The 60,948-nt window shown below is 43.9% G+C and overlaps 2 protein-coding genes across 3 annotated transcripts; one reads left to right on the plus strand and one right to left on the minus strand.

Annotated features, from left to right (window-relative positions):
- Window positions 1-10,386: 10,386 nt before the first annotated feature.
- On the plus strand, window positions 10,387-31,328 carry podxl (podocalyxin-like). Its single transcript, XM_041964103.1, has 8 exons — window positions 10,387-10,834; window positions 23,703-24,398; window positions 24,803-25,041; window positions 25,144-25,167; window positions 26,973-27,105; window positions 27,210-27,253; window positions 27,363-27,482; window positions 28,531-31,328. Exons 1-8 carry the CDS (start codon window positions 10,801-10,803, stop codon window positions 28,723-28,725), a joined length of 1,485 nt encoding a protein of 494 aa, XP_041820037.1. The 5' UTR covers window positions 10,387-10,800; the 3' UTR covers window positions 28,726-31,328.
- A 3,607-nt stretch (window positions 31,329-34,935) lies between these two features.
- mkln1 (muskelin 1, intracellular mediator containing kelch motifs) lies at window positions 34,936-58,918 on the minus strand. Of its 2 annotated transcripts, none has more exons than XM_041963912.1 (18): window positions 58,839-58,918; window positions 57,633-57,702; window positions 54,305-54,447; window positions 51,665-51,753; window positions 51,442-51,551; window positions 50,212-50,404; window positions 49,523-49,600; window positions 49,176-49,241; window positions 46,987-47,099; window positions 46,092-46,304; window positions 45,442-45,663; window positions 45,153-45,282; window positions 41,249-41,396; window positions 40,511-40,625; window positions 39,707-39,846; window positions 38,928-39,030; window positions 38,396-38,450; window positions 34,936-37,878 (listed from the first exon to the last, which is right to left on the minus strand). In XM_041963912.1, exons 1-18 carry the CDS (start codon window positions 58,916-58,918, stop codon window positions 37,757-37,759), a joined length of 2,190 nt encoding a protein of 729 aa, XP_041819846.1. In that variant the 3' UTR covers window positions 34,936-37,756. The 2 variants fall into 2 exon arrangements, with proteins under 2 accessions (XP_041819846.1, XP_041819845.1); XM_041963911.1 differs by having other exon boundaries at window positions 49,484-49,600.
- Between the last annotated feature and the right edge of the window lie 2,030 nt (window positions 58,919-60,948).

Raw genomic sequence — 60,948 nt, forward strand, 5'->3', positions numbered from 1 at the left:
GTCCGCGAGCTGTTTTGTTCTGTCCTCCAGGGGGCTGCAAACCCCACACATTGTCTGGAATGGCAGCGATCACCTCTGTCGGAGGCGTTGTGGACGGAACGTGGACGTTACACACCTGGCAGAATTTTGGAGGAATATATTATCATTAGAAAGAGAAAATTAGAAAGTAACTTATGTTGATTTTTAAGTAGGGTTTTCCAGATGAAGTAGGAGTTAAAGGTCGTAATTAAAGGGAGGCTAGCTGGCTACAGGTCTTTATTTACATTGTTTAGACTCATAGTCAAGGCACTGATTTCTCCTCCTTGACACACTTTAAAATATTTGTTGTAAAACTTCTTCACAGCGTTTTCTAATCTACTTTAAATACCGTTTTGGGGTCACAGGAAGTGTGGCTGTGAACCATTCACTCCCCGTCATTCGTTGCTTGTAATCTTGGTCAGTCTCATTGGGCTTTATTGTACTCTCTCATTCTTGATAAGCTACATTTTACCTCAATGTAAATGCAAAATGTCATATTTCCTGTGGGTGGTCCCACCTCAGGGCCCCCAGACTGGAAGTGGTCTCCGTCAGGCCCACGCCCCACATGGCTCATTTCCTCCTATAGAACATTGGGGATCGCCCCTCGCCTTTTTCCCCGGGAAGCTCCTGTTTGCTGTTTCCTGAGTGCCCCCACCACCACCACCACGGCGGCTGCAGTGTCCGCCCCCGGCCTGACGGACAGACAAATAGACACACGCTCTCACATTAAACTGGCTGCACATCGATCTTCTGTGTGAGGAGCTACTCCCAACAAACACACAACCCAGCCTCCTCCCTTTCCTTTTCCTCCTGTTCTGCAGTTTTAGCTACGTGCCTGTTCTTCTTCCCCACCACCCATCCCTTTGTTATATTTAAGACACTCTATAAATAACAGCAAACAATCTCTTACAGACTGAAAGTCCAAGTCCGAGGTTTACTGTGGATTTATTCCGAACAGATCGAGGAGAGCTAAAAGTTTGAAGTTTAAGACAAGATACTGATGAACTGGCTGTTACCATCTGCTGGCCTTGAAGTGGGAAGTTTGGCCACTAGAGGAAACACCACAGGGTCATTAAAATTAATTTTCCCCTCCGAGAATGATCATGCTGAGCAATTTTAATTGCAGTTTTCCTTTGAAAGTTTGTGTGCAGTTGACATTTCATCCTGATGGAGTTGTTAGAATATTCTATCCAGGTGCAGATCACAGTAAATTAAATGGAGATCAGGCCATTCAGTGTATTATTTGTTAGCCTGAGGGTGGTGCTCAAGGAAAACTCATGACGTGTTTAAAGCAAGCTATTTCATTACTCTGGGGATCTCCACCACAAAAGGCTGTGGAATCATCAAAAGTTAGCATTCTTCCTCTTTGGACCATGAAAATCCCCAGAAAGAAAATGGCTTTAGTTGGTTATTTTTTATGTAATGGAGGAAAGTGCTGGTCAAGAGGAAATTTTGCCTCAACAGGACAAAGTCAGGGGTTACCAGAAGGTTCATCCTCTGGGAACAATTAATATTCCTTCCAACTTTGGTGGTAAAAAAATGCGAAAAAAAAATATCCGCCATAGTTCTGGTGTAGGCTGTCCTCACTAGAATAAAGGGCTAGGCAACTAAACCATTGGTTGAGCATAGGAAAACTTAATGTAAAGGCAAAACTTAATTGTGGGCTTGATAGCATGCAGACTCTAGTCTCTTCATCTCCACCCATCAAAACGTAACCACAGAGGTGCAGACAGGAATTGTCTTGTTTAAAGGTGTGAGGACTTCTTGGAAGGACTGATAAATGTCAAGCTGATTAGGTCTGAAGTCAAAGGTGAAAGGTCTTACCAGGCAAACAGTCCCTGGAGTCGTTCACTTGGATGGAGGAAATTTGAATATATACTTGGCTTGAGCAGACAGTTAATTCAGTCTCCGCTCAAGGGCCACGTTCTGCCTTGTTCCCGAGATTTTAACCATATCACACAGTGTTCATCAGCAGACCACGTGTGCTCAGGTGTATTTTACACATACAGGACTTGTTATTCATCGATGCTAGCTGAGCTTGTGCGCGATGTGGTGTGAACTGAGAAGTTCAATCGTCACGCTTATAGCGCAGCATAAAGAAGCATGAGAACAAACACCTGAACAAACCTCATCTGCTGATGAAGATGGTGACTTAAAAAGCTCTAGAACAATCACATTAGTGGACCCTGAGCATACATTCTTTCATCAGATACAGCGTTTGACTTGGACGTGGAGTTGTGCATCATTGCACCCATTCAGTGAGTTTCACGTTGTTGCTGATGTTTTCCAGAGAAAAGGTGAGTTGGAAGCTGCCTGGGAAGGCTGCAGCGGGCAGTGATGTCCGCTGTGGGTCTGGACAACAGAGATGTAGCCATGCGGTAGCGGTGCTCACTGTGTCCTGTCACAGGCAGATAGAGGTATCTGTCTATCAGCTCGACCCCTGCTGTCACTGATTCCTCCGAGGCTCCTCCGCCCGATAGCCTCCTCTCAGGCTTGTCTGGAGAATGTTCTTCCAGGACACACACACACACACACAGGCCATCCTTCCACTCCTTTCTTAGGTTATCCTACGTCACCTCCTTCCTCCCTTTAACCTCTGACCCCTCGTCCTCCCCATCCATTCTGAGAGGGGAAGATAATTGCATGGCGGTGTGAACTGCAGGAAGGAGGGTGAACAACAAAGCTCCTCGCAGTCAAAGCAGAAGAAAGAGGTGTTTGCACGGAGCAGAACCTCCTGACACTGAACCAAAACCTCTTTCTCTTCAACAAACACACACACACATACACACACACATACTGTACTCAGGGCTCCAGATGCGGCTCCACTTGGTACCAGGCTTCTGATAACAAGATGTGAGTGTTCTGCGTCTTATCACCGCTCTCCTGTCAGGCCTCCTCCTCCTCTTGCATGCTGCGCAGAACAGAGTGGCTAACATCGAAGACCTGGTGAAAGATCTGAAATTCTCACTTCAGCCATCGCGCTATCAAACATTGCTCATCCACCGCAGCTGAAGGCGAGGCAAACGTGCAAATGCAGAGAGAGGAGCAGGAGGGAGCGTAGGACAGGTCCTGTTCTCACACAACAAGCTGGAGAAGTGGCGTTTATGCAGATTCTTTCAGATTGGTGCATTTTTGAGAGGACTAGAGTGTGCTGCAGCTTGGAGTCAGCTTTAGTTTGCCCTCATTCATCCAGAGCAAAGTTGATGCATTCAGTTTGTGTAAGTAGCTGCCTTAAAAAGCTGTGTCAACAACACTGTACCTCCGCTGGATCAGTCAGTGCAGCCAAACGCTGCTCAAACCCACAGCACTTCTCGACGGAAGAGTACAGAGTTGTAGCGCATGTCAGGCTGACTTGTCGAGAAATGTTGATAAGATTAGAGCCATTAGATGGACTGATGCCTCCATAAAAAAAAACTTTAAATGCCATTTGGTGTTAACATTACAGCCTTAGTGGAGAGCTGGGCCGAGCCGAAACAGAATATGTCACAGTGACAGCGTGTGGAATAATGTGATTCTTCCATCCTTCAAGTAAATTGGAAGAAAATATTGGAATCTCTCACCCTGTAAAGTCTAAAAGAAATGAAATTACAGCTCTGTCAATCAAATCAAATCAGACAGCAGCTGCTACAGAAGAGCCACAGACTCTGAACAACAACTCACGTTAGCTTTCCCGCTGAACTCTCCTTCTTATCTAACGTACAGACATGAACACACGTCTCGTCCTTCGCCTCAGCTGGTTGAACGAGCCACCAAACATCTGCTCGTCTACCGCCAACTCCAGTCTGTGCTCGGCTTCAGCACATTAAACAGCATGTAAACACACATGCAAACGTCCCTCTGGTCTGGTTAGATGCTGGTGTTGCCTTCAATACCACCAACAACACGCTCAGTCAGTCAAATGCAGACACAACTTTTTATCCCTTTTAATAATGAAAAACTGTTGACGATACGTTAAAAAAACATTCTGACATCATTCCTGACTAGAAAAAGGGATGACTCACAGTAATTTCAGTTGGACTTAAATCAAACCTGATGCAATTTGCATGAAGAATCACACTCCTGGTCCTCGGTGTCAGTGTGACTTTTCAGGGATAGCGGTTTCCATCAGACTGCCATCAGGAATCCAGCTGATTGTTGTCTGTGCATCCATGGTTACTGCTGCTGATATAGCATGTCCTCATATGGTGCCGATAGAGGACTGATAGAGAGCTTCATCATATGATGCAACAACAATCACCTGAAGCTCAACATCAGCAGACCATGATATCACAGTGAAGCTGACCTTTGACCTTTTGGATATAAACTCACATCTTCATTTTATCCTACCAGACACAAATTTAGCCATAATTAGTATGTATTTTTGAGTTATGGTCAGAAATGTGTGGTGGGGGGTCACAGTGACTTTTGACCTTTGACTGGTAAAATCTAATCAGCTCATCCTTGAGTTCAAGTGGATGTTTGTTCGAACAAATTCCCTGCAGGTGTTCAGGACACATGCGTTCACGAGAGCGGGACAGACGTACGGATGGAGGTACCGATGGAGTCACAGCTAATAGCTAACTGGTGAATGAAGCGGAGCATTAAGCAGCTAAAGAGCCAGATAATTTTCTCAGGGGTTGGTGGAGACCAAAACAGAGCTTAAAGAAGAGTGGATACTGGGCTTTATAGTTGTTATATTTATAAGCATTATAGCAATGCTTATTTAAACAAACATTAAAACATATCATAGAATATAGCCTTTTGGCATGAGTGTGCAGGGATCTAGTTTTCGTTTACTGTGACTTTTGATGCCATACAGATTTGTACTGCAAGACATGAGCTGCAGCTAAAAATGTTTTATCTTGCATTGTTTTCTACTGTGGCTCTGTTGGTTTTTACTTTCCTTTCCTCTCCCTAATGATTCATAGACTACAGTTTCCGATGTTAAATTACAGTTTCCTCACCCTGTTTATGCGCCGAATGCTCCACTCAGAGAGCATTACAAAATCCTGACTGACGAACGGAGAGTCTGAGTATGTGAGACAACTACCCCTCAGATCTATAGAACAAGACGAGAGAGCCTTCACCTCTCACACAGATGCTGCCACAGTAAATCTGCTCAGCGCTGATACAAAAACAGGCAGTAAATCATGGGGAGGACTAGAGCCTTATCTTCCTGTGATTGGTACGAGCCTAAGATTTCAGAAGGCTGTGATAGTCTGGGAGAGAAGCGGCGAGGGGCACTGAGGTGGGAGGTTTGAGCCTGGTGAGGAGGGGAACCAAAGGGGGGATGAAGAGCTGTGCGAGGGGGGGATGCTATGTGAGATGTGAGTGTGTGAGAGGATGGCGGCGGTGAGGACAGTGAGTGTTTAAAAGGAGACCCAGAAGGTGCTGAGGAGGTTACTGGTGGGGGTACTGGGAAGAATGCACTCACACATTCCTGGCATGCCCACCCCATTGTAGCGGGCTAATGAGGCGAGGGAGGGAGCGAGCGCCGCCCCGGGCCCAGAGAGAGGACAAAACCACCGGAGCGCCGGCCGGCACGGAGCGGCTGAGCTCACGGCTGAGGAATTCCGAACGCCGGACATGAGCGAGCGCGGCCCGGTGCCAGCCATCCTCTAACAGCACGCACACCACGCACAAACACACGCATCCATATCAGGGTGAGCGATGTGCGAGAAGTCAGACGGCGGCCAGTTCTGACATCCACTGCTGATAGGACAGAGATCCCTCTCTTGACACAAGAACTGAAGCTGCGTTCATGCTTCATGACTCGATTTACTTCTTCCTTTAACAGCAGTAATGTGGCCTATCGATTTCCTAGCTTGGGTGTCAAAGAAAATCCTCCTCTCCTGACTCTCCATCTGCTTCTCCACCTTGAAAAAAATGAAATTCAGGGAAAACTGATCACTTTCACGCAAGGTATTTTCAGCTAGTGTTCAATAAACCTGACTGGAAGTGCCGGGACTGTAGAAAAGAGCCACAATATCTCCAAAACAAAGCAAAAACATGTGCTCGGCTGAGTTAGCGGTGGAGAGCGGTGGCCTTGTGTGGCCTCCACTGCTGCTTGCAAACAGCTACACCTTTAGCCCCACTTTTGCCCAGCCGTTGAAACCAAAGTGTTTCCACGTGAACCCTCAGATGCTTGGTGTCATTATCCATTTGGCACGGCGAGCTAGTTTCCTCCATTTTGCATCAGCGAACAATAGTTTGCTGATAGGGTCAGACTGTGACAGTGGAAACGAGCTGTGAACACAACATTGATATGCTGTATCAGCTGATACGGTGAAGTTTAAAAATACACTCTGCTGGACATCTTCCAGGCAGAGGCGGGTGATTTTGTAATTTGGGAAATGAGAAACGTCTCGGGATAAACGGAGTCGACCTCTTGCAACCAATGAGAAGGCTGGGTTTCATGTTCTCACGTGACGACACACCCGAAGGAAGTGCAGATGGAAAAAACTGATCGGGCAGGCCAAGTGTCCAAATGTGCTGAATTGTTACTGAATTCAGCACAAAACGTCAGCACTGCTGTTGGTCTCCAAATGCAAAATCAGTCACCTGCAGGGAGCTGTGGCGGACATAAAGTAGCTGTGATCAGCAGTCTATTAGCGGCACAAGTCGACATCAAAGTGGATGAAGAACATCCTTCCTACTCGTGAGTCACAGCTGACAGGCAGACCGACCACAAGAGATGCAAACTCAGTCGCATTCAGGAAGCTCGGTGACACATCCTTCCCTCTCTCCCCCCCCCCCCACCTCCATCTGTCATTTTCTCACTGATCTCAGCTCACTGAACCGTTGATGCCCATGCACGCCCTGTCTGTCGTGCATCCAGCTGGCCCGATGAGGAGCACCGTCCGGGCCACATGGAGGTAATGGAGGGTGAAATCTGTGATGAGCTCCGGGATCAAACCACTCTTTAAGCACAAAGCTAACGTGACATTCCTCTGCAGCAGCTGCAGGAATGAGGCGGCCAAGCATGCAGGCACACTCACACACTCACCAGAGCTAATCTGACTCGAATTTATTCTAATGTGTCCACTCTGATTAGGTTCAACCCACTCAACTTGTTGCTGCTAAATCAGGTTTAAAATGTGAGCCAAATATCAGCCACAATTGAGCTTTGATTCTCGTGTAACCAGAGTTTTAGCTTTGTCCAAATTCAAGGTAGAACCTCTCCAGGCTGTGGCCGGCGTCTGGTATTCCAGCTCATCTTTCTGCAGATAATCTGTTGCCTTCCCACTGCGACCTCCAGTGCACGGCCGGATTTTCAGATGAGTGTGAAGTATCAGGGATGAGAGTGAGCACCACTGAGTGGATTGCCACGGAGATGGAGACGGAGATGTTCTGGTTTGGTCTCCAACAAGTCCTGGGAGAAATATCTGGCTCTGCCAAATGCTCCACTTTGTGCACCAGCTAGTCGCTAACTTTGTCTTTGCTGTTTGCTGATGGGCAGGTAGTGAATAGTGGGTTCATCAGGGCTTATAAGCCATTGTTAATAGAAAAATATTGATCTTAGCCATGTTAAGTAGTTTTTTTCTACCACTGCAGATTATAGTCAGTTCTAATGGGCTTTAATATTTCATGCCATTAGTTTTTTTTCCCAGTAGCACAGAGGAGTTCACCCCGACAGTGTCTGTCACAATAACTGTGGCGAAGAAATCTCACACATGCCGCGAATGTAGGGCTTAAATAGTAGATAAACTCAGACCCATGACCAAAAAACAGGCACAGGCACTCACACAGAGCCAGCACCAACAGTGGGACGGGCGTCCACCGCGAGCATGAGTGATCCTGATGCACGAGGACACGCACAGTCGCACTCAGATCACTTGGCGTACGTCTGGCAGCTCTGCGGTCTGAGCGTGGGCGCTGATGTCGCGGTCACGTCTTTGAAGCTCGGCCTCTGAAGCTTTTTATTAATGACTCCTAAATGTTCCAGTGGAAGGAAACACCCAGGAAAACCTCCACACCCCTGATGCTATCTCTCCCATTTTCTCTTTTTTTCCAGACTTCCCATCAACAGCCGGTGGAGCTTGCATCACGTCCCCAGAAGCACAATAGTTCGACGGTGACAAAGGCTTTTTCAAAAACACACATGCTGGTTGTTGTTGCATTTTGCTCTCAGAGAAGAGTCTGGATTAAACCCAGTCCTGACCCATCAGTCAAGGGAGATTTGGAGCTAAGTGAATGGAGGCATAGTAAAAGTGCCCTGAAAGCAATTCCTGGGATGTTTGTGAATATCCGTCGTCATGGCTACAAGCGACTGTGTCAACTCGGTGGTTCCTGCAGGGCAACAATCTGGCCAAACTGCCTGACTTTAATCCAAAAGTCAAACGCAGCGCCAGCTGGACCGGAGTGAACCGTTTTTAGAGTAAATTAAACTGTCATTGCAGGCTAATATAAAAGGAACAAATGAATGTTCAGCTTTTAAAAGTCCAAGCACAAGAAAAGACGCGACTAGGACGGGCTCATTCAAGTTTCTGCTCCGTATGCATGAATGGTGCTTTTAAAATATGTGACCATTCTTCATTATTTTTTTCAAAACAACAAGTTTTAGTATATTTTTATTGTCTTGGTATATTTTTATTGCATTAGGCATATTTTTACTGCATGTTAGTTTATTTTATTTTATTATCTTTATATTTTATTTTATTATCTTATCTTTCTTATTATCTTGTTTCTAACACAGGGCTGCAATGCAGATTTCGTTGACATGTCCATGCTCAATGACAATAAAAGCAATCGTGAATCTTGAAAAAAATGGTGTTTTTGTTTATGCTAACTGATGTGAAAATGCCTCAGAGAAAGAAAGAAACAAAGAGAGAAGGAAGGGATGAGGTAATAATTACACAATGTGTTTTACAAATAGAAATAACACAAATGAGTCATTTAAAGTGATTTTTCTTTTCAACATTCATATGTTGACTTGCAATTCTCTCATTTTTTTTAAACAGTTAAGCTGGCCAGGTCACACACACAGAGGTCATTTGGAGCAAGTCCAAGTCTCAGCTCACATCTCAAGTCTACATCCTCATGTATTAAAACAATACACATATCAAGTATCACCTGCTTTCATCAGTTCAGGCCCCTCCGGCTTCACATCGTAACCTCGTGACATCTTTTGCTTGAGTTGTCAGAAAACTGAACAAACCTAAAAAAAAAAAAAAAGTGACTTGATTTCAACTGTTAACCAGGCAAAGAGGAGGCTCATTCCTGCACTGCTGCACTGACAGCACGGATGAAATCGCTGTTTTGCGATTAGTACGAGGTCCTCGCACTCCGGGAAGTCTTGTCGACAGGTGTGTGGGATCATAGACTCTGACTGTGGGTCTTTCACATCATCACTGGATAGTAAATCCAGAGGAATGACAGCATCTGTGCTGTGTGACGGGCTGCACTGACATTCAGAATGAGAGATCACAGTGAACGTTGCACACAAACGCCCCTGCAGGGAGTTATGGGTAGCTGTAACTCTACTATAGAAGAGCCGTCTCCTGTATCTCAACTTCATGTCACGCTGATCTGCGCATCAAGCACCCCCATTAAGTGATGCTGCTCTGATCTGGAGGCAGAGTTTGAGGCAGACATGAAAAGAAGAAGTCCTCTGGATGTTTCTTAAGAGGCTGAGCAGGTTCATATAATAAATTTACCAAAAGCTCCCTTTTCTTCATGTGCGCTAAAACACAGCACTGGTGTTCCCTTACAATACTTTTGCAGTCCCCCTGATCCACAGGAACCCGAGGAAGCCTAGAGGATCGCTGCAGATGCTACAGAGAGAAGGGGCGATGTGACACTTTACATGATATCACCTGGTTATTACACAGCCACTGGCTGAAGCTGCGGCTGCAGATGTGGTCATTGGTCAGACTGTGGTCGCAGTTGTGGTTGGTACAGCAGCTGCACTGTGACGACCCTGCAGTGCTTCTGTCAGATATGAAGGATGTGTTTATACTCCTGTGATTGCTGACCAATAAAACATTTGTCTTGATCTTGATGACTGAAGTCCAGGTTGCAGGTGTTCGGTCTGAAGCTCTGAAGCCATCCACCGGCCCCATGTTACACTTTCGGTTGTATTTGCGTGAAAATGCAAGAGGGGGACGAGTAAACGTGGGGACATGCTGACTCTGTGAATCTAAACAGGCCTTTCCCGTGATCAAACAGCAGCAGTGCCGATCTGACTTCACCCCGCGTCCTTGAGTCATGGACCATTTTAGGAAAGAATCACAACCAGGGGAACACATTGTCTCACAGCTTCCTTTGTTATTCAAAATGTCCCAGCAGCAGCGAGATCAGAGCTCTGGGATTGGACTGGACTGGGTCTGCCCCTGGTTCCTCATGATAAGGGAGGCAGGGACAGTCTGGGGGAATGGGCAGTGCTCCTGGTCTGCTACACTGGCTGTTAACAGCTCAACACTGAGGACTGGCCGAGCACAATACAGCACGAAGCCACTGTGAGAGAGAGAGAGACACTGAGCAACAGGCACAGCCAAGGAGACGGCAGAAACACTCTCCCCCCCAAATCCCCAACTCTGCAGAGAGAGCAGCAGCAGAGGCGCACAAAAGCATTCTTGGCTTTAAAAGAAGAAGAGGGGTGAAAAAAAAAGTTAACAATACGTTGGGCGAGATCATTTACCCGAGATACAAATTCAAGGAGAAAGGCGTGACAGGACGGCGTCAGCCTCGGGTTTATCATCCCTGAAACGTCCCCCCCCCGGCGTACGAAGCGAAGGATCGTAGCGCAGCGCTGCATGAAGGATAAAACCATCCGGAGAAGAAACGAGCAGGACGAGAGCGACAATGAGGATCACGTGGCTGCTGCTGCTGTCTCTCAGTGAGTAGAAGTGAATTCAAGGTGCACGCACACCTGCGCTGCTCCTCGCGGAGACGCTCGCGCAGGATGGCCGGCCGCAGGAAGCTGGCGTGTTCTCTCTGGTGTTTGTGCAGCACGTCTCTGAAGTGTATTATATGATATCTGTGGTTGTTTCTGGGAGTGAAAGCACTGAAAGCGCCAGTGCAGCAGCTTGACTTTACTGATGCTTTAGGGACAGGAGTCAAGACGATGCGCGCGCCGGCCATGTGATGCAGCAACAGGTGCGCACGCACTGTTAGAATAAGGCATCAGAGGAAGAAGTTTCAGGTCTTTAACTGAGTAAAAAGCAGCAATACCTTCATGTAAAGTTAAGAGTACAAGTCCTGCATTTCAAATCTGACATAAGTAAGAATGTGGAGGTGTTGCAGCAGTGTGATGTGGCTGCTGTGGAAGCACCACTCATTACGCAGTGGTGGAGGAAGCATTAAGAGCCTTTACTTACTTTAAAGCACTAACACAGCAAAGGTCTCCATTGCATGCAACAGTCATTCATTCAAAATCCTACTCAGTAGTAAAAATACGCAAGAGTACACAAATATCAAAGTGAAAGTGAAGTGAAGTGTGTAAGATCAGTGTTTTAATGTTGCAGCTGCTGGAGGGGAAACTCATTTTAAATACTTTATACTGTTGGGAAGCTTACTCTACACCAGTGCATGGTGTTTTTTATACCTAGCATAAACATTTTTTGGAAATGTTAATGTGAAAAGTCACTTCTGCTGTGAGATAAATGCAGAGGAGTTAGAATTAAAATGTTTCCCTCTAGACGTAGCGAGGCAGAAGCTTGAAGGAGGGTAAAACTGAAATACTCAGTGAAGTGTAAGTGCCTCGAAACGGTGCTCGAGTACAGTGCTTGAGGAGCTTGAGCGCTGAGTGGACCCTGGCTGTGTTATTTTATTGCATTGTTGGGCTACAGGTGCTCTTCCATGCTGGAGCTAATTTGAACTACTTCTGTTGGGTAGTTTAGTGGTTAATGGCTCCCAGCCTCTCGGGGATGTTGGCTGTATTTGACAAGAAAAAGAATTGAATTATTTACAATTAGATAAATTTAAGAAAATCTGTAGAAACGTGTCTGTTAGAAATATAGTTTTCTTTTTTGTGTGTCTTTTTCATCATCATCAACGCTCAGGTTGCGAAGTGCTTGAGTATTTTAGCAAAAGCACGATCACTATGATATTAAAAGTATTAAAATATTGCTTGTTTCACAGTGACTATCAAGTTAAAGTTAGCCAACCAATTTGTTTTTACTTATCTCCACATCAATGATTTCATTATCCATAGAAAATATCTGCAAACATCCTTTCCTTTACAGTGTAGACAGTACATGAACATACAGTGCGTGTTTCCTCACTTTGCACAGGCCTGTATGATGGATAAAAATCTTTCGTATGCAGCAGTTGCGTCTATATTTTGCCTATGACGTGAAACATATGTGCCACATAGAGGATGCAGTACGAGTTAGTAGAGCTCTGGGAATAAAGGCTGCTTCATGCAGAAAACTCAGGCTTTTTTAATTCATTTGTGGACAAATGCAGGTTCTAAGAGGCACAGGAACATAAGAATCAGTAGATGCTGCCTGGGGAGGAGTGCCAAACTTGAGGCGCGCTGCCAGTCCAAGTCTTTTTGTCTTCCTCTTGTTTCTCAGTGCCTTCAGTTGTGCACAGGGTGAAATCCTCTCACCGAACAGCGTCCGTACTTTGTCTCTTTGTTACTGTTGACCTGCTTGAGATGTGTGCATTCCCACTGTTGCTGTGCGGCCTCTGTGAGATCTGTATGAAACATCTGCCCCTCCACCCCTCACCATCCCATAGTTAAGAACTCCCCAATACTCCCCTCCCTCCAAACACACACACAGAAACAGACACACACAGCAGCTTTTGGAGGAGCCCTCCAATGGCTGTGGCTGAGGACAGAAGGAGCCTGAATAATGAAGTGCCCCCCCTGACCTCCCTCCCTGGCAGAGAGGCGAGGAAAGTGTTTTTCTTTAATTACGCACCTGCCGCTCCCTCGCCACTGCAGTAGGTGGATTCAGATGGGAGGCCTCTCTTTTCCGAGCACGAGAGAAAATCATGTGACACAACCCCAAAACTGAGTCTGAAGGCCGTCAGCACTTTTTCTACAAACAACAGGCCGACGTGTGAACGTGCATCTGTGTCTGTGTGTTTAACAGCCTGTTATCACAAGACGGGTGGAAAGCCGAGAAGAGACATGTGCTGCGTGTTTTAAAGTGACTTTCTGACTATAACTGAGCAGCCTTTTTATTTATATATATATATATATACACACACACACGCACACACACACACACACACACATATATATATATGCAGTTTGCTGTTATGGCTAAAGCAACGGGATCTGAGGTTTTTTCAGCCTTTCTGATCATGAACGCTGGTCACCATTGAACTTCAGGTGTCAGGAAGCTGCATTCATACTGTGACCATACAGAACCAAGGAATTGTTTCTCAGTCTCCAAAAGAGAAACTTATTTCCTTTCACTTGAGTAGCCTTCAGTGCAAGTAAAGTTACATCTCATTAAATACTATTTAAAAGAATAGTGTGACATTTTGGGGGACTGCACTTATTTGCTTTCTTGCTGAAAATTATGATAAGATCCATCCCACTCTCTTGTCTGTGCACTAACTATAAAGCTTGTGCCAGCACCTTAGTTAGCTTAGCTTAGCACAAAGACTGGAAATGGGGGGGGGCAACTAGTTTGTAGCACCTCTACAGCTTGCATGTTACATCTCAAACATCTTGCTTGTGTACTGGCCACACTCTGTATTGCTTCTGGGATCATTACGTGATGCACGCTGACCCAAAAATAATTATCCTCTTGCGTGATCGTTAGAAAAGGAGCAGCCGTAAACACATGTGAACATGTGAATGCACATAAATTCTATCCTTTTAAATATTATTAAAGGGTGATGGAAGATTGCTTCTGTTTAAAACTTCTCACGTTAAACTACAAAAGTGGCAGAATATTGCATTTTTTAAAATGTATGCTTGTCTTTTGTGCCTAAATATATGACCATGGGGACTGACATGCAAGCGTTAGAGGTCTGACCCAAGTGTTCATCAGTCAGTTTGAGGTTTTGTTGTTGCCGTGGTGGTATTCTACCAGCCATCACAGTGGTCATTGTTTGAATGCAGATCAAGCGAGCTGGTCTCGTGCTTCCTGCAGGTAGAATGGACATGTATTAGTCCACTCATAAAGACAACGAGCTACTAGAATTGAAAGATGCTCGGTGAGCTGACTTCCAGTGATGTGACACTGAGTTTAGAATCAAAGATTTAAAATGTGCGTTTGAGGTGAATGATCAAACACTTGAACATTTGGGTCCTGGACTCTAGGAAGAAGGCAGCATCATCGGTTATCAGTCATCGCCAGCACTTCCTAGCCCCCATGCAACCATCTGTCTTGTGTGTTTGTGGGTTCGCGACTTGTCCGTTTCCTACAAGATAAGAGGCGGTCGGGGCTCCCGGCCTGCCCGGACACCGGCAGCCGAGGGAGACGCTGCTCGCTTGGCACACTCGTCTGGTGTCCACGCTGGCTGGCGTACATGGGAGAGAACAGAGAACAATAGATGGGAAAAAAAAACTTTATCAACATCCCAGTTCCCAAGCAGGGTGTGGCTGCAGGAGACGGCCTTGAGCCGCTCTCTCCCACTGAGCTGCAGGGAGGCTTTTCATCCAGCTGGAGGAGAACCAGGCAGGACAGACGCGGACGTATAAATACGTATAAATGATCCGCAGCTAAAGTAAAAAATTATGTTGTGCAAAGTTGACGTAGTTATTCGCTTCAGCAAAACAAAACAAGTCCATCAGCTGTGATTCATTGCAAAGTGAGAGCGTTCTGCTAATCCAATGGATCAGATTAAGTCGTTTAGAAACACTGTTAGCACATTAGCTAACAGCCCACTATACTTTGTGTTTGGATTAAAAAGGACAGAAGGCTTTCCTCTCTCTAATTTGGACGAAGTGACATGATAGAGGCTTGTTACTTGTGTTTCGATGTCTCCAATGAATCACATGGTGTTATTAGGTTTAATTAATGATAAAGATGCTGGAGGTACTCTGCACCCTGTTTGTCATGTTAAGCACTTGTGATACAGGAAGTTAAGCAAGGTGGATCTGGAGCTGATTACAGCTGGATGATACTGCTCATCAACTGTCAGGCTCGACTCAAACAAAGCTCAAAAAAGCAGAAACTCCAAGCAGATGCGACCAGATGTGAGCCATTTGAAGTGAAAATTCAAAGTTGTGACAATGTGAGATAATAGGTTTCAACATTTTTGAGAAGTTTCCTTTCAGTGAAATATCAAATTCAATTCTCCAGTTCAAAATTATTTTGAGGTCTTTTGCCTTAAAATTTTGAAATGTGCTTGAGATAGAGAATATTTAGTCACCTTTGAACTGCAATAGAGACAACTTCAACAGGTTGGTGCATTCAAACACCCTCCAATATCTGATCCATAGTATTTCTCACATCTCACATTACCTTTTCATGACATCCATCTGCTTACAAAAAACAAAAAACTCTTAACTCAATGTCCGCTAACTAGCTTTTTAGAGTTTTTGATCAACAGGTGGAGTTTGTTTAGTTATCATGGGAATAAAATAGTTCAGCGCTTTGCAGATAACAAGCGTCTTACTGCTCAAACACCCTGGACATGAAATAATTGTGCCACTCAAATTCCCGACCTCCCTCACAGACCCCTGAAGGTCTCAGGTGCCCTGTACAGGAAGCGTGGTGCTGTCCAGATGCGGTGGATCTTGTTTTTAAAGGCCAGGCATGGCTGGTATGTGGACGCAGGTTTCCTTCAGGGAGGAACCTCTGCTCTCTGTAAAGCTGAGCGTTTCATCACTGCCTGATGCTCCAGATACAGAGCCACTCGCCTTCACCCCCACTGTGACCTCACACTCCCTCCCTCTACCCAGCATCCCGCGCTGCACACCCAGGTGTCCATTAATCAGGCCTGCGGCTGGTACCGCCACGGACCTTCACTCCCCTCCTCCTCCTCCTCCTCTCCCTCGTCCAGAGCCCCCTCGTTCCTCCCCTCCCTTCATCTTTTCCTCCTCTCTTTCTCAGCACTCTTTTCATCTGCCTCATCACTTTGTGTGAACTCCCCTCGTGGCTCAGGTTGGAGGTAAACAGAAAACATGAAACAAGCCAACACACTGAGCCTCTCCTGATTCTCTTGAATAACTCGTTCCCCCAAAGAAAAAGAAGAAACACTTTTCCAAAATCTTGTTTTTGACATCCCCACCACTGACTTCACCACTTCAGAAAATAAAGTTTTCTATCATTTTCTATGCAAACATTTCATTCTTTATACAGCAACCGTACTGTGAACATACCTCAACTGCCCTCAGCAGCACTCAGTGACAATATTTCACACAGCAAGACCATTTTGCGTTTGATTCCTCCAGAATTTTCTGGATTTGTTGTTTTGTTTTGTTTTTTGCTATCATAAGATTGGTTGTGTGTCATGCTTCTCTGCTGCAGTCCCACTTGCTTTCTGTGCGTCTCACTAACATTACTGCCACAGTAACTAATTCTTGTGGATATTTTGACATAACTAAGAAGTTTAGCAGCTAAGTACAGTATCACAGTACAGTAATTAGAGACATAAACTATCTAACCTTGACTGATATTTGCTAGTTTAACAATTTTAAGATTGGCACACCGTTAACTCTCTGGAGAAACAAGGTTTGGCTCATTCTGGCCAACTGTTTTTCTCTTTGATTAGCACGTTTTTCACTGTCCTTACCTCACATGCATGATATCATTTTACAACACAAACTCAGCTATAGGACTGACTCAATTATTATTGTTATTATTATTATTATTATTATTATTATTATTATTATTATTATTGTTGTTGTTGTTGTTGTTGTTGTTGTTGTTGTTATTATTATTATAAGAACTACTCAATCACTTTTGTCAACTTAACAAACTGCCCGAAACCCTTAATACAGGATAAATGACACAGGTGTCTATATAAATGTGCAGACCCAGACTATCTCTAAATGGTCTTACTGGCTAAGGAGCATGTCAGAGATACTACATTCTGTACTGCTGCACAGAACTGTACTGATACCATATACTCTATATGGAACTGACTGGAGGCCCAGTTCATTTAAGCTATGAGGAGGTGCTGGACAGCAAAGATAGAGCCACAGCCCAGATGGAGGAGGGAAGCAAACAGTGGTGTAACATGCAAACACATGGTACCAGTCTGCAGTGATCACAGCCAGAAGGAGCTGGTTTTCTCCCTCTTACTCTTTTCACTGTGTTAATGTGACAGATAATTCACAAATATTCAAGAAAGAAGTGTATGTTCTTATGATCTATGGGATGTTGATCAATGTCCTAAATGTGAAATTCCATCTTAAATTCCTATTGCTCAGTTTATCTCTAAAGACCAGCGGAGGGGTGTTTGTGTGTGTGTGTGTGTGTGTGTGTGTTTGGGGGGGTTGACAGGGCTCTAACATTGAACTTTTCCCATTAGCACACCCCACAGCTCGTATAAACACACATACCAGTCTGGTTTCCAAGGACAGGGAGTGTGTTGTTTGTGAATAACGTGTGCAAGGGTGCGAGTGTTATTCTGTGTGTGTGTGTGTGTGTGTGTGGTCAGTCATTTCCATGTGGCCGTTAGATTTATGCTGTCTCAAACCCCCTCTTTACTTTCTCTCCTCTCACACCCCCCGCCCCTCTCTCCTCCCTTTCACTTGTCTCTCTTTTATTCCCGCCGAGTGTTTTTACATTCACAGCTCCTCACCTCCCTTCACTGGAGCGCACAATGTAAAGCAAAGACCCCTCCCCACCCCCGCCCGCCAACCCCCTCAGTCTCAGGGAGCTGAACCCCCCCCCCCCTCAATGGGACGGGGATGGGAGCGGCTGAAGCCTAAAAGGCCCTGGCTGCAGCAGGGGTCTGCAGTGAGGGAGTAGCCCACGCTTGCATGGCCGCACGTGGGGCCAGAGGGGCCTTTGTGTGGGCTGTCAGCAAGCTAACAGGGCAGCTTTGTCCCGCCGGCGCTTTGGAGCGACAGCTACATTTATTTATTTACTCTCCTCCGTTTGGCGCGCACAGTGCATGTTCACGCTCAGACGCACATCAATTCAGGGTTACAGTCAGAGCCTGGCAAGCTGGACGGATAAGTGGCTGGATAGGTGGCACGCACACACACACACACACACACACAGATGCACAAATTGTGCCCATATTGCTCACACAATAATCTGGTACCAGCAACAGGCCGGTATCAAGAAGGTGGACATTAATCCTCAAGTGGTAAACCCATTTCCCATTCCTTAGATTTAGCCAATAAAATCACTTGTTTAGGTTTAAGAGAAGATCATGGATTAAAATAAGTATGATAGCAACAACATACGTCAGTTGACTTGTTATGTAACTTAAAATTAGGGCAATGTTGACTTTCAATTTCACATGGGACAAGAAAAGCGGTCTATGTCTTGTATTTGTCTGACCCATCCGTTCACCCCACCTCCTCCACATGTGGACATTCTCGCTCTTTATACGATGGCACCTGACTTCCGTCTCCGCTCCCGCCATAATCACGAAAGCCACTGGAGGTCACTGCCTAACATTAACTGTAAATATAGACCCTAATAACCTGCTTGCAAAGTCGAACAGCACGTTCATGTTTGTAGCTCTGATGACGTGGCATGCAGATGTTTCAGTGCAGGTATGTGGAGTTAGCTAACAGCAGAAAGCATTGTTTTATCTGTAGCTTTGGTATGAAGCTGGAACCAGGATGGAGTGATTGACTTATTGGACCTGGCAGGTAAAGATTGTTTGGGGTGGGTTTCAGTCATTTTAGTAGCATTCGGCCAGTTTCCAGCTATGAAAAGTTACACTATTTTCCAACAATAATGAGGTTATTAGGCTCGGTTTGACTGATAGCTGGTGAGTGTCAAAACCAAATGTCATTTCAGCTTATAAGAAGTTAAGCTTAAGCTTTTCTCCTATTCCAGTTATTATTCTGTTGAAGCTCTGGGATAAAATCAGCGTCGGACCTGGTGAATGCCGGTGTGGTGACACCAACCACATCAACAGTGTTTGCTCGGACAGAGAGCAGTAAAAATGTCCTCCCTGTTCTTCTTTCCCTTCACTCGTACCCCCCCAGTTTCAGCGTGTGTGGGGCCTCGTTCGCGGGGACAGTTATTTACAACATGGCGGTCAGGAAGGGAAGACAATTCGGCCCGTCTCCACCCTCAGGCTACACTGTCATTCTCCTTCAATGCGTACGGATGGCGGTTCTCACACTGAACAGGATGGGGCTGACGCCCGCTGCAGCCAGACAGTGGGACCTCCTGAAGGGAGGGCAGGGAGGCCGAGAGCCCCCCCGACCTCCTCCGGACCTCCACTTAGTCTCAGTGAATGCAGGCCAAACACCGTCACGCTCCGCAGGGTCACCATAGCAGCAGCTTCAAAGGTAGATCAGGTCACCGGGGACACACAAATCTGAGGACATGATATATTTTTGGCACAAAAGATATTTCTCTCTCACTCAACTTAGAAAAATCTGTATTTCATCTTGACTGTGCAAATGTTCCAATTTATTTCTAATTAGATAATTTTTTTTATTCATCGTCTCATCAGTTTGGTGCTTTTTCATAATTTCTTTAGTTTTTAACGACAATATTTCTGCCCACTCAAATCAGATTTTTTCCTGCATCTTTTGTTTTAAAAATTAATCCAAACATTTGCGATGTATATATTTTTATTGTAAATAATTACCTTTAATGGGGATTAGATTGTTGATTACAAAGACAGGATTGATTTTTTGGGGCATTCTGGGGCAACACAACAAGCTTCTGACATACTATCACCTGGTAGTTGTTACGGTTTACATTTTGGCCAACAGCAGCTTATTCACACATCCAGCAGGCACAGAGCAACATTAGCATTCATTTGAAATCGTGTTCGTGTCCACCTGAGGGACATAAGTGCAGCATTCACTCTCCTTTCAGCTCTGGTTTGGTCTCCCCTGTCTCCTGAGAAAAATGTCTGTATCTCCTCAGCTGCTGATGCTGTTGTGGCACAGATTAAACTTACCTTTGGGCCACAGATGATGAGACCGTGCATGTTCCCTCAGGTTAAAATACTGCAACTATCCACCATTTCTCTTGATAAACAGATGTCAGTGTTTCACCCTGAAGACAGATTTCATATTCTTCGTCGTTAACCTTTGCTGTCTGGTGGCTGGTTCTCTCAAAGTTGTGCTAGTGCACAGGAAGCAGCATGTTTTAGGTTTGTGATAAACAGAGGAAGGATGGATAATAATGCACAAGCTCACATCAGATGTATGTTCTGTACCATGGTTACCAGTTTCTGACGCGTACACTCACTGTACGTCAGCGAGGCCTCAAAACTGCCGTTGAGAGGATAGAAAAATCCAGAACCAAACAGGGAAAACAATGGAAACAACAGGAGAATACCAGCTTCAGTCCGTTTCGTTGATTCATATTACAAAATTAGAAATTACAGACGGGGCCGTGTCAACAGAATCGTTTCCCGTCACTGAGGCGAGCCAAGAAAGACGAGCTAGAGAAAGGACAGCAGGTCAGTTCTCACACCCTCTGCTGCTTGACCCTCACACAGTCTGCTGGAGCTGACCACACCCCGAGACGGACAGCACGGCAGCAACACTACAGAGTCTGAAGAAGAGGTTGGACAGTGTAGCAATGTGGCAGTAATGTGCATTGCTGGAAATTTAGTCATTCTTTAAACTTCAGAATTCTCTTAAATGTACGTTTCCATTTAGTTCTGCAGCTCCATTAGATTACTGTTACTGTCATTTTTGTCGAAATTTTAGTTTTAATGGCAGAATTTGAGACAAAAAGGAGAAAGTTCTGTGATACCGTCTGGACTTTTAGTGCTAGGCAGGGTTTCAGTTGAAGGGTTTTTCTCATGTCTTGGATCTTGAGCAGATAACATGCTACTGCTGCTGCAGAACTAAGGCGTATTTTAAGTATTTTAAGTATCGACTGATTGTCTCTGGCACGTTCCTATCTCGTTCTCCCCTCCTTTCCTGCCATTTCTCTGCTGTTTGGTGCTGGACAGGTGCATGCAGTGGCTCTATCAGAGCTTTTTTTGTGTGTGTAAAACACCAGGCCGCACCTGGTGCATTAAAGCTGCACCACATCAATGAGCTAAAAGATGTTAAAACACTCCATGATTTTATTCTTGATGTTAATGTAACTAGTAAAGCAAACCTCTTCAGAGCTAAAGAAGCCAGGACAAAAGGGCAAATGCACTGAATTGACAGGGAGGCAGCGCAAGTGGACTTGACAGACTACAGGTGGTGATGTGTGTGCGGGCGAGCGCGTGTTTTCCCGGAGGCTGCGTGGTGAGGAATGTGTGGGCGAGGTAAAAACAGCCTCGGCGCTGATAGCAGCGGGATCAGTGGGTGCTGTCGCCCGCTAAGAAACAGATGCGTCAGTGACAGCTCGGGTCAGCGGAGGTCACGCCGAACGAGGCGCCACACCTGGGCCAGACATCTCGCAAAATACATCAAGTGTGGTTAGCGGGGAAAGATTCGGTCAGGGCAACAACTTTGGAAAAATACACCGAACTCCCGCCTGTTAACTAAATTCCCCAGATATGATGTCATGTTGGAATTTTTTCCCGCTCCATCGATGACGGATTAATCCGCTCTTTAATGTAGTTCAAAAAACAGCTTTTGCTGATTATTTTGTCTTCATTGGTCCATTCCTGATACTGATAATAAGAGAAAACATCCCAGAATCCAGTGCAGCTGCATCGCACCTTTCCCTCAACCCCTGTTTGTGTTTTTGGCTGACAAAACTCTGACAGGTCGAACACAACAGGTTCAGGGCTTCTATGAAAGCTGCCAAATTATTCTGGCAAAGTGAGGGAAAAGCCCTCGTGAAGCAGATGTTGGAGTGCGTGCTGTGAAAACGCCTCCGAGCAGCAGGCAGCACGTGTACTGCAGAGAGAGCGCTCAGCTCAATCAAAGGAGTCTGACAGGCCTTCTCTCTTAGTAACAGCGTTTATGGCTGATAAGCGATGTGTCTGTGCCTCACAGAGACAGGACAGGCTTGGCTCTACCAGCCTCCACTTGACCAGAACAGAATCTTATCTGCTTCACGCCCGACACCGTCCTAATGCTGCATTCACATGCCATGGGAATTATGACCGGAGTAGCTCCCGAGAGGGAAACTTTTGTTTATGTCTGCGCAAAGAAGCCTGACATGCTCAACATTTGATTTAAATGTGCTGAATGTGTGAACGAGTTGAGAATGAGAAGGAGAATTTGTTGCAGGTATCCATAAACTGGTTTAGCGGTTGAGTGGTATTCTACATTTTCTCACAAGTTACCATGAAAACACAAAAAACATCAAAAATTTGCTACCCCAAATGACCACTGCAGCACCAAATGTGGATAAACGCACCGCTGAAAATAGTAAATAGTAAAATAATATATATTGGCCAGATTTGGGGAAATTTTAGAAAAAAAAAACAAACAAACATACAAAAAAAGTTTATTTGTGAGTTATTTTTGAAGATTCAGTCTTCAGCAGGAAACAAATGCACTTGAAGCCTTCACATTATATTGGAATAGGAACAACCCTTCATCAAGCATAATCTAAACATGCCATTATGACTGTATAGTATCAAGGGGTGGTGTGTTTCCACACGCTGCCATGCTTCATTCTTGACCATTGAGCCAACCAGCCTCGCCTCAGGTCCCTTTAGAAGCTGTTCTGGAGCTTTCAGCTGTATCACATGCCGTCAACAGCAGATTCAGTTTGCTCAACAGAGCTGCACTTGCTACAGTGAACAGTGATGTATGTAGGGACAGTGAACAGACATGCATTCCTGTGCTGCGTAATACAACCCTAGGAGCAAACACTGTACACAACATGTGGACATCTGGAGATGTATATTCGCACCATGCTGGTATTTTTGCATGGTCGAACCTTTAAATCCCAAGGATCACACACCACACACTTTAAAACATCTACATGCAAATGTTCTATTCATAAGAGATCTATCACAGTGACCGATGTCTGTTTTCAGAGCTACTTAATAAGTGTTTGGTACAGTTGTGGACAGGCTGTCCACTGTGATGAATTCTGTAGAGTCAGGAAAAAACACATTTGAGAATCTAAAACAACACAGTGTGGTTTAGAAAGTTACTGTCAATAAGGTAAAGAAATAACCTCCAACATGTTCAAACATGATTGTGATCCTCTGGCTCTCCTCTCAGCTGTGGCTGCGTCTGGATGTGGGTGGAGGTCAGAAAGTGCGGGGGGGTTGGGGGAGTGGGTAAGGCCATTGTTCTCTGGCCGCGGAGTCAAGCGAGGATTGTTCACGGGGCACTCAAAACAGGCCGCGGTCGCGGGCGTGGCGCTTCCAAGTTAATTGTGTGCGGCATCCTGTCCTGGTCACTATAAATAGAGAAACAGAAGAAGATGGAGTTCTGTGGCCGAGGCCCGCAGCTGTCCGACCCACGGGAGTCCACAGGAACCCCGGGAGCAGAGGTCCACATAGCTCAGCGTTACACGAAAAGGGAGCTGGTGGAGACCAAAAACAGAGCAGGAAACACAACTCCAAATGAATACTAACGCTGCATGTCTGCTGGATGTGTCACTCGTTTGCCAACACGCTCATTACAATAATATCAATAATGTGACTTCGTCCCTCAGGAGGCCAAGAAAAATCAGTTAATGAAGGGTTACGCAAGTTTTAGCCTCTGATTTTGTATATTGTCATGTTGTTATGTTTAGTAGCATGCTGTATGCAATCATCATGTTTTTTTTTTTCCCTTTTAGGCTTCCTATTTCACAGTGTGTGTTCAGATGATACCAGCCAGAGTGCTGTTCCTGCCTCGAAGGATGCGGTTTCTGTTTCGCCAGCACCAACGGGTGTTTCGCCTGCTGCCAGCGCAGCCGTGACGAAGCCGACTGTTGACGCTCAGCCCAAGATGGGTGGCGCAACCGCAGCACCAACAGCTGATGACAGCAGCAAGAAAAACACAGGCACCAACACCCCGCAGGCACCAACACCCACACAGCCAACTGCTGTGACCACCACGCCCGCTATCGCAGTGATTGCCGCGTCCAACCCGGTGGTCAATCCAGACCCCAAGCAACCACAAGCCCAGCCTGTCACAAACAACCCGGCAGCACTTCTCACAAGCATCTCTGGTGGCACCTCGACTGTAGCGCGTCATGCCACTCCTGCTGCTGCTACCCCCAGCCCAGCCAAGATTGCGACCACAGTTGCAACAGCTGACAGCAGCCGCAGCTTAGTGGTATCCCCCTACGCCGCCACAATATCAACTCCTGCAGCATCTTTGCTCGGTACGACCGCCGGGACTGTAGCGCCTGCCAGTCTGCCAGGAACCGCTGCTCCTGACGTGACAACCAAGATCCCAAAGGTCGCCACAGATGCCCTTACAACAGGGCAACAGACAGCGGTTCACACCACCAGCACCTCCAAGACGAGCCAGGAGGTCGGCAATGGAGGTCAGTTCCCCTGTCAATCCCCTGGATAGCAGTATGAAAATAACACACCTGATGGGAACTAAAATGTTGAGGGTTCATTAAAAAAAAAAAACACAAAAACAACTAATTGCACAGGTCAACCTAATTCATACAAACAAGATCAATTCAGCAGTAGAAATCAGAGGCAAAAATCTGAACTGAAATGCGTTTCTTAGCGACCACACGTTCAGCACCACTCGTGGTGTACGAGAGACTGTGCCCATTGGCCAAAATGACTGTGACGGTCAAAGTTAAAACATTTACAGGCCACGTCTGACACACCACCTGCCCACCTTTAATGTACAGGGTCACTGATTGGCTCTAAAGGATGCACATCACTGTCTGGGGATGATATCTTTAAAGTCGTCATTGTCTTCTCATTGAAGGTAGCGAGAAAACTGTGATAGCCACAAGCCAGGGGCAGCCAACGTCAAGGGCCCCGGAGCCAGCTGGGAACGCTGGGACCACCGGCACCCCCTCCACCCTGACAAAGGCAGGACCTCCTCCAGCAGAGACCACCGGTAGCAAAGCTGGAACCACGCTCCTACAAACCACCCCCGCCACCAGCATCACCACCACCATCACCACCAGAACCGACGCAGCAGCTCAGCCGAAGATGTTCTCGGTAAGACGAAGCCTTCACTCCACATGAACACATCACACAAATGGCTCTCGCGCTCTCAGAGGCTTTTGACTGACGTGCTTGTCTTCTCACTTTTTTCTGCAGTACTCCCTAAACAGCGGACACGAGGTAAGTTTTGCTTTCGAGTTTTGTATCTTGAAATCTGTTACAGCCGTCAGGCCGCTTCTATTCACATTAGCAGATGTGATAATAAACACAGTCCCTGCTCTGACTCTCATCAAGCCTCTGCTATTGTCCTGTCCGCGGGAGGCCGGCCCACACCCTTTCCACTCTTTTCTTCGCTGACATTTACTCCCAAGAGTCCCTCCAGTTTAAAGATTTCGGTGAACTGCGACATCCTGCAGGAAAAATAAGAACAATTAGATGTGTTTTTCTTTAAATGCTGCACCATCATGTCCTCTCAGGGCGCTGCGGCTTCGACACCAGTCATTACAGGCTAATGCATGTATTGCATTGTGTTGATCTTATGGTAAGGCAGTAAGAAAAAGTCAAAATGAAATTATTATTATTTCAAAACTAGATTGCTAACCATCACATTTTAGCATATACCACGGTGCTGTGAGATTGTAATGTAAGATCTAAGAACTACCAATCAGATAAGCACCAATCAGAAGCATAACTGGAAGATCAGAGGTGGACGTAAGTAGTGTTTCGCTCTGGTACCAAGTGAAAGTGGGGGTGCGTTTAAGCATCAATGGTAGAGCCACACGTTTGTGAAAAGGCTGGTGGTGTTCTGCATTTCTCAACAAATCTCATGTGCAGACCAAACCAACAATGAACGTGTCGACCAACATGCACTGTGTGTGTATTCAAAGCCTGATTTATCCTCTTCCTCTGAGCCGTTGAGCTCCATTGTTGTCCAAAAACTATTAAAAACACATCAATGGGCCACACTGTTACACTGGGTGACATGTTCCATTATTACCATGACACACACACACACACACTGTACTTTACTTTGACTCAGTCCATCAAAATAAACTACAATGACTAGATGTTTTAAGATTATTATATATTTGTGACCAGCTTTTAAAGTTGCATTAGTTTTTTCTACCACCCGGGGGCAGCAGAGCAATTTATGAACACAACAGTGACATATTATCACCTCGCAAAGCTACTAAGGTGAGCAACCAGTCGCTCATATACACATCCATCAAACAGGAAGCAACAGTTGCATTCATCTGGAGTCATGTTTGCGATGAATTGATGTCCAATAGTCATCCTTCTTTTATCTCTGTTTTGGTCTCCATGGTGTTGCTTGCTGTAATGCACATGTTGTAAAGTGGCGTGTAGCAGAATTGTTCAATGGTAGATGAACAAGAAAATGTGTAAAATGTGACGATAGCAGCTAGAAGTGATGGACAAAACCCGCAAAGACGAGAAAACACGCAAAAGAAAAGTGCAAAACAAACAAACAAAATCTTTAAATTAATCAGAGATATGAAAGTACAATATTTCATTAAGAACATAGCAGAAAAAAAACAGCAGTTCCCACCACTGGAGGAGGCTCGGGGTGGATCTCTGAGCCGTCTGTGTTTCCAGCACCAGGACAGGAAGCACTGAAGCGCTCCAGAAAAAAAAAAAAAGATTCCAGTCACTGGGTGGAAAAAGTGTCTTAGTGGGAACCCTTCCTGCCTTTCACTAGTTTCCTACATTCCCACACCTCTTTCATATACTCACCCTCTCCCTCTGACTGCCTACACAGCTGTGCTGTTCCATAATCCACCAGAAATAATCCCCAACATCACAACGCAGGAGGATATGAGCTCACCTTTGACCTTCCTGTCTGAGCTCTGACAGTACAGCAGAGGCTCATCAGCTCACAAATTCACTCTAGGAAAGTAAAACGTGATGTGGCGTTGGTTGATTTATTATGTAACGAGGTGTTTACAGACGTGTGGTTTTACCTTCAGAAAGAGGAGGAGAAAGACCTGGTGGAGGTGTGCAGGCGGCTGATGGTGAATTTGCAAGACGGAAACTGCACCCTGACGTGGCGGCACCACAATGGCAAAATCCAGTTTGACCGCGTGGAGATAAACGGCAAAGGTAAAGCACCGTCCCCCCCTTGGAAAAGTGCTGTTTGTCACTTTAAATTGAAGTTCAACAGAATTCTCTATCTGCACTCAAATGAACTGAAATCCATCTTACAGTGAAAACCACCCTGGCCACCCAGTACTATGAGGAAATCACCAAGGTGAGGGATAATGTATGGATCTATTATCACTACAAGTGTTCGCGTGGTGCATCAACTTCCACACTAACAGGCGCTACGAAGTGACATGAGCTGTGTTTTCCACTCCAAGAAACCAACAGATAACAAAACCCTGATCGCCATCCTGGCCTCCAGCGGAGCTCTGCTGATCATGATCGTCATCCTGGCCGTGTGCGCCTCCCACCACCGCAAGCCCTACAATGAGAACCAGGTGGGTGAGGAGCTCAGACGCAGCAAAGCGTCCCCCAGGGGCCCCTCCTAAAGGCCCTCTCCTTCACACGACTTGCACTTCTTTTTGTCATTGTGCCCGTGGGCACAGAATGTGCTCCCCTGATGTCGCCATCTAGTGGTTGGTTGCTATATGATTTTTATTTGTGGCCCTGCCACACATGCCGAAACAAGCTTCTCCCTGATCATCACATTTATGCAGGAAAATAAGTAAAAGTGTAGCTGTAAGATGTACAAATGTCAACACATCATATGACATGACTTCACACGTTTAAAGTAGCTTTACATATACAGCAAAAACATGACGAGTAAACAGAGCAGAGAAAATGCACATCTTCCCCTGGGAAAAGGAAGTAAAGCTCAGGTACGCTTTGTAAAATAAGACTTCTTGTCGTACATGAGACCATATTTACTCCACTAACAACATGTTAAAATTAGGAAGATGGAGAAAAGGAATTATAACAGCCCCCACAGCCTTCACTGAATCCACATTTGCTGCGGCTCACTCTCATGCACACTCTAATGACTGAACATTCAGAACTTCCATAGGAATAAATGTAAATGTAATAAATGCATTGACTCTATGTTTACACTGTTAAATAACTTGAGATTAAACTTGAAATTCAAAGTTTCTGAACATGTGGAGAGCAGAGACGCTGCACGTAGAGACTAGTGCTCGTAAGAATGCAAACACAGCAGCACTTCATGAGTGAGTTATTACAGACATCCATGTCAATGTTTGAAGAGCTTTGAAAGTGATGAACGTATATTCTGGAAAGGTCTAAATTCCTGGAAAACAGTGAATCTTTAATGGTGACTCCTGACATAAGTTAAGAAAAACTCCCCTTAACTCATGTGACCTGGGCCTATAGTTCAGAATAATGGCCGACTCTCTAGATCCTGTCTCAACAGCAATTACTTCATAACAGAATAAAAGAAATGTTTCAACTTCAACAAATCACATGAAGCCACTTTCAAAACGGATGTAATCTGAGCATCTTTTAGAGATTTTCCCCTTTTAATCTCTACAGCAACACCTGACGGAGGAGCTGCACACCGTGGAGAACGGTTACCACGACAACCCCACGCTGGAGGTGATGGAGGTGCAGCCGGAGATGCAGGAGAAGAAGGTGGCGCTGAACGGAGAGTTCAACGACAGCTGGATCGTCCCCATCGACAACCTGCTGAAGGAGGACATACCCGACGAGGAGGACACTCACCTGTAGAGACAGAGCGGGAGGAGAGGAAGAGGAAGAGGAAGAGGGACAGGAAGAGGAAGAAGACAGCGATAGGACCTGGCTAGTTCCAGCCACACCAAAACAAACACCAGCCCTGCCCACTCACCTCCCACTGCTGACCCTGGGACCCCCGTCCCTGTAGCCAGAGAAGACTTCCTCACACAGAAATACACCCTATAGAACACACAAGCTGCACATTAATGTCTGTCTGCTTGATTTCTTCCTACTGCGCTTTGGTATGAAAAAGAAGTGAGGATAAAAAATGAGACTTCGGGGAGAAATTCTACGCAGTGGCGTGGAAAATTAAACATCCACTAAATCAATCACTGTTGTGCCTGTACTCAAGTTTTTATAGAGATATTTGATAAGTGTGACTTCCTGCAGAGCACAGTTCAAAATTTGTCTTTCTAAAAACTTAAAAAGTGCCCCAAACTTCTTTTGCTGTTCTCAGACAAGAGCTGTTTCGTACACAAGCATCTGTAAATAGAATATTTTTCTGTTATTTCCTGAAAGCGAGAAGCGAGGAGGCGCCCGGGGTTGATGGAAGCTCTGCTCTGGAGGTCGAAACAGGAAGAAGATCAGAGAGGTAACAGCAACGTCAGCTGCCTCGGCAGTTTTAGTGTTACTAACTTAGATGACCTCGGGATACTTCAAAGCGTCCCGGTGATTTTCCACTAGTGCGTGTTGGCGATGAGGGAGCCGCCGGTAACTGGTGCAACTAACCTTATTCATAAAAGAGTGTCCAGAGAGGCCCTGCTCCAGGCACATCGCTCTGTAGAAACAAGACAAACGAGGGGTTTTCATCCACAGCGCCACATGCCGACCTGAGGGCGTCCGGAAAGCCTGAGGGGACGTAGCACAAGTATATTTCGTATTGTGATTTCTTTTTGTCTGTCGATACGTGATCATCGCTTAAAGTTGTTTTCATGCGATTGTGCAGCAATCGAGGGAAAAGGCCTCAGAGAAATCTTGGATTTCCATACATGGAGGAGATCGCTCTGTATTCTCAAGAGAAAAATCAGCTATTTAATTTAAAAAAAACATTATTTAAACGCCTCATTTTGAAACTCAACAGATAATTCCAGTTTCTTTTCCATCTTAGCTCTTATTTATGTAGCTTTTCCTGATATAAGAACATTGCGCTCAGCAATGAGATGATGAGGTGAGAAATACAAGCAGCCAGGCAATAAGCCAGGCAACAGTCTAATCAGATTACTGGAGGGTAAAGTGAAGGTGAGCCATCCTAAATGTCTCCAGTAAACCCTAATAGCAAAGGAAAACTGTGCGCACGCAACTATGGTGAGTGTAATGGGTCAAATTTAAACCAGGGCTCCTTTCACTAATGTGATTTGTGAGCTCTGCTTACACAAACGACAGTTCCACAGGCTGCAAACACGGCATCGAATTGATGAGCGACGGCAGTCAAAGTTAGAGTGAGACAACGCAAGAAGAAAACACAATATTCCTTCTTAGAAGTTACAAGTTCAGCTCATAACCAATTAAACAGACCGTCGGTTACTACAGGGTATTGCTTCTTTCTTATAGGGTGGCATAGGCATGGGTGACTAACCATTTAATAATATTAGTAAGACAGGAAGTAAACTTCACCAGCAGCCTCATGAAAATGAAAGACGGAGAGAACCGTGCGAGCTGGAGGTAAACATCATGCTTCATTAATCTGTATTTCCTGCCTGTGGCCGCTGCTCAGCTAAAGTTACGCAGTCTCACTTTAAAGAAAATGATCTCGGACACTTTGTGTAATAACGCTACCGTTTGTTTTTACTTCCAAATAAGTTTGTCTGGCTGCTCCTGTTTCACGCTCTGTTGGACTGGACTGTGCGATGATTACTGACAGGAGTGATGGAAAAACGACTAAAATAACAGGTTGTAATCATCCTGAACCCGAGAGCCATAAACATTTCTGTCTCTGATTGGCTGTTACAAGTCCGCATTTTATGAGAGCCAAACTGCACAACAGGAAGAGGTTTTCCAGTCTTTCCAGGACCGCGACAGATATACTTTGCTATTCTGACATTTGCATCAAGTGATTTAAAAGAAATGCCGGAAAAGCTCCACAGTCAGTCAATTATTGGAAAAAAGAATAATAGTGGATGGAGGCTGATAACTAAACTGGTGCACCTCTGAAGTGAACACTGTACATAGTTTTTTTTTCCTCTCACTGTTGCTGGAGAGGTGTAATCATCAACACTTTAAGACTTGATATTAAAACCCTCCCAGCAGAACCTGAGCACATCTTTTTTAAAAGTTCAGTTTAATAATTTACTTCCCTTTAAACCAATTAAGAAGTTAATATATATATTTACTTATATACAAGTGAATCCATCACCTTGGGCACTCCAATCCAACTTTTTTTTTTATTGTGTTTGTGTGTCTACAATTTCACTTTTATTATAGCTGTGCCATTTTCACCAAAGTACGTTACCAGTATTTTATGTATTTATGGTTTGTTTGCTGCTGAAGGCAAACAACAGGGGTCTGACACACTGGATGCTGTAAATTGTCGATGGCCTTGGCGGTCATGTTGTTCTACCTGTTCAGATTTGCAAATAAAGGAATGTTTTTCCACTTTGGTTCTGTTGTTTTCATGTTCTGTGCAGTAGTATCTGTATATGGCCACTAGGGGGCAGAGACAACACAGAGAGCGCAGTTAAGAAACTTGAACAAAATACAATCTTTATTCATTATATACATTACATACAATGCAATACTACAAGGCTTTCTACACATTCACTGTATCCACAGAGTAGTGCTAACTGATCTGAGAGTACCAGCCTTAAACTCCTGAGTCCCACCCAGGGGTCGAGAAAAGGGCAAGATGGAAAGAACAAAAAGGAGAAAATTAAAAAATAACATTTCATCCAGCAAACATTATTGTGTGGAGGACATTTACCCTAAAACAGCAAAAGGAAAAGTAGTATTTGGCATTGTGTTATTTTTTTTTATTTTTATTTTTTAAACAAAGGTGCTTTCAATTAATCTTTTAAAACACAGTTTTCGTCTGGCACAAAACAAAAAGAAATGCTACAGCAAGCATGATGAGCCCTAAGTGTCAAAATACAATAAATTACCCCTCCTATAGCATAGATGCACAATTTTTTTGCTGTGGTGTTTTTTTTTTTTTTTTGTTAATCACCGGTCTGTTTCTTCTTTGTCGTTGTCAGGGCAGCAGAAGTCTGGGCAAGACATACATGAACAGATCACCCTCCAACAAAACACACATTAATGCACAAAATGACCAAATTTCCAACAACTATCGAGCAAATTGCTGCCAGCTTTACTTTCCTCCACTGATGAATTCAGGGAATGAAATGTTGTCGTCTGCCATCCCCTGCTGACGCTGTCTGAGATATCTAGAATGTGGACTGTTGGAAACTGCTCATCACAAACACAGAGACTTACAGTGATAATAGGTGCAGCGGCAGAGCACCCACAATCACAGCAAACGACATCCTGAGGAGATCTGACATTTCAGAAAACAGTGCACTTAATGGAAGGTTCGCTGTTGTAGCACATCATGGATTTAAAACCACAAAGCGCGTGAGGCAGTGAGGCCTCCCGGCTGAATTCACCAGATACAGCTCCCACATTAAGTGCATCCGCTGTAGAGCATCAAACATTTGTAGTTTGTAGGCAATAAGAAGCTCATGGCTGACACTTAAAGGACCATACCGCTGGTTTTTGCTCAGCTAATCTCTGCATATTTGCTACAAATCACGCATCCTTGAGGGAATAGTGGGCAAGAAAGTGAATAAGTGCATGTTCCCAGATTTCCAACAGTCAGATCTGAAGGTTGACACCACTCTCATGTCTGTGGGCTAAATATAAAGCTACCGCCAACAGGTGGCTACCTTAGCATTAAGACTGGAAAAATGCTAAACAGCTAGCCTGGCTCAGGGGAAAGGTTACAATATCCACCTCTCAGCAAATCTAAAGCTCGCTAATTAACATGTTAAATCTTTTTTGTTTAATCCGCACAAAAACGGGGGTGTACAAGCTGTGTTTTTACAGGAGTTATGCACCTCTACTGCCATACTGAATATACTCTGGCTCTGCACTACAACTCCCTTAAGGCTTGTTGTCGGGTTACCAGCAGATTGCAGCGTGTTAGCTTTAGAGGGGTCAGAAGGCAGACAGAGCCAGGCTATATGTTTCCCTGTGTCCAGTCTTGATGCTAAGCTAAGCTAGCTAGCCGTTAGCGGTAGTTTTATATTTGGTGGACGGACATGAGTGGTACTGATCTCCTCAGCCAGATCTCAGCACTTCCTCTAACACGACTGCCATCAATACTCCAGAGCATACCACAGTCTTTCCCCTGCATTCCACACAGCAGCTGGTTTCAGTTGACTTCAGCACCAAGCAACAAATCAATGTTTGGTTGTGACCCACCACAGCGAACATCAGGCCTGGTTTGGTTTTATCATTATTAGTCATTACCATTGTAGGTTCCACGTCTCTATAGGCTGCATACTGAAATAAAGTGAGTAAACAGCAGTAAACAGCTGTATGAGAGGCAGCAAGCACACATTAATGTAACACGTTCTTCCTCTTCCAAGTGAAAAGTTCAATTCACAGCAATCACAGTGTTCCTCAGGTATGACCGGTAGCTAAAGGTGGAGAATGTTAGCACACTTCACTGTAGCTGGATCGTGCCATTTAACTGCATTACATGAAGCAAAATTCTTATTTTTATAAAGCATTTTATGAAGCATAATTTTATATGTTTCTAATGTATGGAAAAATGTTTTTTTTTCGGTTATCAGGATGAAAACATGCATTTGGACATGTGCAACAGGAGCAGATGAAATATTTCTTTCTTTGAGGATTCTGGAAATACTCTGAAAATAGCAGCAAATGCTATTAAAGGATCAGTGTGTAAGATTTAGGGGGATCTGCTGGCAGAATATGTCGGATTGAATATAATATTCATAAGAATGTTTTCCATAGTGTATAATCCCCTGAAAACAATTATAAACAAACAGTGGCTGCAGAGAGCGCCATTCAGGGAGGGTGGGGCCAGGGGTATGCAGCTGGATGCAATCTGCAACTTCACCACAAGATGTCACTGAATTCAAGGTTTTTAACACGAAGGCTCAGCAGGGAATTATCTTGCAGCTGTCTTAGCTCTGTGACCAGAACGTAGTGTTTACACATGAGCAACACAACCTGGGCAAGCATTCAGGATGATCCTGGTATGTAGTTGTAGTTGAGCAACATGTTTCAGAGGCTCACTTTAACTTTCCGCTTATAATGATTAGCTGCCAAACACCAGCGTGGTCCTCTAATTTCCTTTAATTTGAAGTGCATTAAATGTAAATCATTGTAGAAAATGCCACGAAAGAGGGACTCACAAGTGAACTCTCTCGTTTCTGATCTTAAAGTCTCAGTAACCGCTGAATTTCACTCTGGTTACAGATCAAAATAGTGTTAAATATGAAATAGCAGATTTTTAAATTTGCCATTAAGTTACACAATGAACAAACATCTTTTCACCCATTTCCACCCTCTTGTCAAACTGATCAAACGATGTCCTTTGTTCTCAGTGTTCTTCAAGCTCACAACTAGAAATAGTACTGATCCTTTACAATTCACAGAAATTATGTACAGATTGTGGTTAACAGTCGTGGCAGGTGTGCCAGGGACGTCAAGTCACGCAGTGTTCTGGTGCATCACAGTTGTTCTGAATGTGGGACTGGGAGAGACAATCATGTGTAGCTTTCACCTGACCAACAAACACTGGGTTTCGTTGATGGGATGTTACTGACCACATTTCCACTGACAAACAATCCGTTAGCGTCTGAGTGTCACGGAAGACAATAAACAAGAAAATTGACAAGTGGGACTCAGAGAGGACAGTAAGCACCAGTGAACACGGACCCCAAAATCCCCAGAAATGGTTTGGTGAAAGCAGAGGTAAACTTTTCAACGTCAACCAGTCTGTGAGCAGGGAGGCAGTTCTGCAGCCAGACTCACGCTCCTCTGAAGGGTTCTTGAGCAAGACGGCAAAAGGTCACTGCTATGTAGCTGAGCCTGACTCTACACCTCCGTATGGAAGATGTGACAGGTGTCACCAGCTTGTCTTTCTAAACCCCCCCCCCCCCCCCAACACACACACACACACACACACACACACACACACACACACACACACACACACACACACACACACACACACACACACACACACACACACACACACACACACACACACACACACACACACACACACTCCCTATATGAGTAAATCAAGTATCTGGTTATCAGAATTAATAAATAAGCCTCTTGATGACGACCACAGAAAACCAGCCTGTCACTGTCTGAACGGACTTTCTCTCAACAGGCAGCCAGCTGTCAGTCTAAGTCCTCTGTTTCAACTGAAACCAACTCATGCCTGGCAGACAGCAACCAGCTTTGTGTCCCTAAAATGAACTTATACCATGGCCACTGAAAATCCTAGACTCTGATTGGCTGGCAGTGGACTAACTTTCAGCAACTGCACAGTATCACTGGACGTCAATGACAGAGGTGTTTGCTTGCAGGTCTAACTGAATGTGCCAGTATTAAACTTCATTGGTGAAGACAGGTGCAGTGAGGCTTAGCCGAAGAGCTTGGAGACAGAGCTGTTGAGAAGCCAATAAAATAAGAGAAATAGCAAACTAACAGTCTACAGCCACACTAGAGGCTCTGTGAGGCTTTACTTTGAGCTAAATGCTAACATCAGCATGCTAACATGCTCGCAGTCATAATGTTAGCATGTTGATGCTGAGCAGGTATAATGTTTACCATCTTAATTTAGCGTGCTAGCATGCTGACATTTGCTAAATAAGCACTAAATACGAAGTCAGGCTGAGGCAGATGGGAATGAGTTTCGCATGTATTTGGCCATAAAACAAAGTAAATAAAGGCAACCGAAGAGGATAAAACGCAAAGTCTGGCCTGACGGTGGTGCTAGAAGAAAGGCCAGGAAATGAAAGTTTTTACAAATCATCCTAAGGGCAGCATGGATGTCCAAACCAAATTTCATTACAATCAGTCCAACAGTTGTTGAAATATTTCAATAATATGTTAACCTCATGGTGGCGCTAGATGAAAAGTCAGGGGATCACCAACGTCAGTAGGATTTATCATCTCGAGATGTTTCACTGAATAAGAGAAACATTTCAGCATGACCCGCTGGTGGCACTAAAGAACAACTCAGAACATCGTCAATGTAATTACAATAAATCCTCAAGGGACAGAGAATATCTCAGCACTCTGAAATCCATCCAGTAGTTTAAGATATTTCACTCTGAACTACAAATGTCAACCTCATGGTGGCACGAAGTGAGAGGTCAGACATCAGCAAAGTCAGTAGGATCCATCAGCTGGGAACCATGAATGTCAGTAGAAAAACTCATTTCAGTCAGTTCATTAGTGTCAACATATTTCTGGACTGAAGCAGGAGAACAACACTGCAAATCCTAGAGCCACGCAATGCTAAATAATTCATTAGTGAAAGAAAAAAACTAGTGCTCATTAATTTGATGATGTATGGCCTTTTGTTGGCGAGTGGCCATGGTCTAAGTGTTAACATACCTGACAAATTTGTACATTGCACGGTTGTAATGGATGACGCAGAAGTGAGGCTGGTTCTACTCAACCCTGCTGTCTACTTCACAAATCTTTTCAGGGGCACGTTTGGGATTTTTCATCACACTGAAGGAACAACCTGTCAACACGCCATGACAAACACACCTAAAATGCCTTTTCCCGCTCTAATTCTCACACTGGATTACTGGCACCAGCACTTCATTCAAACAAGCACGCCAATTATTTTCTGCTCCTGCGAATAAGTAATAATGAGCCGGAAAGTTGCTTCATGTGGACCCTGACTTTGTGATGAAGAGGGACAAAAAAAAAAAGAACGTGACCCAGCACAGAATCTGTTCAATCCAAAGAAGTCCTATATGTATATTTACATATTCTGTACAGCATTTCACTACTTAGAATGACTTTACAGTCAATTAATTACTGTGGAACAAAATTAAAACTTAATCTTGTGTCTCCTGTAGTAAATCCAAATTCACCAGCCAGTTTTACAGGGATCACTACAAATACCAAGATGAAGGTATATTTATATTAAACTTTATCTCATGGAATCATTCCTCTATTGTTCACACCACATGATCACATTTTGTGACTGTTTTTGTTCCGTCATGATCATAAATAGGGGCACGTGTCCAGAAAAGCAGGCTAACTGACTCGTCAACGTGAACGTTCCCGTCAGTTTTTGCAGGAGAGATGCTGAGATTTTACCAACAGAACAGATGAGCTTGTAGCTGTGGAGAGTGCAGTGGCTTCCTTGTATCGTGGTCACACCGTCCTGTCTTCAAATAAATTAACAACCAGTGAGTCTGAACTTAACTTTCATAACAATTGGCCTGAACAGACGCCATCTGTTTTACTCCAAACATGTGGCTGGACGCCTGCGGCCGACTGTGTGGGCGTTTTGCGTGGGTACAACGAGAACAAATCCAACACTTAAAAAAAAAAAAAAAAAAAATCTATGAAAAAAGAGCGCAAACAAATGCGTGCAAATCCTCTTTTTTGGCCTTAACGTTTCTGGGGAAAAAAAAAAATCAAGCGATGATGAAAAACACAAGCGAAGTTTGGCAGAGTTGAGAAGGGCTCTGTGTGCTCCTCCAACACATTTTCATCAGCAAGAAAAGCAAAGAAAGATCTTGGGAAAAGCAAAACACACACACCTCAGGTTGTGGAGTTTTGCTCATATCCAAATACCACAGTGTTGTTGAAGTGTGTGTTTCCGACCCTCGCCGTCTGGCGATGCAGACTGACAGCAGGACGTTCCACATGAAGCTTAATCCCACCAGCACGGCTCAGAGTAGAAAAATAACTGGTCTCTGTCTCCTCCGTCCCATCAGGTGCGTGGATGGGGAGGTGTTCAGTCAGTCCAGTGGGCGCGGCGATGCGGGATGGGTGGCTGTATCAGGGGTGGGAGGGGCTAAAGCGTGATGAGGTCTACCAGGTTGCCCTTGGGCGGGGTCATGCTGTCCGGGAAGAAGTTGACGAGCGTGTCGAAGAGCTGCGTCCGCTGAGCGTACGTCTGGTCTACATCTGAGAAACCTGAGAGGGGGGAGAGTGAGGGGGTCGGGGAGCGGAAGAGGCGGAAAAACAGAAACAGTTCAATTTCAGCGAGGTGCTGCAGCCAGCAGAATGGAGGACTTCCACCATATTTACGCTGATTTAAACCATCGGAGTTCACACTGACAGATGCAAAGCACTAATGATTTGTTTGACCGCTGTAAACGACATCTGTCAGAGAGGAACAGTTCATCAGCATCATAGAGACACTGTGTTTACAGAAATAAACATTTTGACATCCCAAAGAATGGAAGAGCCAGTAGTTTGGTTGCAGTCCACAGTTTGGCTTTACTAAATTTGCATCTGGATATTATTCTGTTATTATTTTACTGATGAAGTTTTCCTTCAGAAGTGACTCACATGCTAAAATCAACCAATACTTTCTGCAGTGACACACATCAGGCAGCTCTTATAACACAGAACACTGGATTCAGTGTAAGAATTGTTCCAGTCCGGACACGCACGTGGTGTTTTGTCTGATCAGAGATCAGGTTCTTACCCAGAGGGATGAAGTCAGAGCTGGACTTGAAGAGAGCCGAGGGCAGAAGCTGGAACTGAAGCACAGCACAAACGTCTGAGACACTCGGACATTAAACGGTACTGAACACACAAACCGACAGCCGCAGCAGAGGAAGCTCCTGCTGCTGTGACCCTCAGCATACAAATGAGGGCAGAATACACCTTCTGATCACACATCCAACTGGACAGATGGAAGTTAGACGTTACAGCTCCAGCTTTAAAGTAATGGGACTTCTGCGTAATTCACAAAGCATGACATGTTCAACATCCACAGAAGTCTACTCTGACTCAATTAACCTCTCCTATACTGTTACTCATTTCACATGTCAAGCCTCATTCTCCTCACACACCTTTCCCTCTGCTTCTCCTTTCCTTCAAACTCATGCGTTTTCTTCGTTTCATCTCCTCTTCCTTCCTCTGTCTTTCTGTTTTAGCTTCTCTTTCTTCTCACACTGTCATTTTCTTTTACCCTTTCCTCTTGCATACACTGACAACTAAATAATTTATGGTACCTCTTTGGTCTCATCAGGGTCTGTGTGGTCCACCGTCAGTGAAAGGTCGTTCTGCAGGTATTTTAGTGCGCTCAGTGGCTCCGATTGGGCTTTCTCCTCAAACCTGGCCAATCAAAATACACTGATGGTAAACTAAACATGGGCACAGCGGGGCTGCAGTTACAACAACAAACACTAGATGGCAACAGATATAAAGCAGATAATCAGTCCTCGTCAGTCCTCGCCATGTCACAGATGGAACACTCCAAGGCCTTTCTTTGACTTTCCATTACCATAACATTAGATTATCAAGTCAAGGGCCTTTTAAGGACAAAAGAAATCATTTCCTCTAAAGTGTTGATCATTTTAAAGAATCAGCTTCTCTACATTGCTACTGCTATTAACAAATGTGCTAACAGATGAACATGTAATGGCAGACAGTGAATACACTGACTGTGAAAAACATTATGCACTTACTTTGCACTTATACTGTATGTTAAGGTTAACATGAGACTGTAACTATAGAGCACTCACTAAATCACAGATCAACACTGTTACAAATTATAATGTTCAGGGTGGTTGATAAAATTGATTTGTTCCAATTTCAAAAGGACTGTGACTCATCATTTCAGTTAATGTGAACTGCTCAATTCTGGGTAAAACCACATCGGTTTCATTACGTCAGTGATGCTGATGACCGTACATCATATTGGTGCATCAATAAAAGAAAGTTCATGTCATGACGTGGTGGAGGGAGAGGTGTTTCGGCAATGGCTGCTGGAATTCAAAAAGCTACAGACCTGTATTTCCTGATGAGGTATCTGCAGTGGCGGAGTAGGTACTCCTTGGAGGGCCGACACAGTTTGAGGGACCAGAAGTCGTCCAGGCGCATCTTGGGTGAACAAGACTTCCCGGGGTTTCCACCAAACAGGTAATGCACCTGGAAACGCACACTGATTAAGCACTGTTCCTCAGCCTAAACCTAAAAACATCATCAAATAACAAAATAAAATTCAAGTGCTGTTGTATTCAACCCAACACTTATAACAGCATGTTGTTGACGTTGATAACATCTGTTCTGAATTAGATCTAAAAGGCAGTGACTGGTCAGATTTGTAAGTAATTGTCTTTCTTCTTGTTGCAAGTGCTCTTCTGACCCTCTTTGGAAGAAATGTGACGAGGATTAAAGGAAACAAACATTACAAATACTGTGATGCATGGATTGTTAAAGTTGTTGAATTTGTTTTTTTCCTTCTGATGCTAAAAATGTTAGTCCCATGTGGGGTTCGAGTCCTCTCTGTAATTCTGACTCTTAGCTCTTGTCCTTCACCAGCCTTGTTGGGAGCAATAAGTCACAGGAAGTCTGACTGAAACTGTTTTTGTGCTGCCAATGTGCCGTGTAACAAAAGGCAGCTGTGATCAGAAGTAGAGCCAGGTGTGTGAATGAACAGCTCGTGAGGAGACGTGTTAACTGGATGCAGCTTGAATTAAAATCTGACAAAGCTGAGCTGTAGCTGGAGTGTTACTATTTGAGTGTTTGTCATGAAATCTGTGTGACAGTGCACTGAAGAAGAGTGTGTGTGCGTCCGAGCTGTGTGTGTTACCTTGTGCATCTCATCGTAGACCAGCTGGTGTGCAAAGCGTGGACACGGCTCCTCCTCCTGCAGAGCCTTGCTCGGGTTTTCTTTCACTGCCTGATCGTTCTTATACACGCATGACCTGAGCGCACACGCACAGTAGAAAAAAAAAAAAAGTGAAGGGAGCAAAAAAACACTTCCTGAAGCCCTCAAGGAAAAGCTTTTCAACAATAGGTTTGTTTTGCATGTTCATACGCAGTACACACACACACAAAAGCAGGCCCAGTAGAGAGGAATGAGCACACGTCAACATAATGCTGCAAGTGTCTCACTGACTTATTTCACTGGACACCGAGTACGAGAACAGCTACTGAAATCAATGTACTGGAATAGCGAGGGCTGCAGCCTGTTCTTTCACAGCCACTGAGCCAAATATGACATGTGCACATATATGCACGTACACACACACGCATTTACATAGACAGCGGGAACATGAAGCTCCCTGGTGGAGGGCTCAGAGACGCAGGGAATGCTTTGAATTGTAACACTCTGCGGCGGTGACATTTGGATAAAATGTTGACGAGCGAGAGTGTGTTGTTTGCATGCATGCTCTGTTATCTGTTGTGGTGAAGATCTTGGCTACAACGAGCTGGTGTGTGTGAAAGTATTTCCTGCGAGCGTGTGTGTGTGCACTCTCTTGATGCTGCTGCGGTGATGATCACAGAAACCTGCGTGTGCGTGTTTATCTCTCATTCTCTCTCTTACCAGTTGTTGCGGGCGATGTCGTAGATCCAGAAGGAGTTGCGGACGTTCTCCTCGCGCTTGTCCTTGTCCTTGCTGAGGCCCGACAGGACGTGGATCTCGTTGAGCTCGGGGTCAATGGTGGCTCTCTGGGTGAAGCCCGTCATCGGCACTGTGGAGGCAAACACAGCAAAGATAAATCAACATGGACGTCAACTCGGAAATAAAAATATTTACTCCTCCAACAGGAATGACTCCACTCAGACAACAACGACAATGTTTAGAAGCTATCCAGGTCAGTGCTTCTTGTTAGCCTGAAGGAAAAAAACTCAAAGCATGAATAAAGGCATGAGTTTGACAAGCCTCATTAATAAAGAAAGAAACTTCCTTCACCATCAAAACGTAACGTAAAAGTAAAGTTCAAAAAAAGCAAAGCAAAACACAGCAACTTGCCGCCATGGCAACAAGGCCCAGCAGAGGCAGAGTGAACAGCATGTAAATTAAGATGGGTGTGAGGGAGAAACGCCGACACACGCGGTTGTTCTCCAGTTATTATAGCAGGCCTGAGACCTGCTGTGGGTGGAGCAACACACCAAAAATGACACGGGTGAGAGTTCAATTCCCTGTGAAGGTCAACAATTACAGCAAGTCCAGGACTCCTGGAACTGCAGGCGTCGATCAAATGACAGATCAGATGTAAACGTATTAGGGCTGCACGCAGGGCGCGTAATGCAATTACTTTGTAGCAAGCTCCACCATGAATGATCAGATTTCCTTAGAAATATGTGTTTAATGGAGTCATATATTGTTGCTTCAGTTCAGCTTTGTCTGTAATCTATAATCTAACTGAAACAAATTCAGACAAACCAAATCAAATCTAGTGTCATCTTATCGGTAACATCGTCCAGTTCAGCACAGCACCAACATGCTAAAGAGTGATTTGATTTGCGGCAGTCAAGCAGAAGTACTTCATATTTCATTTTTTTCTGTGGATTGTGCAGACAGGGGAAGGAGCACAACGGGCATGAAAATCATGACAAACTGCAGGCAGCTTGGCACTCAACTGACTCAGCATTAGAGCGGGGTTTGTGCTGGGGTAAACTGCTGCTTTAAATTCAGGAAAAAGGGCAATCATTTCACTGTGCGGGAAAGAAAATCACTTTACTATAACTGTTGGAGCCTTTACATTTTTCATTCAAATGAACACATTTCAGATTACTTGTTAAAATCAATTGTTAATGTTATTTTTGACATTCTGAGTTTGGGTGACATGGGGAAAAAAATCCTCTATCAAGGTCATTTTCATTCACAATATCTTGATACTGTTTCCATAAATGTAGATATTTGATCTCTGAGAAAAGCTTTACCAAGGTCTCAGACCTTAATTAGCTTGATAGTGTTATGACTTGTTGACAATCATCATTAGGAAAGGTCAGGAGTTGCAAATTTAAGAGCTTTATTAATACTCCGACTGCTTAACAGTCGTCCCAACAATAAGCAGCCATGGGCTCCTCAGAGCAGCTGCCTTGCACTCTGAAAATTAAAATAACTGATGCCCACAAAGCAGAAGAAGGCTATGCGAAGATAGCAAAGCGTTTTCAGGTAGTTGTTTCCTTGTAATGAAATTAAGAAATGGCAGTTAGCAGGAACAGTGGAGGTCAAGCTGAGGTCTGGAAGACCAAGAAAACTAAACTAGTTATTCTTCTTTTTAAATGTAAAACAAATCCACGTATCAGAAATAAGGTTCACAAATGTATCTGTAATACACACGCAAGTATTTCTTGTTTTAAATAAATGTAGCAGAAATCCATTAAAAAAAATGTAGCTACATTTATATACAGACTGTTGAACCTGCATTTACTATCTGCGTGTTATGTGTGAACTTCACTGCATTTGTGTGTGTGGTCTTTTGGAAATCCCCTAACGTGGCTCGATTCATAATTTTTTTTTTTTTTCAACAGAGAATTATCTGCAGCTTCTTCCGTTACGGCCAAACACACTGCCGTAGATATGCGGGTGTAATTTTACAGACAACAGACAGCAACTGTGATTCATCAACAGTATCTTCCAATACTTAGACTATCTGCAGCATAGAGGTAAATTTAAAAGACTGTGCTACCACTGCAGGGCAACGCCGAACACATTTAATAATTATAGTGATATAATCTAATTTCACTCGATTTGACTGAACTCCCAGCTGAGCTCAGACAGACAGACAGCAGGCTGTTTGGCAGACGTCAGTGCTCCCACACAGAGTCTGGGGTTACAGGTCAGCATGCGAAGACCAACAGCAGGCGAGGCTCCTGCGGTGCTGAGCCCGGCCCGAGCCGCAGCTCGCATCAACATTTGACACTGATTATGAGACAGAGAGAACTGTTTGGGCTTGCTGCTTCCTTCCTGCCAAAAGACATTCTGTTCTTTCTTGCTCTGTTTCACTCACACACCCATTTGAATTTTTCAATTTCTCTCCCATATTATCACTGCGCCCAGATTGTCCCTCCCCGCCCGGCTCTGACAGGAAAGAGGTGAGTGGTCAGCAGACAGAGGTCTATTTATGCTGCCTTTGAGGTGGAGCTGGGAGGGCGGCAGAGATCTCATTCAATCTGTCTGACGGAGCAGGAAGTATGTCACTGCTGCCAGAGCTTTTTACGCAGGTAATCTGTCACATCTCCTCTGACAGAGGTAGAAAAGGCCACAAACATTTAAAGCCCATTAGACTGAATGCAGCAGCAGAGATGAACCTATACGCAGGAATATATATATATATTTTTAAATCACATTTCCTGAGCCCCAACAAGCAGTTTCACATCACATGTAAATCTGCAAGGCAGTCAATATTCATAGTAACAACAGTTCTGCATTTGTTTTTCTGCAGTAATTTGAATCTAGTTCCTCTACTTTTTCTAAGTGTCCTGCTGTCGCTGTAGAATACTGAACATTTGTTTTACCCTACTAACGTCAGCATTAGAGCTGGTGAGAAATTCCTGAAGTGACGTCAGCTGTTGGGAGGATAAACTGATTCTGATTCAATAATCTGTCGCTGAAATGTGACACACTGTACCTAAACCCGCCTGAGCAGAATAGGTTTACACCCTGTAGCCTGCGATGAGAGCAATGGGAGCATCTTGAAAGCGGTTGCGTTGACAGACTATAGGCAGTGGAAGAGTCTCTGGCTGCATCTGTGTAGTAATAGTGTTGAATATGCATTTTTGGCATTTGCTCTCATTACATTACAATGAGCTACCAGAGCAAAGCATGCAACCTTTGGTGAAAAGCTAAGCAAGCAGTTACAGCAGTTATCAGAAATGTACTGATATGACATTTCAGGACAGATAACTTGAATCAATAACCATCTGTTTGTTGTGGCTTATTACGGTACTATTACATTAACTATGACTATTAACCTTACAATTGCAAAAATGTGACTCTAAAGATATACATATATTTAGACACATACATTTATTACAGTCACGAAAGACAATAAAACTGTTTAAAATGAATATGTACATGAAGCAGTACACTGGAAGAAGTGGGAAGGTCTGAATGTCTGGATTCAGGCTGACATAAATTTAATACTTAACTAAAGAACGAATAACTTCAGCACGGAATAAAGACAGTCATCATACTGTTTGCTGATGGTTGAAAGTTACAATTTAGCCTCGCCGACATGCAAACTGTAGTTTTCCTGCCACTAAACACAAGCTCACTCATCAGAGCGCAGCCTTATCTCAGGGTTCACATGTGACCTGATGCTGAGTTTCCTTGTGTGTCACAATGTTCCACTGTAGATTTATCAGCTTAACAGACCAACCAGTGTGGTTTAAAAATCAATACATTTGGAATTTGTCCCAAAAAATACCCTTTTCCTAATTTGAGTGTTGGAATTTGAGCACAGAGAAAGAACTGTATGATGGAGGATAAATCTCACCCATGCCTGAGTCCTTCTTGGTGCCGTCAGATATGATCTCCACATGGTCTCCGTCCACGTCGTAGCTGAAGAAATCATTAAGATACGTCTTTGACCTCTGACCTCCGAACACGTACAGACAGCGGTTTCTCTGTTAAAAGAGAAAAGTGATCGCTAGGTTCAGGAAACGAAGAGACTAAAATGAAGGAATACAGAAATAATGATCAACATTCACGGTCACAGTATCTTATTGAACTGATTAGGAAAGATTATCCTCAAAGCAATAGAAATAAAGCCAAACTGGACTCACAGTGTGGAAGAGCATACAGTGTCCAATGCGGGACTGGACGTCCTCTGGCCCGGCGTTACACGAGTCTTCCCGCAGCAGGCTCCACGTTCCGGCCTGGCAGTGGTAGGCGTACAGGCCGCTGAACTGAGGCTCCGACGTCCGACTGTCCTCCACGCTGCCGTTACACGTCAGGATGCGACCGCCAAACGTGTAGATCATGTGCTTCTCTGAGTCCATGCACATCTGCCGGAAGAGCAGGGAGCGGAGGACAAGACAGGAGGAAACAGGAAGTGTGAAAGTTCAGAAAGAGGGTTAGCAAAAGACAGCAGGAGGAGTTTCTGATTTTCACTATTTATATGGAAGGATTAGAGAGAGGTCTCAATTACAATTAGAATTTTTGGTTTCCATTTATATCAACTTGAAGTCCAGCATTCAAAGTCAGTCAGATTTCTGACTAACTACTGAATCAATCATTTATTTAGAAATAATGTCACGGGTTAAAAGGTCCAGCGTGTAGGATTCAGTAGCATCTAGCACCCCTCCCCTCATCCTCCCCTATGGTGGTCCCTAAATGCAAAAAAAACATTCTCTGAAGACAGTGTTACACACCAGCTGGTGTGTAAATTCAACGAGAGGTCAGGACGGTACAGATGGAGACAGATTCCAGCTACCTGGTGGTCAAACACCAACTTGGGCCCCCCGTCGGCCGACGTGTCCTCGCTGAGTAGCGTCCAGGTGTTGGCGTCGATGTCGTAGCGGTAGAAGTCGCTCTTCAGGGACTTGCTGTTCCTGACGCTGGAGTCCAGGTAGCGGCCCAGTGTGTAGATCTGACGCCGCTGGGAGTCGATACACATCTTGTGGCACGAACGAGCACTCGGACCACTCTGAGACAATGGTGGAAGAGACAAAGATGCTTTACTTGAGTCAAAGTAGCAATACCACAGTGTACAAACACTCTGTTACAACTGCTAAATTCATCAGTTTACTCAGAGATTACTTCAATTAATTTCAGAATCATTTACATATAATACCATTATATAGTTGTTGATGCATAAATATATAGTCGGGTCAATTTCATTTATATAGAGCCGAATCATAACAGAAGTTATCTCAGGACACTTTTCATACAGGGCAGGTCTAGAGCAGACACTTGACAATGAAGCATCACTTCTGTTGTATCTGGTAAGGGTGAGGCTCATTTAAACTATTTTATTGCCAGTTAGCTCGATCTCTGATTACATATCATCATTTGTTCGTTGATTGCTTTGAATATTAGTTATAATTTGACTAAACACTAAATGTGCTATGGCTGACAATACATTACAGATGAGACCAAAACAATTATTCAAAAATATTGTTCTTAAATCACCAACAGTTGCTGGCACTGATGAAGACTATAAATCTTACTAACACATAAACTTCACCTCCAAACATGTGTGAGGTCTTTAAGAAGCAAATATTCCCAAAATCTTTCATTCAGACGTGCATGTATGAAAAATATTTGGTATGTATTGGTGACTTAATAACCATCTGTGTTCGGACAAAATGCTTCCTGACCCCGCTCACCTCCTTCTCAGTGTCTCTGGAGATGCAGGCCCACTGGTTCTCCTGAACACTGTAAGCCCAGAAGTCAGCCAAGTCCTGTGTGCCGTCCCAGCCCCCGAACAGGTACACAGTCTCTGCAGGAAACAACAACAACTAACTACAGCTGCACAACATTAACCCTCTTCTCATCATTTGCATTGTGCTTTGGTTAGCATCGCTATCAGCCAGCTGAACTTCTGCGCTCTATCATCCCTTCACTCAAAAGAAACTGTGACACACTCAACATTCAGTTACTGTGAATAATCCGATTAAAGTTACACTTTGAAAAAGCATTTAAAGTTCATAAAGTGAGCTGGACTGACATAGAGTCAGTTTTTGTAGACACGTTATCAACACAGAGAGAGATGACATGGTTAAGTTCCAGCCTGCAGCAGTGTATGTGAACCCATTTACAGAGTTAATTCAGAAGCCATGACAGCATTTTAACAGAGGGCAATCGATACAAAAGACAGAGAGCAATACACAACATTAAGTAAAGGAAAAGTGGTCAGGCTTTATATAGTTGTACAACCAAATCAAAAACATGTCTGGACTGGCCCCGGTCCTGAACAGGCTCAGAGTATTAAATGTTGTCAAAGATACGTGGGAATTACTAACATTTGGTAACTACTCACCGATAGGATTGCAAAGAGGACGTGGTGTAACAAGAACACAAGATGAACACAGGATATACTGCGATATACTACCTCTTTACAACACATTTGCTTTGTGCCTCTCTTTAATACGCTTGCTCACTGTTTGGGTCAAATTCAGGCCACTGCAGTTCAGGCAGATGGAAGTTGTAGGAAGTTGTGATTGTATGAGAAACTTGTGTAGGAGGAAATAAGTTGTGCCTTTACTGCTACAATTCCACAACAGAGGCAAAAAGTATTCCATGAGTCATTGGTAATGATGAACAATCGGTTTGTTTTGGGCTGATAATCAGTATATATATATATATATATATATAAGCTCTGGCAAGGTAAACCTAAATTAGCATGCAAAATTTGGGCAGCTTCAAAATTTCTGTTAGTGTGAATGGCTACGAGAGTGAAATATAACCTAATTTCTAAAAGCCTTCCAAGTTAAAATTCTTTTCAACATCTTCAGCAAGATTAGAGGATTATTTGTATTTTGTACAATTTTAGACTGAAGAAAAGGAGCACCATACAAAAGAGATCTGAGCTCTGAGATATCTTTTACCAAGGTGTCAGACTTAAATTAGCTTGTTAGGGATACGGCTCACAATCATCCTTAGCAAAGGTCACGTGATGCAAATTTCAAAAACCTCCTGTTTGACTGCAAAAGACCTCCAGGAGGATTCAGCAGACTCTGGAGTGGTGAGGTTTCCAGAGAAACATCTAAACAAGCCAGTGTATCATACTGAGAACTGAAAGGGGATTGGGACGGAACAGAACTGGCAACAAACAAATTACTTTAAACGTACAAATTAAAAAGAAAAGCCTTGTGTAGAGATATATGCGCACTTGTTGTTTGTCAAGCTGCACAACAATCAAAATGTACAGTAAAATAAATATTGCCAAGCGAGAAAATCGGATCATTTTTAAAAGCCTTCAAAGCCTTGCTTTGTGTTGAGACATACTAAATGCTCTAAATGCTCTGTGGTAATCAAAACAGAAAATAACTAATGAGAATCTGAATGGGATCAGGTTCGGGACGGGACTGGTGACAAAGAAATCATCTGGGATGTCCTGTATCTACTGCTACTATCAACTACTGCTACCAAAACACAGACACCAGTGTGTGCGGGCCCAGACGCAGACCAGAGGGATCCAATGCCTTCTCTCAGTCCCCACACGCGATGCAGACAGTGCATCACTCTCTCTCTCTCTCACTCAAACACACACACAACGCAGCCTTTTGTTTTTCAGATGGCCAGCGGGGAAGTACACCACCAACAATGTCGCCAGATACAAGGAAAAAAAAAACAATAGCTATGTGTCTCTGACAAAACAAAAGTCGTGATATATGTGGGTTTAAGAGAGAAATGCCCTCAGCACTGTTTTCTTTGGAGAAGAAGGGCTGGAGGTTGAAGGGACGGGGAGGGAGGGTTAATTTGATTAAACAGTAATAGAGCTTTGCGTTCTGAGTCTGTGTAGGAGGATATGAGTCACAGCGTTGGTCTTGAACACTGGCTGCGTGGGTCTCACCAGTCTGGACGTCAATGACCATTTGATGTCCTCCCCTCATCCCTGGCCTGTTGTCGTCACCATCACCTGCAAAGAGGGGAGGAAGGAAGAGACGAGGATGGCGTGTGAGCGAGGGAGACACAATGACACAGAGGAAAGGGAGAGAGAGGGTGATGTGGAATGGGTGAAACGATGGCAGGAGCAGAGGACGGGAGGGAGGCCACAAGCAAACGCATCGCTTTAGCTGCAAGGCAACGAAGCTTTCACAGTGTGCTGAAATGTTTGATTGATGGATCGGGAACATTTCCCGCTTGAATAGATTGTCTCACTGTTCATGTCGTCTCGGTTGATTTCTTGGGCGCTTGTACCTTTGTTGCATTTTGGGATGATCTGACTCCACCTGGGCTTGTACTCCTGCTGGCTGATATACTGGTTAAACAAACCGTCTGGCAAGGAGAGAAGAGGATCAAATATGGCAAAATTAAACACAAGCAGAAACCAGACCAAGAGGATTTCACTAAACCATAGTCAGCATGTAAGTGTTTAGGGTTTTTAGTCCTCAAATTAAAAAAAAACAAATCCAGTCAATACAAAGACAAAAAATGTCTGTCTATATGAAAACACAAACACAATTGAAGCGGTGTCAAGAGCATGCTAAACCAACAGCCGTTGATATAACCCTAACCCTAAAGCCACGTTAGCCAATCAAAAGCCTGAAAAAACATACTATCAGCAGGCCTCCTGAAACTAAAGGTCTAAACAGGGTCTCATTCGAAACCGGCGACACTGGCAATATAGTGTTAGAGTAACCGTTGATTTATGTCTAAACATCTAATGAGCTCTGTTAGCAAGGTTAGCACTAGCAATATTTTGGCTACAGCAGCCATTGCACAAAATCAACTCATAAGAGATAACTCTGCTTTCCCTGTCTGCATGTCAACAGAGTTTCTGAACATCTCCACCCCAGACTGAGGTTTGCCAAAAGCTCTGTTTCACCTTAAACTGTGTTTGTGTTTGGTCATGTTTAATTTTAGATTCATAAAGACAATCACGATACCTCTCACTGCTTTGTCTATGAGCTCCTCACAGGCATCAAAGTCTCCTTGCAGCACCAGCCGGTCGTGCAGGTGGGTGAGCATTGGGTGCTCCAGTGCTATCCGGGTCTTCTTCTGCAGTGACTCGAAGGCCTCTGTGTAGTTATGCTGTCGGAAGTGCTTGAGGCAAAGGCGGATGGCTTCCTGTTCTCTGTACTGCAAGGGCACGACGGAGAGGAAACAGATCTAGGCTCACTTCAGTCCACAGACACAACCCACAACTGTTAGCCACACGTTTGTAGCAGTTGACTCAAAAGTGTCAACACTGAGCTTGGGTGTCAGTTCCAACAACCACGTGCTGGCATCAAATACTCTGTGAACTTTTTAAATGTGTGTAAGTACCTAATGATTTGAAAGTATTACGCAACATGAATTTGAATTTAGGTCACATGCAGCAAATTCTAGTATCAATAAATTACTTGCATGAGTTCAGATTAAGCTGATCTTGAGTGTAAAAGGACAGAAACTGGGAACATGGAATGACAAATTAATGAAACTCCTTCCAGTTTCTGGCCGGTTTTTGCCCCTGTCACATATTTACTCACTGTGAGCTCCTTTATAGACTGTGAGGCCTGCACCTCTATGGAAATGGCACAAGCATGGAAGTTTGTCACATGACTGTTGGTCACGTCATTCAAGCCTTCCCGCTGAGGAGCACAGAATATTATGTTTTTTGTTTTACAGAATCCGGCTAGTGCAAAGCTTTATTTTGGGTGAGTTTTTAAATAATATGCGTAACATATTTTAAGATTAAATTTGATTATTTGTCCTGACATAAGTGTTTGTAGCCCATGATTCGTTTAATGACCATCGGAAATTTGAAAATTCAACAATAATTTCCATTTTTAGTTTCCCCCTGTACTAAATGTTGTAATTTAGATTTTCTTCAAACCTGCTGGTGTGTTGTGAAGCTCTGAACTTAAAACGTTACTGCTGGCTCATTTATAATCCCTGTTTTCTTGTAATCAAGCTAAGACACCAGTTTACAAAAATGTAGCAAACTCAACATTTTCACACTGGTTTGACGAAAGGAAACAATCTGTCGGTATGATTTTATCCTTTTAGCCTTGCTTGAGGACACAGAAGAACCAGAGGCATCTGTTAAGTTCTGCTGCCATCTGATGATTCCATCTAACTAAGTAGTCCACTGCTCCATTCAGAGCCTAACCCCCAGGCTGCCATCAGGTGCTTACCTTGCTGTACCAGTTAAGGCAGGGCTGCACCACATCAGGATCTTCAATACCGTGCAGCTCAATGTACCAGATGCTGAAATTAAAACTAGGACCCCAAGACATCAGAGGCACTGAGACACAGCAGAAGCATGGAGAAAGAGGGAAGACAGTGTAAAAAGACATGTTTTGACTGTGTATCTTATCAACAGAAACCAGACACCAGACAAACCACATCAGCTCTCACCTATTTTGACAAATCTGCAGGGAAACATCTGCTCATCAATCTTGTGCTTTAAGGTGAACGTTTCCTTGTTGTAGTCATTCTTAAGGCCACTGGAAGAGAAGGAAAAGCTGTTTCACAAACTGTATGACTGAGCTGAGATTCATCCATATGCTGCTCAATTGCATAGTCGTGTCAGTATGGCCTGACCTGTCCCCTTCTTTAACAAACAGTCCCAACACTTTTTCTACTGGTAGCACCGTGGATACTTTTATTTTACTATTTTAGGCCCACCAGCACAAAATTTAGGAGTTTCCACTTATATGAGAATGCAATGCAACAGATTCTTCTTCTCCCATCTTAGATGTATTACTGATGAATGTTGTGGTCATAAATACATAATTACAGAAATAACAATGTGTGTTTTATTTCAGAAACACTGCACTGTGAAGTAATGCTTTAAGAGAAAGTCGTTTTCCATTACTTTTTTAAAAGAGGGCTCCTCCTAGAAGCAAGCGTGTTTGAAATGGCTGTAGCATCACGACAGCGATTGGGCCTCGCTGGCTGAGTAACAAACGTTGTACATATAGAGGAAGTATTTACATATACAGAAAGTGGATAAGATGATTGATTGCAGAATGATTTTGTGATTTTTTCAGTGATGTTTTATTCTGATGTTTTACATTTTGTACAATGACGACTTAAAACAAAGCAAAAAAAAAAACTGGGGCATATTTGCAAGTCGCACCGATGCTCCTACTTAGAAAATTCTGTCGCACCGTCTCCAAAAATGGTTACAGAATGCAACTAAATGGTCGCAGTCTGAGGCCCTGAAGCTAATAACTACAACTGAACTCCCACTCCTGCAGTGAGAAGTGTCCTCCACACTGACTACCTGCACACAGCGCAAGCTGAGGGGGAGGGAGATTACACTGCATATTTCAGCGGTCCATCTAGACTGACTGCTGGTTACTTGTCGCATTGCTCCTCCTCCTTGGTACTGCTCAGATGACTTGAACGTACTAAGTGAAAGCATGTTCTGACAGAATAAGAAAGCATCATGATCATGGGCGTAGTGCTGCTGGAGCGCACCAGAATGAATATTCGCAGTTCATATAATCGCGCTGAAATTCATACACATTTTTTTAAGCACTGGAAGATCCAATAACTAAAGCATATGTCAGGCAAGAGAGCCAACAAAAACAAATGGAACAGTCAAAGTACTTTATTGACATTTATGCCGCATTGATGAATTTGTGACATAAAGTCATGCACAGAGTGACTGCAAAAAAACCCATTCTGGTTTGAAAGCTGATAGCTGCTGGTAGCCTGTGTAGGCACGGTAAGCACAAGCAATTTAATTATTTTTTCTCCGGTCTAAAGCTAACGAACATTAACTAATAAAGATAAAATGGCAGCACAACATCATCTCATCACCCACTCTTCTGACAGTTTCTATATTTATTGTGCATTTGCACAAAAAAAAGAAAAGAAAAAGCCCGCTCAGCTTGTGCTGCTTCCACAATGACTGCAGGAAATGAAACCTGCTTAGCTACATTTTCTTAACCTATTAGATGAGCTTGACCAGACTGTTCTGCAACTTTTCCCCAGAATGGATGTTTGGAATGTGGCTTCATTTGCTCATAAGTAAATGAAATCATTCAAAACACAAACAACTTGTGTACATTCAGCTGTATTGCTTAACAGCAGGATTTCTGTGGTTCTTACTTCATAGTGTCAGACATTATTTATAGCCTAGGTTACACTGCTACATGGAAGAAATCTCAATACGCTACAAAGCAGTCAAAATGACCTATAGTGCTATACCAGCTGCCATAACAAGCTGATGATTTGGATTAGGGCATCCCTAGTTTGGATTGAGCAAATAATTTCAAAATTTTAAAAAGTTTCGAGAGATGAACAATTTTTGCCACTCAGCTGCGCGGCAGCACAACCAAAAGCTTCATGTCTAGAAATGATTTGCTGTGCTCTGTTGCAACAATGGTTGGGCCACATCCACTGACGTTCGCCCTCTTACCGCAGGTGTGGCTCTTTCATTAATTGACTCCTACTGACCTTTAAAAGTCATTACATGCAAATGTGAAAGACATTCAATAATAGCTGTAGTTTTTCCCCCATTGTTGCCTGTACCACAACTGAACTCTACTCACCTACCAAACAGAGAATAAAAATTATGTTTGCCCCAGTGCTGCCTTTTCAGTGACGTATATCCAAAATGTCCCAGTTTGCAAAGCACAGTGGCAACACAATGCAGAACTTAGAACCGCCTCACGAGGGCTCACGGGTCATTAAGTCCCCGCAGCGGAAAAATGCCTTCAAGGTCAGTGTTGGTACCATCAACAATTTGGTGGATTTAGAACCAATGCTATAAGATCAGGTCAAACAAAATCAATCCCTGACATCAATAATCCAATTTCCTTGCCGATACTTTATTGCCTGTGGGACATTATTTCCCCTTAAGCTGTCTTCTGAGGCAAACCCTTCTCCCAGGCTGTGTATCACCCCCCCCCCCCCAACAAGCTACAAACAAACTCAATTTCTCTCACGAGATAATAACCGCAAATGGCATTGCAAGTTCACACTTAAGCAGCTGAAAATTCACAAAACATAAACAGTTGGATTGGCTTAGCAATGACATCTCACCTGGACAAAAGCTCTGTCATGTTCTCTTCACTCATCCCACCAAACACTTTAAACTTCTTCAGGTTGCAGACGTGAGTCTTCTCATACTTCCCGAAGGTGATGCTCTGAACAATTGCCGGCCTTTCCAATTTCAAGATTAAAAACTGAAGAGAAAAAGAGAGAAAAAGAGAGAGGAGATATAAAATAGACTGAAGGCAAAGAGCAGAGTGATGATGCTATTAGTGTGTGTGGAGGCCTGCGGGAAATTGCCTGTGCATATAGCAGGCCAGTCACTGAAAAGATTTGCTCATTATCTAAATGACTACAGCAGGGTCAATCTACTGCGTCAGGTAAGTGGCATTACATGCAATCTATGAGCCACATCCACATGTCACTGGTGCTCTAACAAGCCAGGACATCGAATGACAAATCGCCAGTGGCCATTAGGCCAGAACGAGTGGAGACCACAGGACGGAACATCGATTAAATGTGCCACTGAAAAGCAGGCATTTAACAAACCCCAGGGACCAATGTTTTCACACCCAATCATAAAAGACAGATATTCTATCAACCAATGTCCTGAAAGTTTATCACTATTAATCTGGGTTGAAACCTTTACAAACACTGATGTCATTCATGAGTCACTTTCCCCTGTTTCATCAATAAAAATGGTCTCTATAGCTAACTACACGTTCATGAAAACTGTACAGGGTGAATTTTTATATGACTCACTCATTTAAATTAGATTTAGGGTCAAAGTTATTCATAATTATGGACATGGCCACTTTGAGTGACAGCTAGCCAGCAAGTTTCAGCAACCAGGCTTCATTCGGCCCGCCTCAACCCACCCACGTTCAAACTCTAAACTATAAATTTTGGAATAGCGGGGAGTTTGGCCTGGTCAGGTACTGCCAAGATGGCGACGGCCGGAGCCGCTGTCAAGACTACATTTTGGTTAATCTCTGTAAACAGATATCTGCATGTGAATTCAGGTAAATCTTTTTGAAAAAGCTAATAAAAAGCTAAATCGTTGTCAGACAATAGCAGGATGGTTCTGAGATTGCATTTCGGCCAATAAGTCCTGCCTCGTTTGTTCTCCACACAGACTGTTTACAGACTGACTCCAGATTCTGCATTCATATGCAGATATCTGTTGAAAAGGATTAGACACTGATTTAAAGTAAACTTCAATCAAGTCCCCTCTCTTAGTAAAGTCTATAGTACCCTTGGGGCAGGCACTCATAGGGATTCAGTGTCTTGTTGAAGCTGAAGTGGTTTTCTGAAGCCAAAACCAATGTGCAAAAATATCTGAATGACTCAAGATTCATACCAATTAGGGATGCAACTTTTTTCGATTAATGGATGAATCATTTAGTCTATGAAATGTCAGAAAACAATGAAAATCCATCAAAATTCCTGAAACCTAAAGGTGATGTCATCAAACTACTTTATTGAGCCAACTAGCAGCCTAAACCCAAAGATGGTCAATGTACTAATCACAAAAGACAAGGAAATACAGCTTATTCTTCCAACTGAGAAGCTGAAACTAGGAAATGGTTGCCAATTCTGCTTGAAAAATGGCTCAAGTGATTTATGTTCTGCAAATTAACGATCTAATTATTCAAGTAATCATGTCAGCTCTCACACCGACATTGCTTTTTAAAACTGACACTGGCAAATACCAACAGACTAGACATTTAGGATGGGCGATATGTCAAAATTTTCCAACTGGCCACCAACAGCCCAAGAATCAGCCATTGCCGATATATCTGTGTGGTTGTGTATATGGCGGCGCCCCCCCCCCCTCACCCCTGCAGTTTCAGCTGAGAGCCTGTGTAACGAGTTTGCTGCATTTATTTATTTATTAGTCCAATAAACAAACAACATACACTCACAAAATGTCAAGACAGGAAATATTTTTATAGCTTTTGTAAGCTATTTTACTGAGTTGCCAGTCTGAGTGAGTTTAACCTCCCACTGGTGAGTAGCTAAAGGGGATATGTGTAGTGCTTTTAATGTGAAGGGCAGAAAAATGGAAAGAACTAATCTGTAATGCACATCGCAGTGTTGGAAGCAGTGCAGAGTTATGCATACTGCAGAAAAATACAACAGTACTTCTTCTGAATTCAAGTTTCTCTCTTTCAGTTAACTAAGGCAAGCTTAAGTGCCCTGTTAACTCAGCGTGCTTTACACTTCATTCAAACTCAACAGAAGCAAAATAAAACTCATCAAAACAGTCTTGGTTAGCTTTTCCACTGTTCTGTCATCAGCTCTGGTTTGGTCAAAATAAATTCACCAAGTTGGATGTGAAAATTTTCTGCCTCTAGACACTGTTTTCCCCTGCAGCCTCTCTATGCTGCTGCTGACTTCTTGTGTAGCTTGGTTTAGCTCATGTATTTGTCCAATCACCCCACCTTACTAGACATGCACAGCAAATAATCATGCTGTAATTACCTGGCTGAATACTGCAAATGTGAAAGAATTTGAGTTTTCAGATAATAATAGGACAATTTGATAATACATTAGCATAAAAAAAGCTACCTACATAATCACACAATATATTTGTTTCTGCTTATTTCTATTATTCTCAGCCTTACTATACCACCCAGCTGCTTACTAGACAAACATTGTGAGACTGGCGTGCTCAAGCTGCTGGTAAGTGGTTAACCATTGTTTTGAAATGCTTCATTTCCTCTCGCCATACAACACAAACTTTCAGATTTAACCTCAAACTACGCCTGCCATAGTGTTGCTGTAGTGGGTCAATGAGTTCAAGAGACACAATGAGCAACATATTCTTCACTGTATGAGGAATGACCTGCATACTGCTGGGGAATTTCATTTCATCAGTCCTCAGCCATGTTAGGGAAAATTATTTAATTGCTCATTAAACACTTCCACAACAAAAGCTTTTATCAAACAAGTGACCTTTTTCTGCAGCACACTACAAGAAAACAAATCGATTATTTCAGTGAATTCACACATATTTATTATCTGGATCATGAATGAAGAAATATATCAGTCAGTGCTGTGGCTCTTGCATCAGCAAGGTAAATGCTACGTTCTGCCATGCTGTTCTTATCTCCTTAATAAGACTTCTGCCGCATCTGCTGCACAGGTCAGTGGCCTGATCAGAGCTTGTAAGAAAACCAGGAAGATGTGGAAACCGGCACTGACTAAAAGAATGCTGATAACACATTATACACCTAGAGTATAGACAAATGAACCACAGGCCTCCCTGAACTTCACAAGTCATTTCTCCTGCACACTGTCAATTTTCATGTCAAGCTCCATCTGGAACAGAGGAGTCAAGTAAAGACACCATCTGCGTAAACAGCAGTAGACTTACCTGTGGAGGGTAGTTGCTCTCAGAAGACCACCTGGAAGACTGATCATTGGGTTTGTCCACCAAGATATTTCTAGAAAAACATGGCGAGACGGGTACAGTTAAATTATCCCTGTGAGACATCTCAGCAGGAGCAAAAAACTGGAGACACAACATTACATCCAGTTGTGACACAGGAATCACAATCCACAATCACAATGTTTGTGTGAGTTTAAGTTAGCTGTGACGTTAATGGGGTAATAAAACAATAGTAATGCTTATGCAGACAGGCTAGATTGTGCTAGCAGGTGCAAAGAGTCCATTTATTTCATTACAGCTACCTTAGTCTAAGCTAGCAGACTGTTGCTGGTAGCTAGCTAACATAGAGCAGCTATAGTTAAACTGTGTCTTTACTGCTGAACCAGCAACAGGCGAATGTGTAAAAACTATGCGTGACTTCACATAACGGAGAAATTATAACATTTAGGAGGATTTCTTTGTGTACGTCAACCATGAAGTGTGACAGCCCGTTTCACAACACCAGTTTCAAGTAGCCGGTAAACAAGCTGATTAGCTTTGGTTGCTAAAGCACAGCTCTTTGGTTAGATAACAGCAGCTAACATTAGTTGCCTACTTTAGCTCTAGAGTCCAGTTAGCTAACGTGGACGTTCGTTTTTGACGTGCAAGGGTACCGGAATACACATTGGTGACTCAATAAGATACTACTTTGACCACACATTAGCCTGGTGTTGCACAGAATTTGCTTAACTACTGCAAAACGAAGATTTGTTCAGCCAAAACAAGCTCTTCTCAGAGAAGAAGATCTAAGTTGACGGAACATTACACAAACACACAACATAGTGGATGAATGCAGTAGAAACGAACTGCTAACGTTATATACAGAATGAACTAAATGGTGCTAGTGAATGACTACAGGTTTCATAGGAATATCTAGATGTTGTCATGTCGAATTTGCAGCTATTGACAAACTACAGATTTCCTCAAACACTTCCATGGCTCGTCAGCCACGTCACTATCGGGCGGCTGAGTGTCCAAAACAAACGCCCCTATCGCCGCTGACGAAGCTAACGCTAGCTGGCTCGGATCGCAGACGAGCTAGGCCAGTCGGGCCGGCTGGAAGAATCACTGGTGCACTGAAGCGACAAAAGACCACCTAAAACCACAAAACCTAATGCATGTGCCGGGCCAACTAACGTGTGCATTACTCACTCAGGTAAATATGTGGAGGAGTACGAGCTCCATTTAAAAACGCTGAAAGTGAGGACTCTGCTCTCTGGAACGACAGCCATCTTGTTGCAGAAAATAACAAGCAGCGGGAGGCTAGCGAGGAGCGAGCAGTGACAGCCCTTAAAGAAACAGTACACCCTGGTTTGTTTTGTTTGCGTAGAGAAGCAGGATGGATGCAACCTCACTGTGACATGGCCAGATTAACCTGCTTGGAGACCCTGGAGCAAATTTTTTTACTTTACTTCCAATTTAAGCATGCTGAAAACTAAAGGTATTTGTCAGATTTTGACACAGGACAACTCCTCATGAAAAGTTCTCAAAATCAGCTAATGCCCCTGAAGGCCCCCATCATGTCGGCATCATTTTGTAGGTTTTGTTTATGCCCCCCCGCGTATCCTGTTTTGTGGTCTGAGCTGCTGCATGTGCTAAACCAAGTGGGAATTTTTGGAAATTAAGTTAATGGTTTACTTCTGCCTGATACCTTTGCTTACTACTGGACAATATTTCCCAGATTATCCCAGCTTCTCTGTACCACCTGTACATACAGTCGATGCAACATATCTTCCGCTGCGCAAAGGATTGTGGGTCAGAATAGTCAGAAAAGCATGCTGGTTTGCCAACTGCATACTAACTATGGTAGTATGGGTATTGAGTCTAGTGACTGGTGACTATGACAGATGCCTTTGAAGTAATTATCTTCAAACAAAGATAAAGTCTACCCATCAACAGAATAAAAGGTTTAAAAATGCACCCAGACTGTGTTTACTGCCTCAAGCGAATTAACTTATTCCCAACCAGCAGGCCCAGGCAGGGCTCTCAGCCCCCAGGCTTCACCCCAGGCCCCCAACACTGCCTCTCCAGCTCTGGGCCAACCTCCAGCAAGCTCCGTTGGCCCCGGCTGACTCTCAGCACTAAACCTAACCCCTAACCCTGTAACCTGCCTACAGCAAGCTCCAGCGGGCCCGAGCCAAGCCCAAATCCCCCCGAGGCCCGTATGTTTATATTTAGGATGTATGTACCTAAATAGATTTTCACATTGGCATAGATATCCGGCTACGCAGGCTATGCTTCATATGTATGCTGTGCTCTTTTGTTTTAATAATTCTTGGTGTCCACAGACCTGAGCTCTGTGCCACCATGCCCCTGTGACATTTGAATTCCACCTCAGGGATTAATCAAGTGTCCTATCATGTCCTGTCAAGCGCTGTCTTGCCTTGTTTTGTTTGTTTTTTTCTTGTCCTGTCGTGTCCTGTTGCATCCTTTTCAATCAAGCCCTGTCTCGTTTTGTCCTGTCTTGTCTTAGAGTTGATTAATAAATCATATGCACTGTGTGGCCATCACAGAGCTGTAAATCGTTGGCCCAGTTTAACATTGCAGTGGTTTATATCTGCAGTGGCTCCGTCTTTTAAAAGCGCCTCTCTGGGTGATCTCATTGTTTTACTACATGTCGAGTCACTGAGAGCTTACGGGGTGGATGAATCATCTGGTGAGTAATGTGAGCGTAGCTTCCAGTCAACTGGACCTCTTTTACCAAAACTCCAGCCTATTGTAGTGCTAAATATGAACATTCCTCCTCCTCCATCCCTCAAACCCCCCCCCCTTTTTCACCCCACCCTCTGAGCGGAGGGATGTTCAACCACTTCAAGATTCAAGATCGTCTTACTAAGAATCTACAGCCATGCTAGCACTAAATAGTACTAAATACTAACATTAGCATGCTAACATGCTCACCATCATTGCTACCACCCTGATGCTAAGCAGGTATAATTTTTTAGTTAGCACAAGCTAATTAGCACCAAAAACAAACTGTAGTTTCGCAGATATTTGGTCAGAAATTCAATTTTTGATCTAATGATGGTGCAAAATAAAAGGAAAATCAACCCAAGTTATTAGGAGTCTACTGGGGACCATGAATGGTTGCACAAAATCTCATGGCAATCCATCTAGTAGTTCTTTTTCCCTGTCTGGACCGAAGTGGTGGATTGACAGACGGACATTGGCATCTGTAGAGCCAGACTTCTAGCATGTATAAAAAATGTGCAGCACTCTCAAGAAGTGAAATAGAACATTTAATCAACAAAAGGGCCAAATA

This window comes from Chelmon rostratus, chromosome 22 (genome assembly GCF_017976325.1).
Source record: "Chelmon rostratus isolate fCheRos1 chromosome 22, fCheRos1.pri, whole genome shotgun sequence".
In the NCBI taxonomy this organism is placed as follows: domain Eukaryota; kingdom Metazoa; phylum Chordata; class Actinopteri; order Chaetodontiformes; family Chaetodontidae; genus Chelmon; species Chelmon rostratus.

Bases quoted from the DNA above. Each gene is read 5' to 3' on its own strand.
- podxl (XM_041964103.1), top strand. From the start codon at position 10,801: ATGAGGATCACGTGGCTGCTGCTGCTGTCTCTCA. The intron at 27,106-27,209 runs GTAAAGCACCGT...TCCATCTTACAG, and splicing joins CGTGGAGATAAACGGCAAAG to TGAAAACCACCCTGGCCACC. The intron at 27,483-28,530 runs GTGGGTGAGGAG...TAATCTCTACAG, and splicing joins AGCCCTACAATGAGAACCAG to CAACACCTGACGGAGGAGCT.
- mkln1 (XM_041963911.1), bottom strand. From the start codon at position 58,918: ATGGCTGTCGTTCCAGAGAGCAGAGTCCTCACTTTCAGCGTTTTTAAA. The intron at 51,552-51,664 runs GTGAGAGCTGAT...GCTGTGTCTCAG, and splicing joins CTGCAGATTTGTCAAAATAG to TGCCTCTGATGTCTTGGGGT. The intron at 39,031-39,706 runs GTCTGTAGCTTT...TTGATTGGCCAG, and splicing joins TACCTCATCAGGAAATACAG to GTTTGAGGAGAAAGCCCAAT.